The sequence below is a fragment of the Mesoplodon mirus genome (genome assembly GCF_964341445.2).
Source record: "Mesoplodon mirus genome assembly, chromosome: 4".
Lineage (NCBI taxonomy): Eukaryota > Metazoa > Chordata > Mammalia > Artiodactyla > Ziphiidae > Mesoplodon > Mesoplodon mirus.
In genome coordinates, this window is record NC_138979.1 from 22202301 (window position 1) to 22274389 (window position 72089).

Here is a 72089-nt window from a genome sequence, read left to right on the forward strand (position 1 = left end):
GTTGTCAGCTTTGTATAGCTTTAGAGCAATTTTACATACAATGACAAATGCATGTATGTGTAAAAAGACGTCATTTTGTGGAGTCTAAAAGCATGTTCATTGTACTGCACTTAACTTGTGTTTTGAATATAAGAATATATTTGTAGAATTCAATGAAATCCTATAACTAAATAATACTTTATACAATTGGTGTTCCATAGCTTATTTATTAGTGATAGTCATTTAGATTGTTTTCAAATTTTCACCAATTTCACCAAAATTGCTTTCAAATTTTACCAATGTAAAATGAATTTCCTTCATTATGCCTGTGCATTAACATATAATTTTTTAGTGTACGTACCTCAAAGTGGAATTGCTGGATTATGAAATTAGCACATTTAAAATTTAATTAATAATTCTAAATTTATACTAAAATATGAAATAATACATTTATGTACATTCTCATCTATGCTTGAATTATTAAACATTTACATTTTTTAAATCTGATAGGATAAAATTCTCATCTCATGGTTTTGATGTGTACTTTCTTAATTACTAAAAATGTTGGCATACTTTTTTTGGCTATATTTGTTTCATTTCCTGTGAATTATCTGATCATGTCAAAATATTCCTTTATGGGGGCCTCCCTGGTGGCGCAGTGGTTGAGAGTCCGCCTGCCGATGCAGGGGATACGGGTTCGTGCCCCGGTCTGGGAGGATCCCATATGCCGCGGAGTGGCTGGGCCCGTGAGCCATGGCCGCTGGGCCTGCGCATCCGGAGCCTGTGCTCCACAACGGGAGAGGCCACAACAGTGAGAGGCCCGCATACCGCAAAAAAAAAAAAAAAAAAAAAAAAAAAAATTCCTTTATGACTTTCATGTCTTGGGTCATATTTCATGTTTTCCTATCCCAAGTTTGCAAACATAATTTTGTACATGTCTCTTTTTAAATTATGGTTTTCTCAGGGTATATGCCCAGTAGTGGGGTTGCTCTTTATTTCTTCTTAAATCTTCAAACTTCTGTCTGGAATCATTTCTTTCTCTTAGAAAAACACTCTTCTATATTTCCCTTAATATAGCTTGGCTGGTGGAAAATTTGGTTTTGGTTTGGCTAAATATTTATTTTAATTTATTTTTGAGTATCTTAAAATTACATATAATTCTTGTTGGGCAGTTATTTTCTTTCAGGGTTACTGTTCTGTTGCCCTTTGACTTCTGCTTTCTAATTTGAAATATTAGTCATCAATGTTTTATGTTGTTCTTTGAAGGTAACACGTCTTCATATTTCTGGCTGTGCTAAGATTGCCCCTTTATCTCATTTTCAGTGGTTCAAGTAGCATCTATAGAATTTTTAAAATCCTATTTGCTATTCATAGGCATTTCTTGAATCTGTGAATTGATATCTTTCATCATTTTGGAGAAAACAAAAACCTTACTTCTTTATAAACTTTTGAGGCTTTTGCCTCATTCTCCCTCTTCCCTGGGAATTCCAAGTACACAAGCCTCTATATCTTTGATCCTTATTTCTTTGCTTTCAATCCCTAACTTTCCCTGTGACTTCTTTTTAGGTATTTTATTCTGACTTGCTTTTCTTTCATTAATTTTCTATTCAGTTGTTTTAAATGCTACTAAATCCACTCAAATTGTTTATTTTGGTTATCATATTTTTCCAGCTTTATTGTGATATAATTGACATATAACACTGTTTAAGGTGTACAATATGTTGATTTGATACACATATATATTGCAAAATGATTACTACCATAGTAACTAACAGTTAGCTAACACATACCTAACTCATAACTAATACCCCCATCACATCATATAATTACCATTTCTTTTTGTGGTGAGAACATTTAAGATCAACACTTTAAACAACTTTAAGTATATAATACATTATTAGCCATAATCTCCATGCTGTATTGTAGACCCCCAGAACATACTCATCTTTTTAGATTTCACGTTTCAAAATTTACATTCTGTTATTTTTTCCTAGTTTTCAGTTCCCTGCCAAAGTTTAATTTTGTGCCTCAATTTCCTGAATATGTATCACATAGTTATTTCAAAGTATTATCCCCTTGTGGAACTGTTCTTATTGTTAGTTTCTCTTGGATTTCAGCCATATTGTCTTTTCATGTACAGTATTAGTTTTGATTGGGTATTAGACATAACACACAAGGAACTGAAAAAAATATGTTGGGTCCTAGGAAGATAGAGAAATACATATTTATAACACTGGCAGGCATTTGAGGACATTGGTTATCCTGTATCAACTTCATTCAATTTAGGGACTAAGATGATTCAAAGGCTTCAATATTTCTTGAGGGTGTGTCTATTTCTGGATCATTTTTGTTCTTATTACATAGCCTTTTGCTATCCCAGTCCAGGTCTCAGCAGGTTCTGGACTCAAATTTCTGTTCCCCTATTTCTCTTTTGGCTGTGGTGTGTGTTCCTGTTACAGTAGCAGTGGTTTCTTCAATGGGACCTCTATTTATATGGTCTTGGGAGATGATCCTGGTTGCGTAGCCTCCAAACCTATTCTCTTGTCTAAGAGTGTATGTGCTACCCCAGTATCAATAATGAATTATTTTCCCACTTATATTTGCCAGAGGTGGCTATTGTGGCTGCAACTACAAAATCTGATGGAAGTCAATACATTTAATAATCTCTCAAGGAGAATCTCCATTTACTATCATTCATTTTTCCTAATTATTCTGTGAAATTCTTAGCCATATTCTCCCATGTGAACTTTAAAGTCATTGCATTCAGTTAAACCACAATTTAGGATTCTGACTGAAATTAATTTGTGTATGATTAGCATTTTTAGTGACACTAGTTCTTTCCAGAAGATATTTCTCTCTAATCACTCAGCCCTATTTTACTCTTCAATAAAGTTTGATGATTATCTTCATATTATATCCCATACCTTTCTTTTTATTTATTTATTATTATTTTGGTTTTGAGGTTATTGAGTTAAGGTCTCATTTTATCCCCCCATTTCCATTTCAAAGTGTTTATTGTTAACACAGAAAGTCTATAGACTTTTACATATTTATTATGTATATGTAGGTGCTTTATCAAAGTCTTGCTAATTCTAAAAAGTGACTTAGCTTTTAATTATGTATCTTGAGTTTTCTGTGTCTATAATCATATGTAAGCTTCTCTTTCTCATTAAACTTGAACAGAAATAGTGGAGTATTTGCAATTTTGTATGGTATTTCAGACATTTTTGGAACATATCCTTATAATTAGGCATCTCTTCCTAATTTACTTGAAAAACATATTAAGAATGATAGCTGAGTTTTAGGATATATCTAAGTATTTTGAACTTGTATGTTTTATGTTTTAACTTCTTAATGTAATAATTTAATAAATTTTAATACATTAACAAACCTAAAAAAATCTATTTTCCTTAATGTTGAAACATCTTCCATTTCTATAATATTCTACTTGATCATGGTATACTGCTGTATTTATTGAACTTGACTTGTTCTAATTTTATTTTCAAGTTTTATCTTTATATTTACAAATGAAATTAAATATTTTTGTGTATCTTTAACTTGGCTAGAATTTAGAGGTGTATGGGTTTAAAAGTGAGTAGGGAAATCCATGACATTTTTCAGAGAATTAGAACAAACAATCCTAAAATTTATATGGAACCATGAAAGACCTAGAATTGACAAAGCAATCCTATAGAAAAAGGAACAAAGCAGGAGGCATAACGGTCCCAAACTTCAGACAATACTACAAAACTACAGTAATCAAAATAGTGTGGTATTGGCACAGAAACAGACATATGTATCAATGGAACAGAATAAAGAACCCAGAAATAAACCCACACACTTAACGGTCAATTAGTTTTCCACAAAGGAGGCAAAAATATATAATGGAAAAAAGACAGTCTCTTCAGCAAGTGGTGTTGGGAAAGCTGGACAGTTGCATGTAAATTGATGCAGTTAGAACACACCCTCTCACCATACACAAAAATAAACTCAAAATGGCTTAAAGACTTAAACATAAGACATGACACTACAGAACTCCTAGAAGAGATCATAGGCAAAACATACTCTGACATAAATCATACCAATGTTTTCTTAGGTCAGTCTCACAAGGCAATAGAAATAAAAACAAAAATAAACAAATGAGACCTAATCAAACCTACGCTTTTGCACAGCAAAGGAAACCATAAAAAAAAACCCAAAAAGACAACCTATAGAATGGGGGAAAATATTTGCAAATGATGTGACCAACAAGGGCTTAATTTCCAAAATATACAAACAGCTCACACAACTTAAAAACAAAAAAACAAACAACCCAATTGAAAATGGGCAGAAGACCTAAATAGACATTTCTCCAAAAAAAAAAAAAAATACAAATGGCCAATAGGCACATGAAAAGATGCTCAACATCACTAATTATTAGAGAAATGCAAATCAAAACTACAATGAGGTACCACCTCACACCAGTCAGAACAGCCATCATCAAAAAGTCTACAAATAACAAATGCTGGAGAGAATGAGGAGAAAAAGGGACCCTCCTACACTGTGGGTGGGAATGTAAATTGGTGCAGCCAGTATGCAAAACACTATGGAGGATCCTCAGAAAACTAAAAATAGAATTCCCATATGATAATGCAATCCCACTCCTGGGCATGTTACTGAGTCAAAGCTCGTAATGCTTGCCGCATGACAGGCCTGAGAGATGAGTTGTTGGGGCAAGGAATAACGACTTTTCTGGAAAGCCAGCAAACCGAGAAGATGGTGGGCTCATGCCCCAGAGAACCATCTAGCCTGAGTTAGAATTCAGGCTCGTTTTATACTAAAAGGGGAAGAAGTCAAGTCGAACACTTCCTGGTTCCTATCAGCCTCCTGATGGAAGGTGTTAATTTCTTCCTCCTTGCAGTCATTCACAGGTGGGCCTGGTCACGGTGTTTCTTGTGAGCTAAACAAAGGTATTTCAACTTAATGCTCATTACCTGGGAGGCAGGGTTCCCAAAGATGGGCCATTATGTATCATTTAAGCTTATAGGCAATATCCCTTTAGTGATTAACTTGTAACAGAATACAAAAAGTTCTTCCCTATTACAGGCATATATCCAGACAAAACTCTAATCCAAAAAGATACATGCACCCCTACATTCATAGCAGCACCCTTTACAATAGCCAAGACATGGAAACAACCTAAATGTCCACTGACAGATGAATGGATAAAGAAGATGTGGTACATACATACAATGGAATATTACTCAGCCATAAAAAAGGATGAAATAATGCCAACTGCAGCAACATGGATGCAACTAGAGATTATCATACTAAGTGAAGTAAGTCAGAAAGAGAAAGACAAATACCATATGCTATCACTTACATGTGGAATCTAAAATATGACACAAACGAATGTATCTACAAGACAGAAACAGAATTACAGACATAGAGAACAAACTGGTGGTTGCCAAGGGGGAGAGGGTTGGGAGAGGGGATGGAGTGGGAGGTTGGGGTTAGCAGATGTAAGCTATTATATAAGGAATGGATAAACAACAAGGTCCCACTGTATAGCACAAAAAACTATATTCAGTATCTTATGATAAACCATAATGGAAAAGAATATTTAAAAAAGAATGTATATATATGTATAACTGAATCACTCTGCTGTACAGCAGAAATTAACAGAACATTGTAAATCAACTATATTTCAAATGTAAAATAATGAGTTGGAAAGCCATCATAATTTCTGTGTCTTTGAACAGTTTAAAACACATAGATATATTTGTTAAAATTAAAATAGAAATTGGCTTGCAAATCTGAGTGACCATACTATTTTTATTAATCTTTCCAATTTCTACTATAATTGATTTGTCAGATTTTCTCACTCTTCTTGGGTCAATTTTGTTAATTATATTTTACCAGAAAAAATTGCACTTCCTCTAGATTTTCAAACTTACCACCATCAAGCTGCATATAATATTCTTTATTATATTTTTACAATTTTATGGTATTTTTAACCCTTTCTGTATATGTGATTATATATCAATTTATGTTCCTCAACCTGTTTATGTAGCTTCTCTAAGTGTTTTCATGTTGTATTTTCAAAAAGCTAAAATTTGCTTTTTTTAAGTCTTTTACTACTTTTTCCTTATCCCCCTTTATGTCATGATAATACTTTACTAATTTTCCCTGTCTTCTTTTATTTATCTTTACATAACATTGTTCTTTTATATATTTAAATCATTGTCAGTCTTTATTTTTAACCATAAAATAATGTATGTCTCTAATGTTCCTTTTAACACAGGTTTACTTCTTTACCATGTTTTGTTTTGTTTTGTTTTGCGGTATGCGGGCCTCTCACTGCTGTGGCCTCCCCCGTTGCGGAGCACAGGCTCCGGACGCGCAGGCTCAGCGGCCATGGCTCACGGGCCCAGCCGCTCCGTGGCATGTGGGATCTTCCCAGACCGGGGCACAAACCCGTGTCCCCTGCATCGGCAGGCGGACTCTCAACCACTGCGCCACCAGGGAAGCCCTTTACCATGTATTTTAATATGGTTTATGTTTTTAGTTAACTTTTGAATGATTTATAGTTTCATTTTAATTTTCATTTTGATATAATAATTTTTTAGGAGGTGAAGCTGCTGGTGGCTTTTGGGACCACATTAAAGCCACAAAGGTTAATATTACTTTAAGATTTGTTTTAGTAAGCCAGCTGAAAGACGTTATCAAAATTGAAATCTCCCCTCCAATTTTGGCTCCCAATCTCAGGGTTTCCTGGGGTATATGGGGTAGGGATGAGGGTAGGGAGTGGGGGGTGAGGACAGACTTCTTTCAGGGGACTGTCAGTGCATCCTTGCTCTGAGAACACTGGTGTCAGCCTTCTCAAGCAGCCTCCCTTTTCTCTAACAGGCTTCCTAGACAAAAAAAAAAAAAAAAAAACATGTTTCCTATTCTCTCCTCTAGATAATTCAAGGCCTCAGAAATTCTCTGATTTTTGTCTGGGTCTAACATTATGTTTATTTTATTCCTCATGTTTTTCTAGCACGGAGTTGGGAGGGAAAAGCTGTCATGAGATGCATTCAGTGTGCTTTCCCCAGTAATACAGTTTTTCTCCTTAAATATTTTTGGAAACCCTGCTAATTATCACCCTTCCACTACTGTTGTCTTAACTGAAACCCTTATTAGTTCTATCTTGTACTGCTGAGATTATTTCTCAGCAGAGTGTCTCTGGCTTGTATCCACGTGAAACCAAGCTGTCTCCCATACTCCCAAAGTTGTCTGTTAAAACACATACATGAACTGTCTTGCCACAACTGTCAGTGGCTTCCACTGTTTACGAGATCATCATAAGTCCAAATTCCTCAGGATCCCATACAAGCCCCTTTCAAACCTGGGTCGCCTATCATAAAAATATCTCAAACTCCCCCACTGCACTTCTTCCTCCCAGTGAATCTATCTTCACATTTTCTCTAGCTGGTATACTTTTTTCACAGTCCAAATGGTAAAACCTCCAAATTAGTTGCTTTTTCCTTGAGTGTTTATTTCAGATTTTATTTAGGTATTTATTCTAATACTAGGATCAGTTACAACAATTTGATATTTCATTAATAATTTGTTCCTGCATCTCCCTTCTTTTTTTTTTTTTTAAATTGGCCTGGATGATCTTTAATGTCAAAGACCATGTCTTATCTTTATACCAAAAATAATATGAAAGTTTAGATACAACAATGAACTTTGAATAAATTAATTACAAATATCTGTTTTATTATGTTACACATAAAATTTTCTAATTTTAGTTCTCTAATTTATATTTAATTTATTACTTCTTAAGGGCGGCAGAAATTTAGAGGCATAAGTGCCATAAATTGTAGGCTAGAGTATAAAATCGATGAAGAGCTGGGATTAGTCAATGAAATAAATCATTTAAATTAAAATCACTCTGTAAGAAGCCCATCATCAAAAATAATCAGAAGCGATAATCAGCCATTTAACATGTAACTAGCACAAAGGTAAATTTGTGGCTGTCACAAAATCTAGCCAAGTAGGCCTAGTAAAAAGCTTAACTGGATCCTAGCCAAGAAATTAGGCACTTATTTCCATATTGCTCCTGTTGGGAAAAAGATAAATGTGAGAGCCCAGCCTCTGTGTCTTGGAGTTGCCAAGGACATCCACTGAGTGACCATTCTCTTGGCTTAAATAATAAAACATATTGAAAAGGGGTGAAAAAGTAGAAGAACTCCTGCACTGCCAGCAGGAGAAGAGGTGTGGGCCAAAACTGTATCACACTCAATGTAACAGCCAATTAGTTGTGTAACTCCATTTTGCTAATAAAAAGGCAATACTGTATTTGAAATACTGCAAATTTCATACATCTCTATGGCATGTTTCAATTTGAGATAAAGGTGAAAATATCACTTTTTTGTTATTAGTTTTATTATTAATTGATGACTTTAGAAGACAACACCTTAAACATAAAGAAACAGATAGAACAAACCACTATGACAAGCTTTAGTACAAGTGGACCAAATAAGATGGTAAAGAATTGTCATCGATCATTGGGACTATAGGATGTTAGGGGAAGGATGATCCTGTGACTTTGTGTAAGTAAAATCTAATGCCTTTATTTGCACGGAAGAGGGAGGATCTTTTACACAAAAGAAAAATTACTGCTTGTGGAATACATAAGTACACAGGACAAGGTAATACACAGAAGACAGTAGTTTTATTTTTTAATGGAATTGCCTTCATTTATCCTGTTTTACTCAGGAATCATGAAGGCAAATGAGGAGTGTGGAGAAAAAGGAGAGTGGATGACAAGAAGTCTAATATCTGGCACTCACATTAAAAGAGCAAATAATCTATTTAAATTTTTGAGCATATTTGCATTTTAAGTTGAGGAGTGATGTAAATAAAATTTTGCATATATCCTAGAAGAAAAATTCATGATATCAGGCACAGTGAAAGACTCTTAAGTTATTTTTCAGATGATGTGGGTGGTAGGCTATCCAATCTATAGCTTGTTAACTGACCCTTCCCTCAGGTCACAGTTTCCGAAGTGTGGTCTACAGAACACTAGCTCACAGGATGTTAATACACCCATGTATAAAGGGTCCTTTGACCAAATACATTTAAAAATTTTTAGGATAGACAAAGTTAAATAGAATTATTAGTGTAACACTTTGAAAAACCTTTAATATAGAAACACTTCAAAGAAATTGAGGAAGTAGAATTTCCCAAATTTATTTGACCAGAAATTGTCTCCATGTGCTTCTTACAGGACTAATCTTCCATGAAACAAATTTTAGGAAATACGGTACTGACATATGTTTATGGATCCATATTGCTGAACTGTTCTCAGCAATTTTTTTTTTTCGATGCGCGGGCCTCTCACTGTTGTGGCCTCTCCCGTTGTGGAGCACAGGCTCCGGACGCGCAGGCCCAGCGGCCATGGCTCATGGGCCCAGCCGCTCTGCGGCATGTGGGATCTTCCTGGACCGGGGCATGAACCTGTGTCCCCTGCATCGGCAGAAGGACTCTCAACCACTGAAACACCAGGGAAGCCCAGTTCTCAGCAATTTTATACAGTATTTTCAGTTTTGTGAGGATCTTTTTTATGTTTGTTTCTCAAGGAAAATCATGACTTGTGAAGGGTCTAGAAAGAGGAATTTGTATCTTCTGGTTGATGGGAGAAGTTTTAGTAAACATATAGTTTTTAAACAATTAATACTCTTTTGCTCAATCTGTAGCTTGCCTTCCAGTTTGTATAAAATGTAAAAAGAAAAAACAGTGCTTTGTATTTTCAGCATCAATTTAAAAATTAACATGAAAGTTGGTGTGGAGTCTTTTAATAAGGTTCAAAATATTTGATTTCAACAGCTGACTTCTCTCATCAAACACCATACAGCCTAGAAGGCAGTTGAAAAGCATATTTAAACTAAAAATAGAACTACCATATGACGCAGCAAAACCACTACTGGGAATATACCCTGAGAAAACCATAATTTAAAAAGAGTCGTGTACCACAGTGTTCACTGCAGCTCTATTTACAATAGCCAGGACATGGAAGCAACCTAAGTGTCCATCAATAGATGAATGGATAAAGAAGATGTGGCACATATATACAATGGAATATTACTCAGCCATAAAAAGAAACGAAATTGAGTTATATGTAGTGAGGTGGATGGACCTAGAGACTGTCATACAGAGTGAAGTAAGTCAGAAAGAGAAAAACAAATACCATATGCTAACACATATATATGGAATCTAAAAAAAAAAAGGTTCTGAAGAACCTAGGGGCAGGATAGGAATAAAGACGCAGACATAGAGAATGGACTTGAGGACACGGGGAAGGGGAAGGGTAAGCTGGGACAAAGTGAGAGAGTGGCATGGACATATATACACTACCAAACGTAAAATAGATAGCTAGTGGGAAGCAGCTGCATTGCACAGGGAGATCAGCTCGTGCTTTGTGTCCACCTAGAGGGGTGGGATAGGGAGGGTAGGAGGGAGATGCAAGAGGGAGGGGATATGGGGATATATGTATGCATATAGCTGATTCACTTTGTTATACAGCAGAAACTAACACAACATTGTAAAGCAATTATATTCCAATAAAGATGTTAAAAGAAAAAAGAAATGTGCTCAGAGAAAACAGCTGTCAACTAAGACTCCTATATCTATCAAAGCTATCTTTCAAAAATAAAGGCAAAATAGGGCTTCCCTGGTGGCGCAGTGGCTGAGAGTCTGCCTGCCGATGCAGGGGACACAGGTTTGTGCCCCGGTCCGGGAAGACCCCACATGCCGCGGAGTGGCTGGGCCGGTGAGCCATGGCTGCTGGGCCTGCGTGTCCGGAGCCTGTGCTCCACAACGGGAGAGGCCACAACAGTGAGAGGCCCAAGTACAGCAAAAAAAAATAAATAAATTAAATAAAGGCAAAATAAAGGCATTCCCAGATAAACAAAACTGAAAGAATAATGCTGCTAGCAGATATCCCTTTAAAAAAAATTCTGAAGTCAGTTCTTAGGCTGAAAGCAAGTGACCTCAGGTGGTAATTCTTATCCAGGTGAAAAAACACAGAGCACAGGTAAAGGTAATTATGTGATTGCAAAATACAGTATTGATACATATTTCATCTTTCTTCTCTAAACTGATTTTAAAACAATTGTTTAATAATAACAGATCAGCATAGGTATTTTTTAAAATCCCTCCTTCCTAACGTGTCTTACACGTCTAGGGTAACCTGCCTTCTCAGGTGCCTTTCACCACCAATTATCTCTTCTTTCTTTTCTATATGTAACTTCCTCTCATTTGAATAATTTCATGGAATGGATTAACTTAGTCAAGTTTATCACCTTTTTAAAATCAGACCAAGAAACCTCTCTTGAGTCCGTATTTCTACCACTTACCTCTCAGACTTCATTCACGGAGGCTGGAGTTAGTACAAGTTTCGTCTCTTCCCGCTTTCTCAACTCTACTCACCTCTCTATCCACTCCAGTCAGCTTTTGCTCACATCACCACCAAAACAGCTTTTTAAAGTTGCCAGTGATGGGCTGGGAGAGGATTGGCTGGGTTGCGGAAAGCACCAGGGACCCCTCAGAGAAACGCAGAATCACCTCAGGCACCACGGCCGAGACTACACTTCCCCGGAAGCCAGATCTCGCGGGATCTCGGGAGAGGGCAGGCCCTAGTACGGGAGTCCTGGGACCGAGAAACAGGTGCACTGGTGCAAAAACTCCTGCTTCCAGGCTCGTCCTCGGGGGTTTCGCTCACACCACCTATTCTGCAGCTCCCGGAGCTCATGGACTCCTCGTAGCCCTATCAGAGTCACAGGATTGAGGCTTCTTGCCCCGGAGCTCCTACAGGTGCTGGGGAGTCTCTCTCGCCCAAACGCTGTGCCGCCAGCCGGAGTGGGGGAGTGAAGTGCGCATGTGCCGCCCCGGCACTGCGTCCCACCAGGATCCCGGAAGGCCGCGGTTGTCCGGCTTCTGCTGCGCAATCACTTGTCTGCCAAGGGGCAAAGCCCCAGCGATCCCCAATGGGCCATTCCATTCTGAAATTAGAAAGTAAGGTGTGTTGTGCCTGCAGCGGGCCTGAGTGGGAACTGGCCTGATGTCACCTGGTACTGTCTTCTTTGGCCGTCTTCACCCGTCTGGTCTGCAGCCATCCTCCTCCTCTTCCTGCAGACGTGAGTATAGTGCCCTTCGAAGACCACTTGCCTCTGTGTCCACACAAATCACAGACGTGACCCCTCAGAAGCCTAGGGCCTCAGATAGCTGAAGGAGCGGGCACCGCACCTCTGACACTGCCTGCGGACACGCAGATGTAGGGCCGACAGGGATACCCTAGAGAAAGGCTTCCGAATCTGGTCTTTACAGTGCACAGGGCGCCTACATTTCACTGGCACGCACCAACCTTCCAGAACAAGGGACTGATGCCCTGAAGCATGGCGGTGTGGCCGGTCCCACAACTAGACTGGAGTGAGTGTTCCATTGAATGAAATGGCCTTCCCTGTGCAAGTTGAACTCAAGGGGGAAAAAAAAACGGCCCTTACTCCAGAAACCCAAGGTATCCTAAAGAGTTTAGTGAATGGCTGGTCCTAAGGCACCCTGGGCTTCCCAAGCTGAGCACTGTTCTCCAGAACAAGCAAGAGACGGAGATTAGTGCACTTCATGCAGTACGAGGAATTTAAAAAAACACATGAAAGATGTGCAAACACATACATATGCACACCCATTCACTCACAAATACATAAACCAGAAAACCCCAGGCACTCACGCACATCCTCAGGCCAGTTCCTCCCTGCCCAGTGGAGGTTTAAACAATAGAAAACAAAACAAAAAACACCTCAAGGTTGTTGTTTTGTTTTTCACTCATCATGTAACTTGATTTTTCAGCAGCATTTTAAAATATTGAGCACTCTCTATATTTTTAAATGTCATTTCCATCATTTTAAACTTTAATACAAATTCTTCTGCCTTATTTTCTCTGAACACTATGGTTTCTCTTTCCCGGTTTTCACTGGACTGTCTTCCTCAGCTGTTCAGACATCTATTTCCTCAAGACCCTGCCCCGGTCATTCTTTTCTCCCTCCAGGCAGTCATCATCATTTCAATGTGCTGAAGACTCTCTACTGTACACATCATACATCACTTGAGTCCCAGTATCATATATCCACTGGCCTGATTGTCATTTTCACTTGGCTGTTCTGTCATGTATTATGTTATTGCCTCTCAGCTCTAAACTCTTTCTTGCTCTACTTTGTGATATTACGACTAGGAGCCTGAAAACTACATTTCTTCCTGGGCAACTGCATTCCTCTTAGCCTCTGCTAATAGGGGGATAAGGGGAAGACTGAAGGCTGGAAGAAGTTCAGTCTTTTTATCTTTCTTGGTGTCTGTGTGTATGTGTGCACACGCGCTTCCTTCTGATGGGTGAGTTACTTCTTGCTTGAGGTTTCTCTCAGTGCTGTGGCTTCTTCACTCCTGCAGCAACAGTTCTTTCCTGAAACAGCAACTGAATCCAGTTTGCATATTTTCCATCACTTGCAGAAAGCTTTAACTCAGAGATACCAGAACCACCTGCCAGTGCCTGCTTCTCAGAGCTGTGTGTCCTGGACCCATGGGGGCCCCATCTTTTCCAAGACACTCACTCCAGGCCAGTTGAGGTGCCTCCTCAAAGATCTGACTTTCAGATTTGCCAAGACTCCCCTCTACGATCCTACATTTTTCTTGGTGTTCCCTCTACTCTCTCAGCTAGAAGGATGATAGTTGTTCCTGAAGTTTATGCACCTGTGACATCTTAATTTTTTCTCTTTATGCTTTCATTAGTTAATAATTTTATACCTAGTTTAACCTTCTTTCTAGTAAATTCTCTCTGTTAAAACTACTGGTATGATTTCTGTCTCCTGAATGGACTTTAACTGGTACGATACTTAAAGTCCATCCCAATCTTTCTAATGCATGATCTGTCCTCGAGAGCCTGGCCCTCTTTCAGCGCTCTTATCTTAGGGAATGGCATCATCACTCATTCAGTTGTGCAAGCATGGATGTAGGATTCACTCTTGACCTTCTCCCTTTCCCTCATCACATCCTTACATATAATCCATCAACAAGTCCTTCCAATGTTTCCTTCTACTCTTTCAGATTTATCCCTCTTTGCCATCTTCCCAGCTACCTCCATATCTAAAGCTATCATCATTTCTCACTGAACTACAACAAAAGTTTGCTTACTATTTCCTGATACTTTTGAAGCCCAAATCTGACTTAAACTGTTCAATGGCTTCTCTTTGCTTGAGGAATGGAACAAAATCCTCCTAATGGTTACAGAGCTCTGCAACCTTCCCTTAATCTGCCTCCTTTCTTCCCATGGTTCTCTGTGCCCAGCTATGATGGATTTCTTTCTGACTTTTCTCAAATTCACTATGTTCTCTCCTCAGCTAATCTCTTTACTCTTGTTCCACTTCTATGTGAAATATGATCTCTTCTTTTTCTATTTAACAATCACTCATACTTCAGAGCTCAGATCGATTTTTTTTTCTTTTCTTGATTGATCCCTAGTCTAGATTAGTTTCTTTTGTTGTATAATCTCAAAGCATCAGATTTTCTTCCATGATGTCACATAACTCACATACTACATACAATCTCTGATTACTGGATTCCTATCTATCTTGTGCAATAGATTGTAAGCACCATGAAATCGCAGCACTGCTAATCATTGCGTTCCCGGCACCAAGCACCATGGCTGCAAAGTGATAGGTTTACACCAGGTATTTGTTAAATAAAAGAATATATGAACTTATGAATACATCTAATGTGAAAGCAGACATACCTCACAGATGGAAATCTGTACATCTGAGGCAAGGAAACAGTTATTGATGCTCCCTATCATGTACCAAGTGGACCTTGTTTATTTTATTTTTGTGCATGCATTTTCTAATTTGAAAAGAAATTTTTCTCTTTGAGGTTCTAATAAGTAATATTTTCAATGAATAGTTTATTTTTGATAAGTATATTGTTAATATACAATTTTGTTTTTTTGGCTGTGCTGCACAGCATGTGGGATCTTAGTTCCCTAACCAAGGATCGAACCTGCGCCCCCTGCATTGGAAGCGCAGAGTCTTAACCACTGGACCACCAGGAAAGCCCAATATACATATATTTTTAGTGGTAAAATTATCATAGATGGTCAGTTTTCTAGAGATGCTATGAGAATAATGTGGATGTAAAAACCTGATGTCTACTCAATAAGAAATAAGAATGATGAAATAAGAAATAAGAATGATGTACCATCATTCTAGAAATCCTACCATGGTTATTAAGCCACATCTGTATATTTGTCTTCTGGGAGAAGTATTAATGTCCTGTTAGATAAAGAAGTTAAGAATGTGTGTAGGAGTTAATAAAGGAGATGCAGTTGCAAAGATAGTCCAGTTTCTTTCATGTTTCAAGCAAACATTTGAGTACAAATTATATTGCATCATTACTAGTTTTATTGTTTTCATTATCTGAACTGTCATGAAGTTTATATATACAAACATCCACATGCATAATGCATGCTATCCTGTTGGCCAGTATCTTGAAGTTTGAATTCAAATTTAGTGAATAAGTTAATTTGTCTTATATTTGAGTGATAATCTAAAATATTAGAAACATTAAGTTCTTTTTTTAGCAGCAAAAAAAGACCAAACACATTTCACATTTCATAGATAAAAATAGGCAAGAAACAAAACTGTTAGTAATGTTATTATTTTTCATGAAGAAATATCATATACACAGAAATCACAAAGAATTAAAAAGATATTGGATCATTAGTTTTATGCCCTCTGGGCAAGTTTCAAACCATTCCTTTCTACTGTCCTCTTTCAATCTTTAAAGAGAGATAGAGAGGGAAGAAATATATCTTTCAGAATGATAAGCATTAAATAGTAAAAAATCTCAGACAGTCTCTGTCACTGTGGTTTAAAACTACTTGGAAATAAAAAATTAGTATTTCTAAGAGTTTGTCTTAGAATTTAAATAATATATAGTGCCATTTGGAGAAAATACTGAGACATGGTATAATACTTTTAGTAAGATATTTATTTTTTAAGTTATTTTGCAATTCTATTGTGATATGGAATATTTAAACCAATTTTCTGAAAGCTAAGGGAATATATGTTTTAATAGTCTTCCCCATGTGGTGCATAGTAAATTAGACACGTACTATTTTCTATCTCTTTGCAGGAAATATTTGATTTTTTTTCTCTTTATCCATTCATTTCACTATTATCCTTAGGGAACATTTCAGATATTATGATAGGAGGCAACTGTATTGCTAACAGACTAGCATAGTAACATTGGCTAACTAGACTTTTGTAATTCATGAATAAGATTAGAAATAGTCCAAGCTTTTTTGAAATATTTGTACCAGAATAGCTCTTGGATGTCCTGGTAAAAAATGGCCTGGTGAAGGATCTGAGGATCCATAGAGGATAAGGAGAAAAACTGAACTACGGGCACTGCAAGGACTTTGGTTAGGTCTGAAAAAGGAAGAGACATCTATTTAAAGAGTCTTGCAAAAGGTCTTGAGTATTAGCAGCATCAATTTTGAAAAAAATGCCAAGTGGCTTTATTTCTAAAATTGAAAACACTGCCCCTGGACTTCCCTGGTGGCGCAGTGGTTGAGAATCCACCTGCCAATGCAGGGGACATGGGTTCGAGCCCTGCCAGGAAGATCCCACATGCCACAGAGCAACTGAGCCCGTGAGCCACAACTACTGAGCCCAAATGCCACAACTACTGAAGCCCGTGCACCTAGAGCCCATGCTCTGCAACAAGAGAAACCACCACAGTGAGAAGCCCGCACACCACAACGAAGAGTAGCCCCCACTCGCCACAACTAGAGAAAGCCTGTGTGCAGCAACAAAGACCCAACACAGCCAAAAATAAATAAATAAATTTATTTTTTAAAAAAAGAAAGAAAAGGAAAACACTTCCCTTACACCTATTTCTTGTAATGTATACCTACATTCCATAATTTTTAAAGTTATGGGACTAAATATTATAATTATTTCTTATTTATTGGGTGTCTATAGATACAATATACTAAACTGTTTCTCTTTCCAAATTGTTTCATACTGTAACTTGAACAGAGTAGATGCACATGAGAGGAAGAATTATCTTTCAAACTAGAAAAAGATTGGTAGGAAGGCTTTATAATAACTTTCAAGTTTTTAAGCTTTCTTCTTTTATTCCTGCCTGGGATGTGGCTTGCTGGCTGCAGTTCCGATAGCCGCCTTGAGTCAACCTTGAGTAAGAAAGTGGAGCCAGTAGTGGATTGTGGAGCAGAAAAGCAGAAAGGGTTTGGTTTCAGAACAAACATACCAGCCCCAAACTACCCTGTCATCTTCTAGACTTCAAGTTGGGGAGGTGGGGGAGAGTGTGTGTGTGTGTTTGTATCAGTTTTCTAGAACTGCTACTAAGGACTGAATGTTCATGTCCCTCCAAAATTCGTATGTTGAATCCTAACTCCCAATGTGATGGCGTTAGGAGGTTAGATCATGAGGGTGGTACCCTTATGGTGAGATTAGTGCCCTTATAGAAGAGACATGAGAGAGCTTGCAGAGAACTTGATTTACTTCTCTGTCTCTCTGCCACATGAGGATATAACAACAAGATGTTCATCAAACCAGGCAGAGGGTCCTCACCAGGAACCAAATTGGTCAGCACCTTGATCTATAGAATTCCACTCTCCAGAACTGTGAGAAATGAATGTCTGTTACTTAAATCACCCAGTCTCTAGCATTTTTATATTGGTAGCCTAAAAAATCTAAGATAGCTACCATAAAAATACCACAGAGTGGGTGGCTTAAACAACAGACATTTATTTTCTCATGGTTTTGGAGGATGGATGACGAAGGTCATGGTATCAGCAGATTTTTCTCCTCCCAACGCCTGTCTCCTTGGCTTGCAGATGGCCATCTTCTTGCTACCTCTTCATGAGGTCTTTGCTCTGTCTGCATGCATTCCTGGTGTCTCTCTGTGTTTCCTAATCACTTCTAATAAGGACACAGTTCACATTGGATTAGGGCCTATCCTAACAGCCTCATTTAACTTAATCACCTCTTTAAAGGCCCTGTCTCCAAATATGGTCACATTCTGAGATAGAGTTAGGATCAATAGTACATTTGGAAGGGGAGGGGCAGCACAATTCAGTCTGTAACAGTACGTACACACTCCTAATTTGTTCAAGCTACTGTTATTTTGGAGTTTCATTCTTAGCATTCAAGTGTAATCACTAACTGATTCAAAGAGTACATGTAGGCATATTATTCATAGATATGTACGCTATCAGTCCCTCAAAACTTTAAAATTTTAACAGAAATAGCAAAGCACTTTCTTCTGGGGGACTCAACTGTACTATAAACCTTCTGTTTACTCTTGAACAGTGTCTCGGACATAGTAGGTGCTTAATAAGTATCTGTTGAATTAATAAATGACTCACACAATTTCCATTAGTTGAAACTAAGGAAGTGGGTGTTTTTGAAGCAGGAAAGATTAGACATATGTAGGAAAGTGGAAAGAAATAAATGCTGGGAACAAAGAGGAGGCAACATCTCAGGAAAGTAACATGAAAGGGGTGGGTACCCAGGTAAGGAGCGTGGTATATAACATACCTTAATCATTTAGAATTCCTGTTAGAAGCCCTAAGCAACAGTTTCTGGATGTTTTTTTCCATTGTTCAAGAGAGATGTATGGGACAAATTTTAGCCTAGATTTATACGAAAGAAGTTATACTAATTGCAGATTTGTATAAATTACAACAGGATAGGTAGTAATTTCATTTAATGCTGCTTTATACCCAACCTAAAGCTACTAAACACATTCAGAAACTACACACACTTACAAACACATGGAAAAGTTAATACACGTGAGAAACAAGCTCTACTCAAATAATTGAAAGTCCTCCTCTAAGGAAAAGCAGTTTATGGTACTACAGAGGATGTATTTCAAACCAGCGTTTAGATGGGGATCACTTTGGCTCAAAAAAGAAAGAATATTCCAATAACTAGAGCTGATCATCATTGGCAAGAGCTGACTAAAAAAGGTATGACATGTTTAAACAGAGGCCAAATAGTACTTTTAATGCATAACAGAAGAGTCTGTGCAATCTCTTTCAGAATAACTCATTTCTGTAAAGCAAAATAGGGTGGTAAATGCAAAATTCACCCTTATGTTGAGGGGAATGGTGTTGTTGTAACATGAAAGTTACATTAGTTCATTTATGATTGTTCTAAGAATGAATGGTTTCTGCTGTTAACAAAGTAAAGTAAACTGAGACAGTGAACACATACAGCACAGGAGAATACAATGTTGAAAAGTTGTCCGTTTCCTCTCCATTTCCCCCTCTGCCACCTTTGGCTTTGTGCTTGGCCCTTGAAGAGATCACTGCACAGTGCTTTGTACATTTTCCCCTTGTTTCCATAACTCCACAAACTTGGCCTTTCTTAGTGTTCAAGCAGTCTGCTCTAACCCAGTTTCCCCTAATACTATTTTAAAGCATGCTTTTGCAGAACATCAGGATTCTTTGAGGAACACACGTATCAGTTATAGCACTGGGAAGGAGGTTGAAGAGATGGACCCTATAGTGCTCTCAAATATGGTGGTTCCATGATTGAAGAGGTGCCTACCTAACCAGATTGAATAAATGTTAATTCATGAAGGCCAAAGATACCCGGGATGACTAATCTTAATTGTTTTTCATTTCCTAAAATCTGAAAGTTAATTTTAATATTTAAGCATAAACTAATGTGAAATTTCATAAATTTTATTATTAAGACCATTAATGAAAGAATCTGTCAGCTTTCTTTAAAAAACAAATTTTACCAAACAATGTAGACTCATCTCTATGATTTTAGGCTGTCAAACAGCTGTTAGTCCTTCTAGTATTGGTCTCAAATATTTGGGTTGCCCTATAAGACATTAAGAATAGTTCTGATAATTCTCTGAAAAAAAACTGATGAGTTTACTGAGGGAATGCCATAGGAAGAGAAAGAACATACTTCAACTTTAAGGATCTATTTATTTGAAGGATGTTAGTGATTGCATTTTAAGTCATTGCAATAAAGGAGGCATGTACAAATTCATCAGCCTGAAAACTTTGCCTTCACCTGTAATGTTACTATTATGAGGCAAAAAAAAAAAAGGATGATGCAACCTAATTACCAAGTCAAATTCTCCAGAGTAGCATTAAGGTACTACTTTACTAGTAGAATGTAACAAGTTAATTTGTTTTGTGAGCCATGAGCTAGAAGCATTCCTCACCTGGTGATACTGCAAATGCTGACAGCCCATAGTACTAAATGACTTCCTTGTAGACTGGTAGGATTACCTGTGTTTCTTCGGGACATGCCTGGTTTTCTGTCTTCAAACAATGCAGTACATTTCTATCCTGCTCCCATGATTTTCTCTAAAACTCTTTGGGGAGTGTTTTCCTACTTGTGGAATCCCTTCCTGATGGGGAATGATTACACTGAACAGGAAAAGCACCATCAAAAAGACTTAGATAGGGGCTTACCTGGTGGCGCAGTGGTTGAGAGTCCGCCTGCCGATGAAGGGGACACGGGTTCGTGCCCCGGCCCGGGAAGATCCCACATGATCTAGGCCCGTGAGCCATGGCCGCTGAGCCTGTGCGTCCGGAGCCTGTGCTCCACAATGGGAGAGGCCACAACAGTGAGAGGCCTGCGTACCACAAAAAAAAAAAAAAAAAAAAAAAAAAAAAGACTTAGATAATAGCTAATCACCATTTGGTAAAGTGGAAAGAACATGGATGGGATGAGGAGTTACAAACTGTTTCTAGCCCCAACTTGTCTCCTTACTGAATCAGTTCAGTCTCTCTGTCTCTCTGAGTTTCTGTTTGTTCACTTGTAAAGTGAAATGAAACTAGATTGTCCATTCTAAACTGGGATGGCATCAAAATCAGCTGTGCAGCTTTCAGAAAACGAGTAGGAAGTCTCAGCTTTAGGGTCAGAGTCTTTAGTGGTGGGGGCCAGTCATACTTAGTTTTATAAAGTGTCCTGGGTTCTGCTGATATACACTGGTAGCTAAGAAAACTAATTATTTTCAAAGGATTTTTCTGTCATTATTATTTTATGATTCTTTTTATTTTGCATTAGCATTAGAATAATAAAGAAGGTAACAAGTGAATATAACAATTCACTTTAACAGATGTACGAGGATTTTAAAATCCAGTTGTGTCTCAATAATGTTATCATTAATACGATAAATATCAGCTACCAGAACAAGTGTAGCATAGACCCTTCAGCCAGATGAAAGATGTGGAAGGGATGATGTGGAGTCCATGTGGAAAGGTGGGAAAATTTGTGCAAATTTTTTCATTGAAGTATAGCTGATTTACAATGTTGTATTAGATTCTAGTGTACAGCAAAGTGATTCAGTTTATATATATATATATTTTTTTTTCATATTCTTTTCTATAATAGATTATTATAAGATATTGAATACAGTTCCCTGGGCTATACAGTAGGACCTTGTTGTTTATCTATTTTATATAGTAGTAGTATAGTAGTGTGTATCTGTTAATCCAAAACTCCTAATTTATCCCTCCCCTCCTTTTCCTCCTGGTAACCATAAGTTTGTTTTCTATGTCTGTGAGTCTATTTCTGTTTTGTAAATAAGTTCATTTGTATCATATTTTAGATTCCACAAATAAGTGATATCATATGATATTTGTCTTCCTCTGTCTGACTTCACTTAGTATGATAATCTTTAGGTCCAGCCATGTTGCAGCATATGGCATTATTTCATTCGTTTTTATGGCTGAGTAATATTCCATTGTATATATATATATATATATATATATATGTGTGTGTGTATATATATATATACACACACACATATATATATATATATACACCACATCTGTTTTATCCATTCATCTGGCGATGGACATTTAAGTTGCTTCAATGTCTTGGCTGTTTTGAAAAGTGCTTGTGCAGACTTTTTTTTTTAAAGAGAAAGCAGCCTTACATGCAATAATCCCTTTTCTCTCACAGGGAAGGAATGAGCTGAGCTCCCTAACTGGGAAAGAATAGGCTTCAGCAAGATCTCTTGCTCAGAGCCACCATTCCCTGTGGTGTGAGGGCGAGAAATAGGTGTTGTGATGACAACATCAGCAAGTTCTGCTGCCTTGAATCAGCTTGCATTCCAGAATAAGTCAGAGCAAAGAACAGACCATAGTGTAGGCAGAGGCCACTTAAGAACCCTGTCTGTAAAGGGATTTCAATAGCAGGACCCTGTATGGAGTAATCTCTGGAGAACATGAGTGCAGACTAGCCCGTCTGGCTCCTGTGTGAGAATTAGAGGTCAGAGCACCCCAGGAGAGAAAAATATGTCAGGCCCTGAGAACAGGAAGCCACTAGGTCAAGTAAAAAGCACCTTCTCTCATTCTCTTCCTGCCTGGACCCCAAACAAAGGCTGATAGAGCAGTTCTCTCATTGGGGAGGGGGCTGTCTCAGAAAAGGAGCCAAAGCCCAAGATGCCCCTTCTCAACGGTAGGCAGCCACCAAGTACCACCTTCGCCTGGAGAGGGAGGACACCCCCAACATTTGTGGAACCAAGGCAAGAGTACAGATGCAGGCCCATATGCTCCAGGTCAAAGTATTCAAAGTTATATACCAAGTCAACTGTGAGGCAAAATATGTTCTCTTGTCTTACATTGACAAACCCCTTATAATGACAGTATCAAACAAATTTGTTTTAAATTCATGATTTTATTTTCCTGGGAGTTGGCAAGTATCAAAGACCATATAATTAACTGCCAGTGTTGTGACTGGGTGTTCAGATGCTAGGCTGGCAATGTTAGGATGAGTAATTAAAAAATAGTGATCTACAAAGTATACATTTTTCCATATAATGTATTTTTATTGCATTTATTTCAGTAAAATCACTATTTTATCATATTTAATGTTTTTCACACAAAGTTATCTATTGATAATAATGCCAAATTAGACAACCTGTCTTGAGCTATTGTAGATAGATTTTGCTTTTATTTTTTGTTTTTTTTATTCTTTATTTATTATTCTTTTCGTGGTACGCGGGCCTCTCACTGTTGTGGCCTCTCCCATTGCGGAGCTCCGGATGTGCAGGCTCAGCGGCCATGGCTCATGGGCCTAGCCGCTCTGCAGCACGTGGGATCTTCCCGGACCGGGGCATGAACCCGTGTCCACTGCATCGGCAGGCAGACTCTCAATCACTGTGCCACCAGGGAAGCCCTAGATTTTGTTTTTAAATTATTACTTCCATTCAGGGCAACTTGACTTGGCTGATTGTAGCAACTTAAGGCAATAAAGTTATTAAAGCAATATTTATATAAGAATGAAGTTATAATACATGTCAAGGTCAAGTATTGAGATAGATCTAATGTAATAGATTATTATGATATAATTTAATGTAATTTAATGTAATAAAATATTATTAAAATATTTTAAATAATGTAATATAGCATATAAATTATCAGTTTTCTCTCAAAGTCATATCTAGGTATGTATAATATTGTGAAAGATAGTGCATCTTTATTTATAATTTATTAATGTATCTATATATATCCATCTTTCTATTTTATATTATTCTGAACTATTTATAATTGCAGAATATTTCTCAGTCACCATATATAACTAACCATTGCAAATGCTACTTTAATTCATGAATACTTCCAGAACCATCAATTGGAACACAAAGGCAAGAAAATGCACATTTAGCACTATATAAAACTCTGTTGTGCTAATGATTTCTTGAGAAGGATTTGACAAATTGATTTTTTTTCTCTTACTGCTAAGGAAAGGGTTAGGTGGTTAACCAATTTATTGCTCTCCCATTTTCAGAGCTGGGGTGAGCTGAGAGGTAGAGAAGGCAGGTCACCCAAATAAAATCTCCAGTAAACATGATAATAACAGACTTGTGGTCAACAAACTAATACTAGTAGTATTTGCTAGTAGGGGAGCCCTTGTCTATGAAATGCTTTCAGCAGGATGATCCTAATCTATATGATTAGTTTATTTATTCAAGCATTTCTACTGCTTAAATATTCCAGCCGTCCCACCCACTGTCTGTCTTTGACATCAGCAATGGCACAGCCCTTAAATCTTCTTGGCGTTCAGAGACAGTGTTCTTTTGTTTGAAGAACATGGGACAAGATATATGAATAAGAGTTTCACTGTGGCCTGGATGATATTAATCAGAAGAGTGGGTGTTTAGGGTTATGGATCCTGCTTTGCCAGCCCTAAGTGCCAGACTCCAAGCAACAGAGGCACTCATATTTTCTTTAATAAATGTTTTAGTTAGTATTTTTTGTGAAAAGTAAAGCATGGGATACAGGGCAGGGGTCTCCCTTGTCTGGATCGAAAGGTGGTACTAGGAAAGGAGAGGAAGAAGTCTTAACTTTGAATGAAGATTGAAGTGTTTGTTAATGCCTTGATTGATCTTATTCTACTTAGTAGATCAAGTTATATTTTGTGACACAAAATTACCATATGATATCTATTTAATAGTAAACAGAAAAACTAAGGATTTTGGCTACTTTTGCATTCCAAGACAAAAGAAGTTGTAGCCACAGTCTATGTAAAAGGAGTAGTGGGAGAAGTAGGTAATAAAATTTTGTTCATCATATTCCACAGGTTATGCACTCAACATACCAGTTATAAAGACATAATGTTTTCCCATTAAGAGTTTATTATCTAAGGCAAGAGGACATTCATTGATGGATGAACCACCAATTCAAAGGCCCGTTGCCTTTGAAAGCACAATGCTCGATGGGGCTTAGCAGCATCCCCACATGCAAAAAGTCCTTATGCTACTGGTAGAATGACGTTTAAGAACATTTTAAGGTTTGTGATCTGTATGAAACTAAACTTAGATATATGCCTCAGATCCTATTTTAGGGAAATAACCTAGCTTCCTGAGGCTGGTTACCATCTTCTGTATCAATTAACCACTTTTTTTTTGAGAAATAAATGGACAAACACAATCAGAATTCTATATATATTAAGTGCTGCCTGTGTGCTCAGCATTGTCCTAGGAGTTTTAGATACATCAATGAACAAAATAAAGACCCTATGCTCATAGAGCCTATATAGTAATAAAAGGAAAATAAGCTGAAAAAGATGTTGTTAAAATGAATCATTTTGTTCCTCAGTAAAGCTTTCTCATCTCTCACCACCTTTTGGGTTAAAAAAAAAAGTTACATTAGCAGTAAAAACTAAAATTTCACAACCCAGAGTTTTAACACTCCTTCTCCCTTTGAGATGTGATATGCATTATTCATTTATCTGAAAATCCCTGGAGTTGTCTTTCAGAATTTCATAGACAGAGGATCTCATATTTTCCACAGCAAAACCAAAATTTTAGGAACCTAGATCAACTTAAAATAATAAATATAATCAATCCTAAAATGCAAGCCACAAACTTCTTTTGCCTTAATAGAATAAAGAAAATGTTGAGGAACATAATCATGGTAAGTAAATCCGAAGCCAGAAATAAGCTCATCCTAGTGTGAAACCTGATGTCCTGGTAGAAATTAAATGAGAATCTTGTTTTCATCTCCTTATATTCATTGTGAAAAGATCTGTCCAAATACATCAGGTGAAATTTAAGGGTCATTTTATGGATAGTTTGTTTTTTTAACCTTTTCAATGCTTCCAGATTAGATACATTTAGATATTGCAACAGAGCTTAGGATATTTCTAACATCTCCTTTGCTGTTGTAGAAATGATTAAGGAGTGAGCTTGCTGAAATGGAAAATAGCCAGTGTATTTCTGGCCAGATCAGTGGGAAGCAGTAGCAGCTGGTGAACAGACTGCATTCAGGGGCCCAGTTGGACTCCGGGAGATATGAAAAAGCATTCTGAGGGTGGCGATGACATGCCTTTCCTGGAGGCCTTTAAAAATCAGACGGACACCCTTCTGCCTGAGTTGGGAAGGCTACTCTTCTGCCTGATGAACAGAAGATAGTAATAAGGCATTTCTGCCAGTCACTGAAATTTGTTGAGAATCTGCTATGTGCCAGCTGCTGAAGACACCAAAGGGACAAAATAGAAATGACTGTTGCTCTCCTGGGTCCTGAAGTGCTTATAATTCTCTGAAATAGACACTCATGAATGAATTGGTCTGGTCACAAGGACATTCCTCAGTCAGACATTGCTCCTTATTTTTCTGAGTAGTGGAGTCCTAAGTGTAGCTTGTGGTCTTTTGTTTTCTTCTCTGAGTTCCCTAAATCAAATTTCAGAAGTAATGAAGCTTGTTAACATATGAAGAACCCCTTAAGAAAACCATTTTGATGTAGACTTGGTTCTCAGTTAAGGGTATTGTGGGAGAAGTTTTACTCCATTAACTTGCAAATCCTAAGCTATTATAAATCTTTCTATTGAAAGAACATGCCTAAGGCTGTGCATGTCTTTTTTCTGGATATAAAGAGATTTGCTACACAGTGTTAAATGAACCTCACATGGAACCAATGAAACAGCAAATATCTTTCTGGCAGGGAGGATGCAATCTTGTAGAGGCATCCCTGCTGGACTCCCACAGTGAATGTTTTTTTTGCTTTGTTATGTTTTGTTTAAAGAACCATGTTTTTAAGAGCAACAGAAACTAGAACCAGAGTGAAGAACTAGGATGTGTAGTCATTAATCCTACTTCTGTTGGGGATGAGGGTGAATTATCAGATAATCTCTACCACTAACTCTCTCAGGAGGGTTTAAGAACCTGCATCACTGATTACAATTTACATTTTAAAATGTAACACATTGGAGTAGGTTTAGCTTTGCTGTGAATCATTCATTCTCTAAGCTACAATGGAAGTTGCCTATATTTCTTTAGCTCCCAACTACCTGAAGGTTCCCAATTTATTCACTCTCTGGGGTAGGATAAAAATCATCCTAGTTTTCAAGTTATTGCTAAGTACAGTTCTATAATATGTGACACTTTTTAAAAATATAATGTAACCAGGCATCCAAGAAAACAACATGAACAAAAATAGCAAAAACAATACAAAATAGAAATAGATCTTTCTGAGTTCTAGATAATGAAATTATAGTCTTAGACTTAAAATTGTTATCCTTATAATGGTCAAAAGGATAAAAGACATGACAAATTTTTTCAGAGGAAAAGTAAAAACTTTAAAAATAACTAGAAAAAGATGAGGAAAAAATGGGATAAAAATAATACTTACCAAGATAAAGACGATCAACTTTCCAAAACTGATAAAAGACACTATGTTATGAATTTAAGATCTCCTATAATCATCAGGAAGTTTACAAAAGGAAGGAGGGAAGGAAGGATAGAAGGACGGAGAGAGACAGGGAAGAAGGGAGATCAAACTTTTCAACTAAGCACATATCATTGTAAAATTTCCCAGAGCTAAAGACAAGAAAAATACCTTAAAAGCAGCCAGAAAAAGATGTATGACTTTCAAATGAGTAACAGTTTGTGTGAACAGTTGACGTTTCTGCAGAGATAATGAAAGGCATAATAACAAACATAAAACAAATTACTTACAAAATACAATTCTCAGTACTAATTTCTGTAAGAATGAAGGTGAAATAGACATTTTAAGACAAAAATTAGAGAACGCATAGCCAACAGACATGCAGTAAAGGTAGTGCAAAAGAGTTTTTAAGTATAGAATAAATGGACCTACAGGGCATTTCAGGAAATGCAGGAAAGAACAGAGAGCAACAAAAATGGTAAATATGTGCCTATATCTTAATATGAATGAAAATACTACTAATTTCTTTTTGTATTTAAAATATAGGACTTCAAAAGTATAAAAAGTCAGAATGTGAGGAACAGGGTGGTGGTAAATGGAGTTAGTCCTCCTCTTCTTCTTCCTCCTCCTCCCCCTCCCCTCCCCTCCCCTCCTTCCCCTCTCTTTCCTTCTCCCTCGTCCTCTTTCTTCTCCTCTACAAAGGATGTTGTATTTTGTTAAATGATCTTATTTAACAATACCTCTGCACATACTGAGATAATTATGATTTTTTTTCTTTTCTATTAATATGGTTTATCACACTCATTGACTTGTATATTGAGCTATCCTTGCATCCCAGGGTTAAATCCCACTTGATATGTGCTGTTGAATTCAGTTTGCTAAGATTTTGTTGACAATTTTTGCATCTACATTCATCAAAGATATTGGTCTGTAATTTTATTCTCTAGTAGTGTTTTTAATCTAGCTTTGGTATCAGGGTAATGCTGACCTCATAAAATAAGCTTGAGGATGTTCCCTCCATTGATTTGTGTGTGTGTGTGTGTGTATGCTGTAAACCAGGTGTCTAGTTTGGGAAGGGTTGGCATTAATCTTTCTTTAAATGTTTGGTAGAATTCACCAGGGAAACTCTCTGGTCCTGGACTTTTGTTTCTTGGGAGATTTTTTTTTTTTAATGATTCAGTCTCCTTTTTCATTATTTATCTGTTCATATTTTCTATTTCTTCATGTGTCAGTCTTGCTAGGTTTATTATGTTTCTAGGAATACCTCTATTCTAGTTTTTCCTATTTACTGGCATTAAATTGTTCATAGTAATCTCTTAGGATCCTTTGTATTTCTGTGGTACCAGGTATAATGTCTCATTTTCATTTTTCGTTTTATTTATTTGTCTTTTTTTCCCTCAGTATAGCTAAATGTTTGTCAACTTAATTTCTTTGCAAAAAAATGGCTCTTAGGGTTTTTTTTTAAATCTTTTCTATTGTTTTCTGGTCTCCATTTTGTTTATTTCTGCTCTGATCTTTGTCATTTTTCCTCCATATACTAACTTAGGGCTTAGTTTGTTCTTCTTCTAGTTCCCTGAGGTGCAAAGTTAGGTTGTTTGAGACCTTTGTTTTTATAATGTAGGCATTTTTTGCTGTCCACTTCCCTGTTAGAACTGCTCTTGCTGCATCCCGTAGGTTTCTGTATGTTGTGTTTTCATTTTCATTTGTTTCAAGACATTTTTTTAATTTCCCTTTTGATTTCTTCTTTGACCCATTGGTTGTTCAGGAGTGTGTTGTTTAATTTCCACATATTTGTGAATTTTCCAGTTTTCCTCCTCTTATTCATTTCTAGTTTATACCATGGTGGTTGGAAGAAATACTTGGTATGATTTGTCTTCTTAAATATATTAAGACTTATTTTGTGACCTATCATATGATCTATCCTGGAGTATTTTCCACGTGCACTTGAAAAAAAAAGTGAATTTTGCTGCTATTCAATGGACACACTTCTTTTTAGTTCTCTGTGTCAAGCAGAACCACATCCAGACCTGACATAAGAATTAGCTGACATTATATAGAGATCCTGACCTTTGAGTTCAAAGTAGGGACTGTTTGGAACCTTTGGATTATCTCCATTAAGGTGAGTGTTAGTGTGTTCTGATCATGTGAGGTTGAATAAAACAAGTATTTGCAGAAGTCAAGGACAGCATCTCATAGACTGTATTACTCTTCTCCAATATCCAATTCAACTCTTCTCTGGAAGATTTCATTTTCCTTGCCCTTGGAAGTTACACAAGGCTATGTAACATTTTTTGGTCATTGAAATGACATTAGAAGTGACTGTGTCATCTCTGTGCAGAAACTTTAAGAGCTAGTGTGAGCTTTGCCAATTTCCACCCCACACCTCTCCACCACTGCATTAGGCAGCAGTCTAGATAGTAGCTGCTCTGTTAGACTGTATCTTGGAATAAGGATGACAACTCAGGTTGTGAGTCACCAGTCAATCTGTAGTGGACATGAAGCATGAGTGAGAAATAATCCTTTGTTGATTTAGACCATTGAGATTTGGGGAATTTTTGTCACCTTGTCATAATCCAGCCACTCTTGGTTGCCACAGATCCAAATGTGTATCATCAGTAAAAAAGACAATTAAATTATGTTATAATCATATACTAGAATAGTACACAGTGATTAAAATGAACAGAACAATGATTTCCATAAATGTAATATCAAGCCATATTATAGATTACATTCTGTGTAATTCAATTTCTGTGAAGTTTTAAACATGCAAAACTAGAGTATAGTATTTTGGCCTGAAAGTTGACATGGTTAAGACTGTAAAGAAGATTTAAGAAGTGATTCACATGGTGGTTATCTTTAAATGGCAGGGAACATTAAGTAATTGGGAAGAAGTATGAAAGGGGTTTCTGGGATTCTATTTCTAATTTGTTGAGCTGTGCATTTAAAAATAATTAGAAAAAGTGATTACATAGACACAGAAGGTAAAATCATTGTATTAATTAGATTCTTACATTTTAATACCTCATCATTGTGATATGTTCTATCAACACAAAGAAGACCAAAGATGTAGATTAATCACCAGTATTAATTTATAGACACAATGAAAGGTATACCAAGCATCTCATCTGATTTTAAAATTACCAGTGATTTTCAAATATTTTGACCCTTTAATGGTTGCTTTGAAACTCTAAAATAGAGACTATAAGTAAGATTAATATAGAGCCACACTCCCAGTCAGTTTCTTTTAGTGTACAACCAATAATTTTCAGCAGTTAAATGAAGAAAAGGTCACCATTTGTTTTACTCTATTGACCAGGAGAAATCAATAATGTGCTTTTTTTTTTTTTTTTTTTTTTGCAAATAACTAGTTGTCCCCCAGCAAAACTCTCAGAAGATTATTTGTATCATGTGGTCATTTATATCCATTAGTTAATGAAAAACTTCTTTGTCATGTAGGATTGTGACTGTCAGCAGGTTTCTGTTAAATTAATCATAAAGAAATGTTTTTCAGTACACTAGAATAAAATGAATAAACTCTGATAACACCTCTGTCAGGTCCTGTTACACAATAAAAGTAAACTTCATAAATGATCCCCTGCTTTAGAAATGAGTCCTATCACTTTCCCTTACATTCAAAGCTAACCCAAATTCTGAACACAACAAATATTTCTCCTTTTAGCTTCTGGCACTTACCTCAGCATACTCTGTTTATCCAACAAGACTTATTTCATTATGGACTCATGGACCTACTCCATAGATTCACCTTATGTGTTCCTATTCCTATATCTTTTTTATATGCATCATATAAAAGGACATATCCATTATTTCTTGTTAAAAGAATGGCATGGGAAGTATTTTTCCCTCATTAATATTAAAAATTGGATTACCCATGCATATTAAATGATGATTTTATTTTCAGTGGTATTTATAAAAACTATTTAAAAAGTGAGCAGTGGATTATAGTAGAAGGTGGTGAATAGTGGTTGGATCCTGAGTGTAACTATAAGGTATTGTTAAAAAAAATCAAGATGAACTCCAAGTTTGTTTGCCAATTGCTGGAAGTATTTAGTTGGAGTGAAGACAAAAATAGATGTTCAGAGAGTAGAATGCTTGAAATTGAGGTTACAAAAAAATTGTATATTTTCACAACTATAAGGTTTACATGAGACCTCAGCAATGAGTGCCCTCACTGGGATAGAGAATGATGTTATATGGAGGGAAAGTAAGTTAAGGAGCTAAAGAACTTGGTTATTGAAAGGGAAATCTATGTTAAGAAAGTATCAAAAATTATGAAAGGTTATTTACAATAGCTGAAATATGGAAGCAGCCTAACTATCCATCAACAGATGAATGGATAAAGATGTGGTATACACACACACACACATATACATACACATACATACATACATATACACACAATGGAATATCACTCAGCCATAAAAAGAATGAAATTTTGCCTCTTGCAACATCATGGATTGACTTGGAGGGCATTATGCTAAGTGAAATAAGTTAGAGAAAGACAAATACTGTATGATATCACTTATATGGAATCTAAAATGTATGACAAACTAGTGAATATAACAAAAAAGAAGCAGACTCACAGATACAGGGAACAAACTAGTCGTTAACAGTGGGGAGAGGAAAGGGGCAAGATAAGGATAGGAGAGTGAGAACTACTAACTACTATGTATAAAATAAGCTACAAGGATATATTGTACAACACAGGGAGTATGAGTAGGAGTATTTTATAATAACTATAAATGGAGTATAACTTTTAAAAATTGTAAATTACTATACTGCATGCCTGTAATTTATATATTGTACAGCAACTATACCTGAACAAAAAAAGAGTTATGGAAGGAATAATTTTCAAGAGAGTGACAGTGCACTAGGAGCTGAGTTCTTTAAAGGAGAGGAAATTCCCTAAAGCCTGGAAGACCATTGCAACAAGATGGCACAGTGTGTAATATAATTAGATGACATAAAATTCAAAGCTGGATTTATTGGGAGGAGGAAGGCAGGATAAGGGGCAAAATGGAGGAAGGAGGACATCCAGTCCCCTCCTGGTCTGAGGTAAGAGGGGTGTTGCAAAAACAAAATATTCCCGGTGAGAAAGTACTCTAGGCAAGCAAAGTACTGGAGAAACTGAATGGATTTCAGAAAAGAGGATAGGACAGGTGGCATTTTGCTAGTCACTGGCCATGAGGTCCAGAAGGTGCAGTGGAAGAGTATTGGAAACTTTGGCGGATGAGGTCTGCAGAAGGGTTGGACCTGCTCCCGGGGAGGCAAGGTGCTACCTGCCTGCTGTAACAAACCGAGATTTTCAACATAGGGTGAATATAGTTTTTGAACGTACAATGATGAGAGACATTCTGAAAGACTGTGGCTTCTTGGAGTGACTGTGCTGAGATCAGTTCGAATGGCCTCTTGGTGTATAGTTGTCTGAGGCTGCGTGTTTTTAGGGAAAAGGAGGGTGGGAGGTCTTGTCAGTTGCACACAAAGCTCTGGTTCTCCCGTTCGACTTCTGCGGGGGTTTACATATTGACAATAAGGCTCTCCTATTCCAAACACCAGTTCCTTATTGAATTCTAGCCATGGAATATTAGCCAGACCAACAAATTCATTTATTTATTTCACAAAAGTTGTTGTTGTTTGCTTTTTGTTTTGTTTTTCTAAGTGTTCCATGTGCTAAGGGTAGAGTGGTAAGCAAAATTTAAAAATTCTTGCTATTAATTATGGAACTTACATTTTAGCTGGGGTAGTAGTGGTGGTGATAGTGGAGATAAATTAATTAAACACTCAAATAGAAAGAAAATATCAGATAATGATAGGCATAAAACTAAAGGAGGGTAATTCATAGACTATTGGGGAGGTGCTGTTTTAGATGGGGCATCACAGAGGCCTTTCTGGAGAGGTGACTTTTAACTGAAAACAGAATGAAGTGAGAGGGTGAGCTGTGTGAAATCTAGGACAAGAGCCTTGTAGCAGAAGACGCAGTGAGTGCAAAACACTATGGCAGCAATATGTTTGGCATGTTTGAAAATTTGAGTATTCAGTGAATGAAACATGGCTAGTGTGGGTGACCATGGACAGAGTGATAGGCTGTGAGTAGGAGAAGAGTCAGATTCTGTAGCTCAGAATTTCCCAATTTCAACACAATGGACATTTTGGGCTGTTCTATGCATTGTAGGATGTTTAGCTACATCCCTGGCCCCTACACACTAGATGCCCTTAGCACCCCATCCTCAATTTGTGACAACCAGAGATGTCTCCAGACGTGAAATATCCCTAGGAGGGAGGTGGGGGGATCAAAATTGCCCCCCCCCAAGTTGAGAACCACTGCTTTAGTGTGTTATAATCTGTGCCATAGAGTTTAAGGGGAAACCATTGATGGGTTTTGTACAGAGAAAGAAAAAAAAAATCTCATTTAAATTTTTAAAAGATAACTCCAGTGGCTGTGTGGGAAATTAATCATAGGGGGTAAACAGTTGAAACAAGTATGACATTTAAGAGAGTGTTTTACTTGCTTTTTGCTTTGGTAATCCAGGTGGATGGACGAAATGGCATGTGGATGAGGATGGTGCTGAGTGGCATTGAGGTGATGGCAGTGGTGCAACTGTGAGAAACGGTTGAGGTGAGCAGGTCTTTTGAAGCCAGCAAGGCTTCTAACGTCTTTGCCTGTGAGTACTGGTGGAAAGCATGACTCCAAGGTTTTTTACCATAACAGTTGAGTATCATTTTCTAAGGTGTGAATGACTGGGGAGGGTCAAGACTAGGGTAGGGATGGAGGAATCAAGAGATCAGTTTAAGATGCCAGTGAGAAATCTAAGGAGATAACTGCATATACACTTCAGGGGAATAATGGAGATGGAGATATGAAATCTTAGTATATCATTTCAGATCAAATATCTATATTTGTTTTCTAGGGCAGCCATGATGCAGGACAGTTGACCCTTGAGCAACACAGGTTTGAACTGCATGAGTCTACTTATACACAAATTTTTTTTGATAAATAAAATACCCATATTTTCATTTAAATTAAGTGTAGGGAAAAGTTTGTGTTCACTTAAGAGTTCACAATATGACATGTGAAATCAAAACAACTGGGGTTTGAGTCCTGATTCTATTCAAACTGTTTTAGCTTCCACCCCTTGGGTGAGTCATTTATCAACTCCTATATTTTTGAGGCAGAGATAGCAGCATGTGAATTTTCTACTGAGAGCGTTGGCACCCCTAACACCTGTGTTGTTCAAGGGTCAACTGTACTACGCTGAGTGGCTTAAACAACAGAAGTATATTGTCTCCTAGTTTTGGAAGACAGAAGTCCAAAATCAAAGTTTGGACTGGATTGGTTCCTTCTGAGGGGTGTGGGAAAGAATCTGTTTCATGCCTCCCCCTAGCTTCTGGTGGTTTGCTGGAAATCTTTGGCCTCCCTTGACTTATAGAAACAACCCCCGAATCTTTGCTTTCACCTTCACCTGGTTTTCTCCCTGTGTTCATGTTTGTGCCTAAATTTTCTCTTTTTATAAGGACACCAGTATTTGGATTAAGGGCTCAGCCTACTCCAGTATGATCCCATTGTAACTTAAGTATACCTGTAATGACCCTACAAAGTTAAAGCAACACATTTAAAAACAATATGTATCTCGGGCTTCCCTGGTGGCACAGTGGTTGAGGGTCTGCCTGCCGATGCAGGGGACATGGGTTCGTGCTCTGGTCCGGGAAGGTCCCACATGCCACGGAGTGGCTGGGCCCGTGAGCCATGGCCGCTGGGCCTGCACGTCCGGAGCCTGTGCTCCGCAACAGGAGAGGCTACAACAGTGAGAGGCCCGCGTACCACCACCACCACCACAACAACAACAATATGTATCTCCATAATATTAGCAACTGATTTGCGGGGGGGGGGGGGGGTGCAAAAATTATTTCCAGATAAAGTCACATTCTGGCCTCCAGAATTGTAGACAAGATTTTTCTGTGGTCTAAGCCAGCCACTATATGGCAGCCCTAGGAAACAAATATAAATTTGACCTGAAATTATATATTTCAAAATATAAACTTGAGTGGGATAAAATTCAACCCATAATAATATACAACGTTAACGTGGATTACATTTGAGTCAATGGAACTTGGTAAGTTACCTGGATAATGATATAAAATATGGCAGAGGTGGGTTTTAGAATGAAGCCATCGGGTAAGACCACGATGTGTAGCGCAGGTATGGAAAAATCGGAAATAGATGGACAAACCGGCATGAAGTGCATGTGAAAGAAACCACTACAAAATTAGAAGAAAGAGAAGAATGTTGGTCCAGAAGCCAACTGAATAAAGTGTTTCAGGTACAAGGGAGTGATCAATTTTAAGAAATACCATACGAATAAGATGGGGATTGAGAATTGCCTATTGGATTTACCAGGAGTGAGGGCTTTGGTGATCTAGATAAAAGTGTTTGAGGTGAAAGTCGTCTGGTTGAAAAGGGTTTAAGAGAGAAAATGAGATGAAATGTTGAAGAAAGTAAATATAGAAAAACTCTTTGGAGGAGTTTTCTTTAAGAGAAGAGCACAGTTATAGGAATCAGTCAATTATCAGTTCTTCCTAAATAATATCTCTATGGATATATTAATTATGTCTCCAAATCAGATGATTTCATTTTTTATTCCAGGTCATTAAATATTTTACATTCTTATATATTCACCCGAATTCCTATTTTGTCTGAAAGACACATTTTAAGTTAGTAATGTATTATCTATTGTGATAATTTAGTATAATAAATTGTAATATGTGAAGAATAATTACTTTACATAATTTTAAGAAATAGCTTCAAATTATAGGTCTGAATTTTATTATATCCTTAACAGTTTCTAATTTATTCAACTAACCTATATTAAGCACCTCATATGAGCCAGCCATATTAAAATGTTGAAAGTTTTCTTCCTATCCATAAAATTTTTAAAGTACATGAAAAAATATGCAATTTTACATAATCATCTAACCATATTATCAAATATTTAAAAATGACTTTTAGGACTTATATTTACATTTTAATTTGGGTATATGTGAGAGCCCCATAAAATTAGCAACTGTTTGGAGGGGGCAGAAAATTAGTCTCCATGTCCTACATTCATAGGCCCAAGCAAAAGCTGGCTTATGTCTGCAAATTATATTTTTATATAACATCTTAACATCTTACATTTATATTTATATATTAGCATCTTATATTTCAACTTATTTCTAAAATCATTAGAGTTAGACTAAGAGATCATTTTGCTTCTCTAGCTCACACCTGTCTCTTGAACATTAATGTAACTGAAAAAGTTATGCTCTGATATTTTCTTCTTTAATTGAAAAAAGATACACTTGGGGCATCTTGATGCCAAGTTAATAAATCCTGAGGAAAGGATTTAATATCGGAAACATGAATATAAACTTGGAATGGACTGAATTGGCTCTAGTCTAATGAACTGTGACATCTAATTCATAATGGCAGAAATTGCAGCTTAAATCCACGTTAATCAGAATGGAGGTAAATCACAAATCACTAATCATGACTTTCTCCTCATACCCAAAAAGATTTTTAAAAAGAATGCAAAGAAACTCACAGTAGGACACACTTGTTTGACATATCTCACATGCTTTTATTTAGCAGTGAAGGGAAGAAAAGAAGAAAAATTAATCCCAAGTGAACTTCAAGCCCCTATTCTTACATAAGTGGCAGTTGACTTTTATGTCTGTGTGTGCGTGTATGGGAGTGAGAGTAATCAATGCTTTTAAAAAGATTCTATCAAAGAAAGTGCTCTCTAGCATAAAGTAAGTACATTCTGAGGAAACTGCACAACCTCTGGGAAACTACTGTTTCCCACCTTTTTCTCCTGGTTCAATTTACTAATCCAGCATCATGCGATTGCTAAATCTTCCAACAGAGAAGAGGAGGACTGCATCTCAAATCCATAGGCATTTGTTTGAGGCTCAGGGTAGCAGGCACCGAATAGGAGCCTTCTATCTGCAGCAATTCGTCATCACTCAGTTATAAAAGACAAGCTTTAAAGTTGAGTTTACTGCCCTCCCCCAAGCAGGAAGGGCAAGATGCAGCAACTCTGAGCCCAATTCAAGATTCTTTCCTCAAGTCACTGCATTTCTCCCATGGCCTCATAAGGATGTTAGCGATTTCAAATTTTTCTGAATCAACTAAAGCAGAGTTATTAGTAAGGTAGGAAAGTATAGTTCCAAAACAGTCCTAAAGTTCCATTATATAAAATGCTCCCAAAAGAGACCAAATGCTCCAAATTTATAGAGGCCAGATTAGTGATTGTCTAGTTTGGGGTAGTGGGGGTAGGGATGGACTATACAGAGGTTCAAGGGAAATGTTTGTGCTCATTGAAAAGTTCTAAATGTGGGCAAGGTAATGGTTTCTCAATTCTATACATTTACTAAGAAACATTGCATTGTAGCCTGGCAATGTAGGAGTTCATGGTATGTATAGTGTACCTCAACATGTAAAATATATATACATATATTTGCATAGCTGCAGATTTCTTCAGTTTGTTAAAATTATGTGTATGTAAATGCTTATCTTTCCAAATTGTTTAAAAATATTCCTTATGTATTTGTTAAGACATTTTCTTTTTTTATTGAAGGATAGTTGGTTTACAATGTGTTAATTTCTGCTGTACAGCAAAGTGATTCAGTTATACATATATATACATTCTTTTTTTTTTTTTTTTTTTTTTTTGCTGTATGCGGGCCTCTCACTGTTGTGGCCTCTCCCGTTGCGGAGCACAGGCTCCGGACACACAGGCTCAGCGGCCATGGCTCACGGGCCTAGCTGCTCCACGGCATGTGGGATCTTCCCGGACCGGGGCACGAACCCGTGTCCCCTGCATCAGCAGGCGGACTCTCAACCACTGCACCACCAGGGAAGCCCCTTACATTCTTTTTTACATTCTTTTCTATTATGGTTTATTACAGGATATTGAACATAGTTCCCTGTGCTGTACAGTAGGACCTTGTTGTTTATTTATTTTATGTAGAGTCATTTGTGTATATTAATCCCAAACTTCTAATTTATCCCTCCCCCTCCCCCTTTTCCCTTTGGTAACTGTAAGTTTGTTTTCTATGATAAAACATTTGCTTACTGGTGGGTACAAGTAACACTAATACATAAACCTAAATTGAAAAATTTTACCCAAAATAGTACTAACTTCCTTCATTCACAAAGTGTACATGTAGTTGTTGAATGGCCAAAGCTCACTGAAAAATTTAGAGCATGATATAGCCAGCTAAGTATTAAAACATAGGCATTTTATGCTGTCCTAAATGTTCTTCTTGTAAGCTTTTCCCACCTAATACTCTTTTATACCAATTTTAGGCAAAGTTAATTTCTAATTTCATTTCTACATTCCCATAGTCATGAGCATGTGATTTTGCTACAGTACTTATTACTCTGCATTATAGTTGTTTATTTGCCTGTTTCTTCACTTGTCTGTATGGTTCTTAGGCAGGGCTTATGCCTTATATTAATGTTTGTTTCCATAGTTTTTTGCACGGTACCAGACACAAAGTGGGTAAAGAATAAATGTTCATTCCATGTATGTTTTTCCTAACAGTGGGTTTCTTTTCTCAGTAGTATCAAAGGAATTGCATTGTTATCTTTTTTTTTTTTTGGCCACACAGCATGAGGGATCTTAGTTCCCCAACCAGGGATCGAACCCATCCCCCTGCAGTGGAAGTGCAGGGTCTTAACCACTGGACTGCCAGGGAAATCCCTGCCCTGTTATCTTAATTGTTATCCTTCTCCAGTTTTCTGTACTTGAGTGAATAGTAAAGTTCAGTCGAAGACATCTCTTGGGATGCTCATGTGGTTTCATACGAGATTGAAATAAATATTGAAATAAAGGTTAATCTAGTACTGTGCTGTCTAATATGAAACAAGTAGCCACTCATGACTGTTTAAATTTTAATTAATTGAAATTTTAAAAAATCAGTTTCTCAGCTACACTAGCCACATTTCAAGTGGTCTGTAGTCATGTGTGGCTGGTGGGTACCATATTGGAGAGCACAGATATAGAATCTTTCCATCATCACAAAAAGTTCTGTTGGACAATTTGTCTAGATCATCATCTATATTGTGAGGCTGATCTGGATTTAAATTAATTGACTTGAAACCAGATGGGACTATCAACTCAAGACATGCTGGAATACACTTCACTGACTCAGACTAATAGGAAAGTGTTCAAGAGATGGCAGAAATCATTTTCCATCATCTTTCATACTATCTGCTATCTCCATCATACGTTATCAAAAAAAAGTACAAAAAGTATGGGATTACTCTTAAATTATAAACAAATTACAAAGTTTTATTAGAGAAGTTGATTCTTATCCCAAAAAAGTAAAGAAAAAATCAGATTAAATATTATTTATGTTTAGCTGCTTTTGAAAAAATATGTATTAAAATGTCACCCATACATATGTTGTGTAGATCAGGGGTCCCCAACCCTTGGGCTGCAGACTGGTACCTGTCTGTGGCCTGTTAGGAACTGGGCTTCACAGTAGGAGGTGAGCAGCGGGCAAGCAAGCAAAGCTTCATCTGCCACTCCCCATTGCTCCCCATCGCTTGCATTACCGTCTGAATCATCACTCTCCTCCCACATCCGTGGAAAAATTGTCTTCCATGAAACCGGTCCCTGGTGCCAAAAAAGGTTGAGGACTGGTATAGATAGAATAAGCATGATGAACACATAATGAAAGGACATTTAAGAATTCATCCGTTCTTCTCCTGGTTACATGTTTTGAAGACAAGAAAGAAAACTATGACAAAAGAAACACCTCAAGAGTCATTAAGGTTTTAAACCCTTGAGATTACTTTCACTGAAAAGACTTTAAAAAAAATACAATAATTATATGGCCACTTAAGATCCTAGGCTTACAGTGACAAGCTGATTGCCTACAGAGGGAGCAAAGAATGTTGGCCAGAGTTATTACATATTTTTCTATACCTGAATAGAATCATCAGTTCATGACAATTCTCAGCTTCAGAGTACAAAGCATTAAGGGAGACCCATAGGTTTACTCTTTGCACTCAAGGGGTATATTTGGAGCCCAAACCCTGAACTAACTGCTTGAAAGATTAAGATGTATATGGTAGGGGCTTCCCTGGTGGTGCAGTGGTTGAGAGTCCGCCTGCCAATGCAGGGGACACGGGTTCGTGCCCCGGTCTGGGAGGATCCCACATGCCGCAGAGCGGCTAGGCCCGTGAGCCATGGCCGCTGAGCCTGCATGTCCGGAGCCTGTGCTCCGCAAGGGGAGAGGCCACAACAGTGAGAGGCCCGCCTACCGCAAAAAAAAAAAAAAAAAAAAAAAGATGTATATGGCATGTTTCAATGCTAAATTAGCTAGATTCTAAGTACTCTAAATCCTTTATCTCTTATCTTTTTAATCACGTAGATTTTATCAGGTCCATTTTATAGGTGAGTCAGACTAAGGAGCAGAGAGGATTGGGTTGGGAAGGAACAGAAGGATTGGAATTTAGGTCTGGCCATTTCAAAAGCCAAGATCTCCGTCCCTCTATCCCTCGGAGAGATTCAAGAAATGTGCAGACACTTCCATGCAGGGATAAGCATGTTATTCAAAACAATTTGTGGTAGTTACCATGTCATTGTTAGAAACTAGAGACATACATTCACAGGGGGCTGATTGTGGACTGAGTTCTAGTAAACCATTTAGAACTGCCGCCTGCCTTCTGCAGGTGTTTCACTGAGTCCACCAAAGACTTACAGCCAAACATGAGGGCTGTGGTGAAGATGACCACATCCTTTGCACCCATCTCTAATATTAATCTCATGTACGCTGCTTGGGAGGAGCTTTGGGCCATACTTCTGTTTATTCATTCACTCATTTATGAAAATATAGTCAATGTATATTTTGTGCCAGATACTGTTAGGTACTAGGGAAACAATAGTCCAAAAAAAAAAAAAGTCAGCCCTCCCCTTAGACCAGCTCAGGCCCTAGCCAAGGTGAGCCCAGACACCCGACCAAAGAAAGCAGAAGGAAGTCTAAGTAGTGATCTGTATTGGGATTTGTTCCCTAGACAGGAAGATCAGCTTAGAATATTTGTTTTAACAAAAGACCTGCTTTGACTTTCATATTAGATTGGCCTCTCTTACATGTCAGAGGAGACCAAAAAACCAACATCCTTACTAAACTATGTTAATCGAACCATACCCGTTAGATTTGATTCTCAGAAATGTCAGGAAATTAAACACCAGAGTCCCTACAGCAGCTCTCCAATAAGACATGTTGCTTGTGAGAGAAGTCAGAGTACAATTAAGAACCATCTCTTTTCATTAACTTCTTTTATTCTACTCACCTCCATGCCTTTCACGTTTCCATATTCCTGTAAGCTTCTTTGAGAGTAGGCTTCTGGCAGTGTCTCAAACTGATTTGGGAGAAACAGTATGGAAAAACGAAAAGGATAATATCATCGTGCCTCTGCAGGCCCATAAAGTTATTAAAGTTATGTAAGTAAACATTTTTTTTCCTGAGCTTAAAAACACATTTGGCCTGTGTCCTGTAAGGTTCCCCAACTCCTCCAAGCCCTCCCACACCCCCATCAACTACCTCTTCATTTTAAGCTTATCTGACAAGGACCTTGGGATATTGGCCTCAAAATTCCAGGTTGTAGGTTCTATTCTCTGAAAGCTTTCATAGATAAGGACCTTAAATCTTATCAAGGTAGTTCTGTGCCTTCAAGTAATATTGAACCCCACAATATTTTTGTAAGAGTAAGAATCAGGAGTCTCCCTCCCAATTTTACTTTTTTAGGTTTATTGAGATATTATTTACATACAGTAAAATATACTGTCTTTAGTATATACCATTATATCAATTTTACAAATGTAAAATCAACACTCCAATCAAGATGGAGAAGAGTTCTGTTACACCCCAAATCCATTCATGGTCCTTTGTATGATTTATGATATACATCTTTAATTAATCACGGTTTGACTTTAAATATTGGGTTGACCAAAAAGTTTGTTTGGGTTTTTTCCGTAACGTCTAAATTATCTGGCTTATCCTTGTTTTTATATTGGATGTGATAGTCTTTACAACTTCCTACATCTTAGGTGAAAGCCGTTAGACTCTCTTCTTGACACTGTAAGTACTAAATTGCTAGAGCTAGGAAATTTGCCTAGAAACAAAACCATGAAAGTTAAGATCCACATAGCTTTGGGATTTTTTCAGAATCTGTTGAGGTGTCACTTAATATCTGCAGGAGATATGTTAGCCTATCAGTCATGAAGAATATGGAAAAGATGCAGGATTACACCAAGTTCAGATATCATTAAATATTTAAATATTTTGATTGCCAAGGAAGTTCCAACAGGATGAAGTACAGTAATAGCCTGAATAGTTTGTGAATGTATGTGACCAGACCAGGGACCTGGACTGTGTGTTTCAGAATCCTCAAGAGTAACCTTTTTTGTGAGTTATGAAGTTCCTGCAGTAGACTGCAACAGCAGCTTAATTCGCCCTACTAAGTTAAAGGAAGCCACCTCAGTCATAGTGCTCATCAAAAATTCTGCTTATTAAGTAACCCCTATTAAGTGAGAAGAAATTGCCCTCCTAGAGATTTAAGATCCCTAGACCTCAGGAAGAGTTATAATTCAGTATAGCAATATTTAGAACTAAATCCATGTTGTTAATGCATATTTAAATGTAAAACTAAGTGCTTATTTGATATTTTATTTACTTGTATTATTTAAGACACTTCAGCTTGCTAGAGTTAAGGGGAGCCTTGTGATTCCAATTTAAAGTTGTTAGAAAATTAGTGATCTGGATTTGTGAATTTAAGTAAAAATCTTATTAAGTTGAAATACATGGTTGAACATTTAATCACTGGTTCCCCATACTTATAAGTTTAATTTCATAGAACTAAAAGAATGACCTAAGTACTTGGGTAGTTTTATCACTCGGACTATTGAAGTACTTTAAAATGAAAGTGAATATATTAAATTTATAAATGAGATTTAATTGTTAATGGCATATAATTAATTAAGCTTCTAAATGGGAACAAATTTAATCAATGGCCTCTTAAAAGTGTTGGAATTTGCTAATGTGTAAATATAACAGTAAGATTTGTAACCAGAAATTAAAATTTTAAAGAAGTTTTTGCATGTACAAGTTAAATAAATTATATAGTAATTTTTAAATAAAATAAACCAGCATGATCTTTTCTGCACAGAAATAAATCTTGATAATAAGATACCCAAAATATTACATTCCCAGTTCTAGGAAGAAGGATATACTATTAGTAACAATTAATTAACTATATCATGACTTTGGCAAAGCCGAATATGAGTGGATACAAGTTTTGTAATAATTGGTGATAAAAAGAAAATATTAAAGCAATACAAAATTGCTATTTTAAATGGTTGATATCATATTGTCTTATTTTCTGTCCCTAATGACTGAACAAATGTTAGCACCTAAATATTTCACTGTGTTCAGTGAACTTAGGTGAACTGATTTTAAGTGCAGATCGTTAGAAAAATATCCCCTCCATTCTTATTGATACCATCATATTTGTTATAAAGCCTATTTTTCTTCCTACCAAAGGTAATGTAACGTTAAGTGCTTGTTCAAAACTTAGCGTAGTATTGTGCAAAGTACATGGGCTTTAGAGAAGGACTTGAACTTTAATCTTTCTTTGACCTACCCTTGATCAGTTGTAGGATCTTGGCAAGTTAGTTGACTTCTCTATACCTTAGTTTCTTCATTGCAAAATGTGATTATTACCCCTACTTCAGAAATATGTTGGGATTAAATTAGATAGTATACAAAACATCTAGTTCAGCACATTGTACAGTTGGTATTAACTAAATTGTTTCATTTGTTCCTATTAATTTTATCACATTTTATATTTTTATTTGTTCTTATACTTGACTTACACTTACTAGGTATGTACCCTGGTCAAATTCCTTAATATCTGGGTGTCTAAATTTCCTCAAAGACAAAATTGAGATTATAAGAATTGTGGTATAGATAAAATGAGTTACTACATCCAAATAAATGGTTTACTATGATGCCTGAATATTGTAAGTATACTAATATTATCTACTGTCATTATTATATTTCTTATAGAATTTTGTAGATTTTTAAAGTCTTCCTTATTCTTAAATACATTGCTTAAAATATTGATCCCCTTAGCATATTAGTCTCCAGGATAGATTCTGTAAGACATGATGTATTAGACAGTATGAGCTCTTATAATAATCAAACCCCAGATTTATTAGCAGCTTCTAAAAATACAGGTTTAAATTTTGAAAATCAGCAGCAGGCTCTTTGCTACCACTCTTTTTTAAAAATTCAGGCTGATGGAAACTCTACTATTTGAAACGTTATAAGTTTCCCTAGAAAATCTATAAATCTAAAAAGATTGCCTTATTTCTGCACCTTAGAAGTCCTATTCCATCGGCCAAAGCAAATTATATATCCACACCCAACTTCAAATGAGCAGGGTACTGTAAACCTACCATGGGCGTAGAATATTTATGAACAACCTTGATGACTACTACACATTTTCTCAAGTAGAGCAAATATATTTTATGCCATATTCTGAATAAAAGATAAACTTGTAAAATGTTGTACCATCAGAAAGACAACACGACACTAAGCATGTTAGATTTTGTATGTCATTAGAATGTACATAAAATATCAAAAGATGAAATTTAGAAAAGATTATTATCAGTAGTAGTTTAATTGCAGATATGAAAAAGGAAAGAATAATCACCCTGTGGTTTAATCCATGTAATGGTAACCAACCTAATGATTTGTAGCATATCCTTGCTGGTTATAAACATATATATATATATATATATATATATATATATATATATATATATATATATGCTTGTTCCTGTATGTGCATGTGTGTGTGTGGGTGTGCACATATGTGTATAATTTTATCATAAATGGGATCATAATGTGTACAATCTGCTTTTTGTTCTACTTTAGTAATTAATATTGTGGAAAAGAATTTTTTTCTTGTTAATAGATACACTTTACAATACATATATATATTCTATGTCTCACATATAATTATTAAATACTTTATTGTACAGAACTCTGTAATAAACATCTTGGTATATAAATATTTTCACAGTTATAATTATTTTATTATCTAAATTTAAAGACATAGAATTTCCAGATAAAAGGAAAATATATATTGAGCAAAAGGAAAATTTCTTATCACTCCCTAACCTTGACTCAGTTTCCTCTGTTCACTCCTGAGACTGACACTAGTAGGTTCTGAACTAAAGATAGAAATATGATTATTAAATTTCGACTTCACAATATTCCTGTTTTAAGACCAATTATCAAATTTCCTACTTTGTTATACCTAAACAAAGGTACTCAGGGAAGGGATTGTGAAAACAGAGGCAAGAATTGTTCTGAGATGTTAATGTAGACTGTAACCCAGTGAAGGAGAAAGAATGACTCAGAGGTTAGTCCTTCCTTACCCTGCACCCAGGCCAGTGCTTAAGTCATGCACCATTCGGGCAAAAGGTGGCATCTGAGGAAAGGTTAAAATTGTGATCATTGTTTATTCTGATAGACTAACTAATTGCCTGGCAACATAACTTGTTTGTTCTTTTACAATCTCATATCCAATGACTCAGTGAAAATATAAAGAATGCACGGTCCTGCAATCCCCACATGAAAGGGTAGCAGTTCTTCACATTTCTGCAAAGTCATGTCATGCATAAAGAAGGATGCCTTCTGCTTTAATGACTGAGTGTAAATACTGCAGCAAGAAACAATGTTTAGAATTAAAATGAACTTAGGGGTGTGGTGTGATGGTGTCACAGAATCACAGCTTGGTTGATCTGTCTGAAAATTTTGGGTCAATTTTTTTTTTCTTTAAGAAGATGTTGTGGGTAGGAGTTTATTAATTAATTTATTTATTTTTGCTGTGTTGGGTCTTCGTTTCTGTGAGAGGGCTACCTCTAGTTGTGGCAAGCAGGGGCCACTCTTCATCGCGGTGTGCAGGCCTCTCACTATCGCGGCCTCTCTTGTTTCGGAGCACAGGCTCCAGATGCGCAGGCTCAGTAGTTGTGGCTCATGAGCCTAGTTGCTCCGCAGCATGTGGGATCCTCCCAGACCAGAGCTCGAACCCGTGTCCCCTGCATTAGCAGGCAGATTCTCAACCACTGTGCCACCAGGGAAGCCCGGTCAATTTTTATATTGATGCTTAAAAGAAAACTTTGATAGTTATCTGGGAATGTAGAATAAATGAGGAAGTTGGGTTGGAAGGATGGGAGGGAATCCAGGCAATAATGGCATAAAAATGTCCAATTTTCTTTAAAACAATAACTATGAATAAATGTTCAAGTTTCACACAGATGATTGGATTTTTACTTAGCTCCCATGGCATAAATGAACTATGAGTCAAGTACATTCTTAATACTTATCACTGACTCTGTAGTCAAAACTGACATTTTCTTTCCTCTCAAGTCTAAAAGTGTATATAAGTTCTTATGCTTGGTTATACATCTCCAGTTTCCCAGAGTTTTCTCAAAGGATGGAAAATACGTGAGTTTAAAGGGATATATGAAATTTCAGAAGTTGTAGGTGGTATAGGTGTGGGTGACAGTCTCTGCCAGAGCAAGTGGATTCATAGCATTAGGCTTGAAAATAAGCAGATTACATTTGACAGGAATGTGGAAATAAAACATATAAATATTTATAAAATACATTCATCTGTAAAGGAAAATAATTTAGTATTTCAACATAGTGCATGAATCTAAAAAGGGAGGTATCAGAAAAGATGAGGAATTAAAATATGTTTGAAGAAGCATCAAAGGCCTCATCCTGGATTTCACATACTTCTGTTATATGTGAAGGGACTTGAGGATTCTTGACCTAGTAACTCGTTCAAGTACTTCAGTTCTGACATGTCAAGATAACTCTGAATACATAATTTACAAGTGGTATAAGAAGACTTTACATTGTTTTTCAGCTCCATGTTACAAAAAGGACAGTACACGTCTGGTTTAAGAAGGTTGACTGAGAACTCACTGTGTTTGCATTCCTTTGTCATTGTAACCAACCCCACTAGCATGGCAGAGACAGTGTCTATATGAGGATATAGTTAAAAGATGGATAAGAAAGAAGAAACAGCTATCCTGAGAAATTTCTGGAAAACAGAGGCACATTAGATTGTAGCGATGAAAAATGCAAAGAGATAGACACCATAGAAATGAAACCACAACTCAGAACAGACACAGGAAAAGCTAGAGTTGAAGCAGGAGGCATTCTCCTAAGAGGTGGAACCGTGGAGAGGCTATGAATCTGGAGATCTCGGGTATAAAAAGCAAACATGAGGAAAGAGGAGTGTGCTGGAAATCAGTGTTATTAATCAGTATACTCTAAATGAATGGCAAGACAGTTCAACATCATCAACCCTTTGTCTCCATCCCTCAGCATGTAACCAAAGTGTTTACCTCCAGATTAAAACTGAATTATGGTTACCAAAAAATAATCAAATTATCCTTCTGGGAAGAGTTTGAAATTTTACTTGGTTTGGTGGCACTCCACAGTAAGGTCTTCCTTGAGTTTTACATTGGAGGGTTTTGTGTGTTTGGGGCAGAGGGGAAAGGATTGACATGCCTTCATATTTGCTCTCTGTTAACACAAAATAAATTAGATTCCATAGTCTTCACGACTTCTAATTAAAGAGAGCTCAAAATCAACAAGACGAGAGATCTGGCAGGGAAAAAAGAGAACTTTAGAGAACTTAGGCAAATCATACAAAGGACATATTATAAGCAATCTAACCCATCATTGTCAATTTGATTATGTACATCAGCACCACATCATCAAATGGAAGTAGTATGTATGCAGTCAGGTACTGAAAGGATAACTAAGTTTCATTAGCAAATGGCTCAGAGCCCCTTCTTGTACTATGTTCCCTCCTCTCAGTCTGCACCTTATACCCCCCAGGGAATTTTGCATGATCAAGTGGCTGAGGAAGAAATAATATGGGCCTGGTTTACAGATGATTCTGCATGTAATGCTGGCACTATCTGAAAGTAAATGGCCACATGTTAGCCTCAGTCTAGTGTGACCATGAAGGAGAGTGTGGAGGGAAAATCATCCTAATCAGTTGAATTTCCAAAAGTACATTTTGAAATTCATTTTATTCATTTTATCTCTCTTTTTGAGAGTAGAAGAAAAGTTGAAACATTTCTGTGTATCTTCCACAATGCTCTAAGCATACTCATTTGGCACTTAAAATTATTTTTGTTCATTTATCAAAGGAAGATATTTTAATAAAGATCCAATCCATGGATATGCTTGTGTTCCAATCCTAACAAATTTTATGATAGTAACTGTCCATCTTACTGAGCCAGATGTCACTCTTGAAGCTTCTGAAAGTAAAGAAAAATAATACCAGCTCTTTATAACCTGCATCTCCCTGTGTTTTATGGCCTTTTTCTGGGTGCCCATAGCTCTCTCTCTTGTAGGGTCACTGTGAGGCTAACTGCAAAAATGTGCTTTAGAATTCCGTGAACACCTTGGGCGAGGGCAAAGGAGATGGTCATTACTTCAAGGTATTACTGATATTAAAAGTCATATATCTTGTGCCATGCTAGAGGATAGTACCTAAAAATACAGTTGATAGCATCATCTTAGCAGCAATTAAATCCTAAAAAGCACAACGTGAGCATTTTCATTTTAAACCCAATTATATTTGCGTTCGTCAGTCTCCCTCAATTCCACACATGAACGGCCTGCTCTGTTATTATACACCATAGGGATGTTCTGGTCCCAGAGTAGAGACCCTGTTGGTGTACTGTAGAGAATAGATCAAGCATTAATGCATGACTGTGGATCAGCTTTGTAGGAATATTGAATTCCATAAATGGAAGAACATTTTGAAAAAAGCAGTGCAAGAAATTACCAGTGGCTGAAGGCAACAACCAATTACAAAGAAACTGGTAGTTTTCCTATACCGCAGGTTGTTTTCCTTTACGCATTTTGTAAGATGTTACATGACATATGGTCATGTGCACCTCAGGCATTTTTAATTTGGAGAGAAACATGACAGCTGCTCAAAATAAAGGAATCTTTCACATCTTTCAAGTTCCCTGGGCTGCAGCCATGTACTATGTAGAACAGAATTCTGGTTCCTCATGTGCCTGTTTACTTAGATATAGGCTTATCTTAGGCACTGCTGGTATTGATTTTCTATGTGCAGGAACTCCTCATGTTTAGGACAGTCATAAATATTTCAGTAATATGTATCTCCTATCATCTGCTTCCATTTCAAATAACTACTCATCAAAGGTTGAACTCTTGCTGGAGTTGCTCAGTTCTTGATCTCCCAATTTATGTTCTAAAATATTCTATTTTGTGTGCTATCAAAGGGAAGTACATAATCAGATTCTTTAGTTAAGGATTTTAGGATAAAGTATAGCTCACTATACCTTTTTAATATTATCTTCCAGATCAGTAACAAGTAGAGACATAAATAAAGGCACCATTACTTATGAGTAATGACATGTTTCCCTCCTATGAACTCAATAAAAGAAAATTGATCAGCATTAATCATCATTTAGAGTGTTAGTTTTTACTTTTTGACAGATGTTACTTCAGAATTACTTTAAATAGTGAATATTGATAATGCAGAATATGAAAAGATAATTTATAAAATGTTACCAGGATAAAGTTAGAGTGTGCAGTGTTATCTCTTTCCTGAAGCCCATCTTCCATTCTGAATAGCTTTTTGGACTGATACAAATCACCTCTGCATAAACCAATGAGAATAGGAGCCACATTCATGCCAATAAAGAAAAAAAAGTAAAAGTAAAAGTAAGAAAATCCCCTTCACCCTGAAGCATGCAAATGGCCCCAGCCTTAGCTCCCTAGACTATCTTTATAAACTTGAGTCCCAGGATATTCTTCCCTAATCTTCCTAAGGTCTTTATTTTGTTCTGGTTCTGTCAGACTTCCTAGTCATTTGAGTAAAACCGTTATCTACTTCCTTCTGATGATTTTCCAGAATAAATTAATTTTCTCATGTGACATTAATGTATTGTTACACTTCTCTAAAATATAGATTTCTTGTTTTTCAAAAAGATTAAGCTCCTTTACTATTTTGAATACATCTATTGTATTTTCCACAATTTTTTTGGCACAGATGTATTCAGAGAAAACAATTGATATTTTTATATCTGATTATATCAAGTATATGTAAAGCAAAACATATACCTGTGTTGATTTGTTATGTATCACTCTTAGTGAGATAGATTTGCTTTTTCAAATATATCTTGTATTTACAAACCAAGACTTGATGTCACAAAAATCTGTACAAATAAAAGGCCAGGAATAATAATAGTGCATATTTCTGGTCACCAATCTAATGACTATGAGCTTCTCATTAAAATTATTTTTACTAGTTTTGTATATTTCCTTTATGTCCTTGAGAATACTGCATTTTTTCTAGAAGTTTTCTATGTGACTTATCTACTTATAATTTTTATTAATCACAGATTTTAACCTTTCTAACTCATATTTTATTGTATTTGACTCAATAATTGGCAGTATATATGCTTTTATTTTTTAGGTTTGAGACAAAATTAGGACAATAGCATTTGCTTGTATTTTATTCCCATTTAGAAGTCCTTAAGTGTTTTCTGTTTCTGCATATCAATACTGTATAAGCTTTGAAGAATAAAAGCTGTGCCTATGTAGTTGTATATATGTCAGATTTTTATTTTTTTCCTATGTTCTCCTCCTTTAGCTTAAAAAAAAATCCAACAAACAAAAAAGTCCCCAATGTCTCATTACATAACCATTTTGCTAGTCAGTGCTTCCTGTTGAAAATGAGACTCAATTAAAACAATTTCTTGTTATCCACAATCAAAAAGATTAATAGCATTTACTCTGTGCACTCCAGATAACCAACTTAACTCTACAGTTTTTTTCAACTAGTGCCAATCTATAAATTACTATGAACTTGAGAATTTTTCTCGAAGGGTCAATTTCTTAACCATGTATGCTAAAACTTTAGGGTGTTTTCTGCTATAGTATAGCAGAATTGCCAAGCCCTTACTGATCTCTCCAGCAAATCTAATGCTACCTCTTAACTTGACCTGTACACTCTGACACTACCTACCTGTCGTAATACCATGCTGTTTTATGGTGTAATGTTTTAGATAATCCTGTATTCTCATCAAGATGTTTAGTCTCGAGTACTGTGCATCCTCTTCAGAATCAGACATTTCTGCTTATCACTTAGAATATAGGTTAGATACAGCCTCACCTCTGTGGTCCTATAACACTGTTTGTTTACCTAATAGGAGAAAATATGTTACACTGAAATTATCTGCTTCTGTAACTGTCTCTACTTGAATATCAGCTCTTCAGTAATAGGGACTGGATTTATTAAACTCTGTACTGCTAGCACTTAGCAGCTAAATAGTTGTTCAATATACATTTGCTGAATTAAATTATATATGTTAACCTTGCCTTCAGACAGAGTAAAACTTAAATAAAGCATCACTTAGAAGAGTATGGAATAGTTCAGAATGTGCAGCCATTCAGAGTGATAATATGTCCCAATAATTCTCAAGATTATTTGAAGGAGGAAGCACCTGGAACTCATAATTCTTTTTGAGAAACATTATACAAATAATTGCATCTGCCTTTCAATTTATTCCTGATTAAACTACACATTGTTTATGCACTGTGATCTCTTAGAAAGGGGAAATAAACAAGGTGAGCCCTTGAGCCCAATGATTGCCCTAATTTTCTGTCCAGAGAGAGGTCTTAGGCTATATGCAGAGCCTGACAGTTGCCTGGATTGAGCAAATAAAGTGGACAGTCTGGAGAGGCAAAGGGAGCTAGACTTATAGGGTAGAATAACAGAGAGGAGAGAGAGGGAGAGAGAGAGAGAGAGGGAGAGAAAGAGAGAGAGAGAGAGAGAGAGAAAGAAAGAGTGCTCCAGAGCTGAAGAGCTTACCCTTCCAGACTTCAGCTGAGTGCTAATCTACTCAAACATATGAAGACACTTTTGGAGGCCAAGAAAAGAACCATCAGAAAAAAAGAATCATTACTGGGGTGCACATAGGGCCAGGAATAGTTCATGTTCCCATAAATCAGCATGGAAAATGTTTTAATTTGAGGGGAATCAGAGAAGTCAGAAGCGTATTGCTTCAGTAATAGAATAAGATTAAACATGTAACTGCTGTCTTTGAAAGAGAAAAGAGAAGGGATAGGAAAAAACATTTGAATAAATAATGGCCAGTAATTTTCTAAATTTGATGTAAACTACAAACCCACATTTTCAAGAAGCTCAATGAACCAGAGGCACAAGGAGCATAAAGAAATCTGACCAAGAACCATCATATCCAGTTGCTTATAGCAAGTTGTCTTAGTCTGCTCAGGGTACTGTAATAAACTACCACAGACTAAGTGGCTTAAACAAGAGACATTTCTCCCAGTTTTGGACTCTGGAAGTCCAAGTTCAAGGAGCCTTCTTGTGAGGCCCTCTTTCTGGCCTGCAGAAGGCTGCCGGCTCACTGTGTCCTCAGATGGTGGAGAGAGAGAGAGCTCTGATCTCTCTTTTTCTTCTTTAAGGACACTAATCCCATTATGGGAGCCTCAACCTCATGATTTTGTCTAAACCTAGTCACCTCACAAAGGCCACACCTATAAGTATCATCACACTGGAGGGTTAAGGATTCAACATAATGGATTATGGGGAGACACAAACATTCATCTCATGACACAGTTGATAAAGTGAAAGTTTCAAAGGCAGCCAGAGAGAAAATAAACATAATACACAGAGGGAAAAACATAAAAATGACCAGAGACAGAGAAGCTACATCTTTTAAAGAACTGAAAGAAAAAAAAAAACTGCCAACTTAATATCCTATACTTAACAAAAATATCCTTCAATAACAAAGGCAAAAGAGCAATCTTTTTTCAGACATACAAAATCTAAAAGAAGTTAGCACCAGCAAACCCGCATCAAAAGAAATGTTAAAGGAATTCCTGTGAGTGGAAGGAAATTGACACCAGATGGAAATCTACACAAAAAGGGAATTGCACAGGAAATGGTAACTATGTGGGTAAATATGAAAAAAAAATATTGTCTTAAAAGGTCCTTTAAAATTATTGATTTTTTAATACACATAACAGTATACTATGTGGCTTATAAAATATGTAGAAGTAAATTTTATGATAATATCACAAAGCTCAGGAGGGGAACAAGGACATGTGCTTTTGCAAGGTTCTTGTGTGTGAAGTGATGTAATATTACTCAAATTGTGATAAAAATGTATACCATAACCCCAAAAGTAGCCACTAAAAATAGGCAACAACATGTTTTATCTATTAAGTCAAGAAAGAAAATGAAATGGAATCATGACAAATACTCAGTTCAGAAGTAGAAGGAAAAAAAGGGAAAGAAAACAAAGAACAGATAGGACAAATAGAAAACAAAGAGCAAGATGATAGGCTTAAATGCAGCCTTATTTCTTGTAAATAGTGTAGACGTTTGGTTACAGCAGATTTTCAGATGGATAAAAACTGAGATTCAGTTATTTGCTGCTATAAGAAACCTACTCTTATTATGAAGACACAAGTTAAAAGTGAACAGATGTAGAAGGATATACCATATAATCACAAGAAATTTGGAGTCAGTATATCGATATCAGACGAAGTAAATTTCAGAGATGATCATGTTCTGAACACCTATACCTCAAATAACAAAGCCTCAGAACGCAGAAAGTAAAAACTACTTGAAGTGCAAGAAGAACTAGACAAATCTACAATTGTGGTTGACAATGTCAACATCTCTCCTTCAGGAATTAATAGAACAAGTAGACAGAAAATCAGTAGGTAAATAGAACACTTGAACAACACTATCAGCCAACTTGACCTAAATAACATTTTGAACACTCTTCTTAAAACAGCACAATATATGTTTTTTCCAAGTATACCCAGATGTTTTTAATAGACATATTCTGTGACATATAACATGACTTAACAAATTCAAAATAACTTAAATCTTACAAAGTAGTTTCTCTTATAACGGAATTAAATGGAAAATCATTAACAGAAATATCTGGAAAATCTTCAAATATTTGAAACTAAGTACCATATTTCTAAATAATTCCTAGGTGAAAGAAGAAATCAAAAGGGAAATGAGGGAAATTGGGAAAAAGGGAAATTGATCAAACTGAATCAAATAAAGTACAACTTATCAAAATGTGTGGATTGCAGTTAAGCAGTAAATTTGTAGCACTAAAATGCTCATATTAGAAAAGAATAGACTTGAATTAATGATTCAAGACTGTAGTTTCTAGTTAAGAAACTAGAAAGAGCAAATTAAAAAATAGAGAAAGGGAAATAATATTCATAGAAGCATAAATAAAATTGAAAAGAGAAATCAGTGAAACCAGAAGCTGGTTCTTTGAGATTACTGTAATTGACCAGTCTTCAGTAAGACTAATCAAGAAAAAAGAAAAGACATGAAGTACCAAGTGACAGCACTACAGATTTTACAAATATTGAAAAGATAAGTAAATATTATGTCCAACTTCGTGCCACTAAGTTCAAACAACTTACATGACATGGTCAGATTGCTTGAAAGACACAAAGTACCAAAGCTCACTTAGGAAGAGACAACCTGGGTGGTCTGTATCTATTAAATAATATGAATTCATAGTTAAATACCTTCCACAAAGAAAACTCCAGATACACATGGCTACAATGTTTAACTCTACCAGACATTCAAGGAGGAAATAGTAGCAAGTCTACATAAACACTTCTAAAACATTGAGGAGAAATTTCTTCCCAAGACTCTTTCTATAAGACCAGTCTTACTCTGATACCAAAAACAGACAAGGATGCTATAAGACAACTATAAAAAAAAAATTCTTGTGAAGAATAGCCATATTTTGTGTTTTACATATGTATCTTGCTTGCTAACAAATGAGCAAGAACAGGCCCAAAAGCATAAAAGAAATTCAGAGACAGAAATCTGTGACCAAAGAAAATTTCTAGTTTATTAAGTTAGATCTTCTGTGAAAATTGGGAAGAGACTTCCAGACTGCTCTTTGCAAATGAGCTTATTTTAAAGATAATTGTTCTAACCAAATACTTATGTGATTCATTTTCAAAAAAGAAATAAGAGAAATTCCAGATGAATTATAATATTACTAGAGAAGATGCCCAAGCATCTAGGGAACCAGATTTTTTCAGAGTTGTGAAGAAAAAAAAGTTTTATTTCATGGTTTAGATCTCTGGAATAGTGTGTTTAAAAAGAGAAAAATAAGTTTAAAAGAATATATTCTGATTATAAAAGTCACAAACAAATACTGTAAAGCATGAATGATACGTGGAGAAATTAATCTGTGACACTAATGAGATTAAACTTTAAAAAGGGATTAAGGATTGAACTACTAAAAAAAATAAAAGTGGTAGCAAAAATGAGTAAAACAAAAGTGCTGGTAAGCCATAAGAAAAGGGACGATATACCTAAAGGCAAATTGACTTGAAACTTACTAAAAATCTGAAAGAAAGTAGAAATGGCTTTATTAAGTTTAGGTGCAGAGGATGAGTAAAATTGAGGAAGTGATAGACTTGCCACTCATGGGGGTAGAGGGTAAAGTTAAGGAATAACAAATACATTCATACTTAACCTCCTCATCACTCCTAGAGAAAAGGCCAACTTGACTTCCTGCCTTATGTTTTAGCTGTATCTCCTGCCCTGTTCTTTCTCAGGAGGCTTCTAGCTTCACTGACCTTTCTATTCCCTGAATGGAGGGTACCACCTCCCAGCCCAGGCCCTCAGCAAAGGACATTCCCTTGACCTACACTGCCCTCATTTCCTAGTCACTTCTTGTACCTCCTTCATCTCCCAACCTAAAAGTGACTTGCTCTACGAGAACTGCTTACCACTGATACATAATCTTGTTTAATTGTGACTTTCTTTTATAGCACTTATGGTAGTTTGTAATGATACATTTTTCTAGGTATTTGATTCATGTCTGCCTCCCCTACTAAACTGTAAACTCCTTGGATGCAAGATTGTGTCTTACTCTTGAGCTTAGCATGTGGCACAACATAGGAATTTAAAAAAATATATTTGAGACATTAATCAACGACAAAGAAGGAAGAATCAAACTCAAAACATAATCATCAAAGTGGAATAAATAAAGGCACAAAAATGAAACATTAAAGCCCAAGGTAGACTGAGCCAGTAAGAGCACATCTAGAATTTTGGTCCTCTTGCTTGAATGCCATCCTGAGCTATTGAAGTTCTCAGAGAGGCAGTGTGGTGAAGTGAAAAGATGTCTTCTTCCCTGCACATAACTGCTGCCTTATGACCTGACTCTCTTTTGTCTGCTGCATGCTACTGTTACTTACTCTTTCCTTTTGCAATGTCCTTTTCCTTCACTTTCACACAGCTCAGACATGGCTTGCAGACACGCAATATAAGGTAACATCATGAGTAAATAAACTGGTGAATGGCAGTGGTAGAAGTTCTCATCAAGGCCATGAGTGCTACACAGTCTAAGAAAGTTTTAAGTAATGGTGCCTTCAGGATCTATAGCACTCCAGGAATCTAAAGCAACTCAAGACTTCCACTGACATCGTTTACTTTCCTTAATGACATTGGTGTGTCTCCCTGCTGGCAATGACATTTAGCCATAGGGGTGGCTGAAACTACTAGCTTAGAAAACATCTAGCTAGTTATAATAAGAGATAAAAGTCCCTGTAACCAAGTCATTCTGTTAGTCACAGGGCACACAGATAATGTAACCTTGCTGCTTGAATGTTCTCTAAAGGTCTGTTGATAGTTTGTTTAAATCGGGGAAAAATATAAACAGTTCTTTCTCGTTACCTTTCTGATGTAATTTTATTAGCTAATAAGCATTGTGACCCAGGAAATCATAGTTATAACAATCAGATCATAGATTATATCTTTATACATAATTTTTATTTATTTTCAGCTTTATTATATAAATTTGTTAAAAAGAAAAGTGGACTTCATTTCCTATTTATATTCTAGAGTCACTGCTTTGGGGGAGAATTTACAATTTAAGGTTCATAGAAACAGTATAATATGAAGAAGTGATAAATTTTTTATTTACCATATTATGCATCTCAGAAAGTGTGTGGGCTTCTTTTATACACATGTCCACTTTCATTTAACCGTTTCTTCCTTGTTACTAGAAAGCCCACATTTTCAAATGTTGCTCATCTTGGCTAAATAATGGGTCTTGTTAAACATAGCAGTTGATACAAAGACCCCATGAAATATTTACATTTCACAGGTGAATGAAATCACCTTCCTTCTGGCTTTTATGTTAGCTGGCAATGTGCCTGGGATGTAAAAATAAGATAATGCCAGACAGAGATACTTTAGATTACCTGCCTTTTCCATACTATATATTAGGAACCCAGAGTAAAGTCTTCATGGAACCACCACCAACTCAAGTGGACATAGACCACAGTGACTTATATAAAAGTAGCTCAGGCACAGATGAATTGCTTTTGAACACAGAAGACTGATTTCAGTCCCAGGAAGTCAGGATGGGGATTGTATCTGTGATAATAATGGTGCGAGGCAGACAGAAGCTATTTTTAAAGAACTGTCTGGAGGCCAGAGGGTTTCTCCCAATGGGAGACGAGAAATCAGCATTTCTGTCTTCACTTCTGAGAGTGGAGCTCTGACTTTCCCAGCCTGCAAATAGCAGAAGCTGAACCTGTATGGATTAGTAAAACATGCTGCAGAGAATAAGAGGAAAAATGCAGCCATACTATTCTGCATAGTGCCTCATCTGTAAATCTGTGATTAATATCTGAGCAGCTTCATGTGGCAAAAAGAAAACTCAATACATAGAAAGTCAGAGCTTGTAAGTCATTATCCTCAGTCCATTGCATTGTTACCAGTTATTGCCTCTGAACAATGCATGCCTGTAACAACTATCCAAGTCATACATAATGCATACTAGATTGGAAAACCCATGCCCACACTAGTCATATTAAATCCACAACTCAAAATGTAAACTCTTTGCTTATTCACATCTCTCTATGTTTAGCATCCAGATTCTAATTTTATTCATTATTTTCAAATGTGGGCTTATCTCTTGGTTGATATTCTTCAAAAGTAAAGATTATATCTCCAAGCAACAAGAACAAACCAAAATAAAAGAAGAAAACAACAAAAAAACACTTCAGCCTGAACTAAATTGCTCTTCTTCCAAGTAAGTTTAATTTGAAGTTATCGAATTACTCTATAAATGATCTTTCTCCTTCTCAAAGCTCACATCAAATAACCAGAAACATCTGTGAACAGAGAGGAGGCTAGTCGGGGATCTAGGGAGAGTTTTATAAACACAGTACAACATTCAGCCTCTGCATCTAAAAGGCTCAGGGAACTGTTCCTGCAGTAAAGGAAAACTGTATCCTTTATTCTGTGCCATTCTTCCCACTTTTTAATGGAGAAATCACTGCTTTTAAAATGCTTAATCTCAGAGAAAAGGAAGTTGAGATAGAGATATTTAAGCTAGCATCAAAGTTAAAAGCAAAGATTGATAATGCTTGTCAGAAAAATGAGACATTTAAAAGTCAGGCTTTAAACAGGGTTACTTTGTGCATGATTCTGTTGTTCCGAGGGGGAGGGTATAGTAGGATAAGAAATATCACACCCTCCTTCTAAATCTTCTGCTGTTCAGTTTTCTATGCTCTGTTTTCACTCTTTTTAATGATGAAAAAGAGCTTTTGCTTTGTTTAAATTAGAGCATGTAATAGTACTTATTGAGTACTTACATTTTCAACTTTAAAACACAGTCTAAACAAACACACATCAAACCTGTAATTCTTTGCTTCAAAAGTCATATTATCTACTAGTTGCTGTCCTGTTTTGCTCACCAATCCCTTTACAGATAAACTTCTGGAAAGAATGTCTCCATTCATTTTCTCCAGTGACTTGCTTCCTGGTCATCCTTCAGTCCACTACAGTTGAGCTTCTGTGTCCCAAACTCAAATCCAATGATCAGTTTGCCAAATACAATTGATAATTCTAGATCCCATTTTATAAAAATTCACACAAGTACTATATAATTCAGGAGTATTCTCCCCTTATACTCTTACTCCTCTTACCACCTCTGAGTTAAGCACTGTCGATCATTTAGTGTCTGTCTTCCTGTTCCCCTGCCTAGGCATTTATATGTGTATGTATATAATGCAGGCTGAGTAAACCGCTTTCCAGTCTTTGCCTTCTAATCCTTTAATAGATCCTGCAGCTCTTTCTTTATCAGCACTGCAGTGTATGTGGCTCTACAGTGTAGGTGGGGCTACATCATCCTTTCTAATGGCTGTGGTATGGGTGCGGCATGAGGTATATAACTTCTCTGTTGCCGATGAACATTTAAGTTGTCAAACGCTTTTTAATGTTTCAGTGAACATTTTTGAATATGACTCACCAACATTTTGGTGAGTCATAGGTAATACACTTAAAAAAATTACAGATACTGCCAAGTCCTACCAAAATCTTTCAACAACTTCTCTCACCACCAACCAATAAAAATGCATATCCATATTCCTGCTTGTGAAACACAGTTCTTTGTTATTGACTATCTCATGGTGAAAAAGATCATCTTCCACTGACTATTAGTGAGGGTAATCATCCTTTCCTATTTATGGCCTGGTTTGCCAATCAAATTGAGATTAGTATTGGAGACTTTTAACTTGAAAGACCTTAACCATTTATGTTTTATATATTGCAAATATTTCTTACATATGCTATTTAATTTTGAACATTTTAATGTTATATTGTATAATGCATGAGTTTTTGATGTTATATAGTCATGTCTGGCAATCTTTCCCTTTATTTGGACTGTATGACTTGCTTCTGAAGATCATAAAATGCTACTTTATAGTTTATTCTATTACTCTTCTAGTTCTTTAATCCATCAGGAAATTTCCTCTCTCTCTCCGTATATATATGTATTTCTAAAACATTTATTGAATTGTTTATAATTGAGTGATTTTTAATATTATGTGTATTATAAAAATAGCACATTTCATAGGCCTGTTTATGAGCTCTCCATTTAAAAAAATTTTTTTTGAAGATTGATTGATTGATAGATTTCTGGCTGTGTTGGGTCTTTGTTGCTGTGTGCAGGCTTTCTCTAGTTGCGGTGAGCAGGGGCAATTCTTCATTGTGGTGCGTGGGCTTCTTATTGTGGTGGCTTCTCTTGTTGCAGAACACGGGCTCTGGGCATGCGGGCTTCAGTAGTTGTGGCATGCGGGCTCAGCAGTTGTGGCTCATGGGCCCTAGAGTGCAGGCTCAGTAGTTGTGGCACACAGGCTTAGTTGCTCCGCAGCCTGTGGGATCTTCCCAGACCAGGGCTTGAACCCGTGTTCCCTGCATTGGCAGGCATACTCTTAACCACTGCGCCACCAGGGAAGTCCCAAAGAGCTCTCCATTTTTGTGCTGGTTACTTGTTTATGTCTGCATGAATAACTCATTATTTCAATTTTTGCATTTTAATACTTCATTTTTATAATTAATAGGGTATGTCCATCCACAGTATTATTTTTCAGTATTTATTGATTTTTTTAGTGCTTTTGTCTTCAACTTAGTCTTACACCACTCACAAAAATTAATGTGAAATGGATTAAAGACTTAAATAAGACCTGAGTCTGTTAAACTCCTAGAAGACAACATAGGAAAACGGTTCTTGACATTGGCCTTGGCAATAATTTTTTGGATGTAGCACCAACAGAACAAGCAACAAAAGAAAACAATTATAAGTGAGGCTATATCAAATTAAAACAATTTTGCACAGCAAAAGAAATAATTAACAACATGAAAAAGCAGCCTATGAAATGGGAGAAAATATTTGCAAACCATCTATCTGGTAGGAGTTAATATCCAAAATATATAAAGTACTTATACAACTCAATACCAAAAAAAATCTTTTTTAAAAATGGGCAGAGAAATGAAATGGACATTTTCCAAAGAAGACATAAAAATGGGCAACAGGTACATGGAAGGGTGTTCAACATCACTAATGTCAGGGAAATGCAAATCAAAACTACAAAGAAATATCACCTCATACTTGTTAGAATGACTGTCATCTTTTTTGATGAGATACCAAGATACAAGAGATACAAGAGATACCAAGTGTTAGTGAGGATGTGGAAGAAGAGAACCCTTGTGCAATATTGATGGGAATGTAAAGTATTCCAGCCACTATGAAAAATGGTATGGAGATTCTTCAAAAAATTAAAAATAGGACTACCATATGATTCAACAATCCCATTTCTGGTAATGTATTCAAAGGAAATGAAAACAGGATTTCAACAAGATATTTGCACCCCTATGATATTTAGAGGTGCAAGATATTTAGCACTAGTCACAATAGCCAAGATATGGAAAAAACCTAAGTGTCCATCAACAGATAAATGGATAAAAATGATGTGGTATATATATGCTATGGAATGTTATTCAGCCATGAACAAGGAGGAAATTCTGTCATTTGCAATAACATGGTTGGACCTTGGGGGCATTTATGTTAATAATGTTAATGTGTTAAATACATCAGACGGGGAAGACAAATAGTGCATGATCTCACATATATATGAATCTAAAAAAGCCAAACTCATAGAGTAGAATGGCTATTACAAGGGCCTGAGTTGGGGCATCTGGGGGGAATTGGGAGATGTTGGTAAGAGGGTACAAACTCCCAGTTATAAGAGGAATAATTCTAATTGATCTAATAAATCTAATAGATCTAATGTACAGCATGATGGTTATAGTTAATAATAGTTTACTAAATACTTGGAAGTTTCTAAGAGAGTAAATCTTAAATGTTCTCACCACAAAAAAGTGGTAATTATCTGACATAATGGATGTGTTAGCTAAGGTTAGGTTGGTGATCATTTTGCAATATATAAGTGTATCAAATCAATACCTTTTACACCTTAAACTTCTACAACATTATATGTCAGTTATATCTCAATAAAGCTGGAAAAAAAGAAAAAAAATACTGCCCCCCCCAAAAAAAAAACCCCGGAAGCCCAGCTTCCTGTGGATTTCTTCTCTCAGTCTGGAAGAATGTATATTTACTAACTGGATCTGAGATCTTGCTTAAGATACAAGCTGTGTTTTGTTCCCAAACTATATCCTCAGTTCAACTTATCAACAAGGAATGCCAATTAGATGCTCAAAACTCACTGGGCGTGGGGAGTACATTAATCCATAGAATAAACTGAAAAAAAAGTCAATGCAAGAAATAAATTAAGGATAAATATACATCTATGAAATACAGAATAAAAATTTGTTACTTGCATTTATACAGAATGTTCTTTTGCATATTTTTTAAGTATAGCATTTATCTTACTATATATCATTTTATTTACTTCATTTTAATTAGTTTATCCATCTCATATTTGTCAAAGGAATAGAATACTTCTACCTAGTCTGGGAAGGTTCTGGAAATTTGGAGTAGCTCCTCCTGTCTGTTCACTTTTTTTGTTTACTGATCCCCTCCCCACACTGCCCCCTTCCCCTCTGATCCAGTTTCTATACTTGGTGCCTTTTAGGATGGCCTTAACTTCCATTTCAGCAATGCTTGTGAAAACCTCATTTAAAGATATTTATTTTCCATTCTCTTCCTTATTTTTTGATAGAAATGTACACTTCTCTAGGTGATGGGGGATCCCCACACCAGACCCATGAAGCTTCTACTGCTACTGATTAAGATGCCAATCAAATGTGTGCTAGCAAAAGACTCATGGTCTTCTAAGTGGAGTTTGCTATCGCATGCTTTTAGAGCTCTGAGGAGATGAACTTGGTGAAGAAGCAAGATTTCTGTGGATCTGAGGGCTATCCTTGGCTTGGAAAATATGGTCCGATAATTACTGGAATAAATTTAAAGGAATCTGTGACATTTCCTGCAGAAAGAGTTGCTCTGTCAGCTTCTATACTCATAATATCACTGGCTACCCGATTAGGGCTTAAAGGCTTATACAATCCTTTGATTTTGGAAGTTTTCCCTGAATACTGCTTAGCTCTTTCCCATATCTGCATTTGCTAGAAGTAAATAGTTCATGGTCTTCTACTTCAGTTTCTTGCCTAGCTCGCCTGCATCCACACCAAATAACCGTGGCCAGATTTGCTAAAAGGATAAGGAAGGCTTCTAGAAGGATTTCTCAAAGCATCAGGTGAAAACATTTAAAAGCCAACAGATTCTATAAACAGGAATGTCAGTTCCTCTGACACCCCAGGGGGTTCACACCCCTAGAGAAATTTGTAAATGTGAAACAGAAGCCCAAAGAGCATACAATGCAATGACAAAAACTGTCACTATACCCCCGAAACCTGAAGGATGAAGTCAAAGTTATGTGCTCTGATACACACACTAAGCAAGTGGTATTGCCAAGTAGAGAATGATAGAAAAATATTCTGTGGTTTCATTACCTTATTTTTCTCATGATTCCCTACCCTGAGGGTTTTATAGAAAAAGTAGGATTGTGTTAAGAAAGGATGGGGATGGTGAAAAAAATCAGAACCTTAATGGCTATAATATTGGCTTTTGAATGTTATCTTTCTCTCTACCCTTCCAATTCCACTTAAAAAGAGGTCCAGGAAGTGAGTGATCTCTGGCTCTGAGAAAAAATTAGTCAGACTTAGCTACTTTCTTCTCATACTGTTAACTAATTCTGCAGAATTAGATGACAGAACAAGCTTAGCACTGACAATCTACAGGCATACTGAACTATTCAAGATGAGGACCAAACAGACAAGTCCCAAAAGGCATTATTTCTTTCATCAACAATAGGATTTATCACAATGTTGAAATAAAATGTTGAAAATGTTATTTCTTAAGAAGTCTTTGTCAATCTGACTTCTGTCTGCACAAGATTGCAAAATTTCTGTACAGAAGTGACTATTAATAGACCAAACAAAACTTGTTTTTAAAAAAATTCTCCTTTAGTTTAACCTGTTTTTTTGTTGTTGTTTACATCTTTATTGGAGTATAATTGCTTTACAGTGGTGTTAGTTTCTGCTTTATAACAAAGTGAATCAGCTATACATGTACATATATCCCCATATCTCCTCCCTCTTGTGTCTCCCTCCCACCCTCCCTATCCCACCCCTTTTGGTGGACACAGCGCACCGAGCTGATCTCCCTGTGCTATGTGGCTGCTTCCCACTAGCTACCGATTTTACATTTGGTAGTATATATATGTCCATGCCACTCTCTCACTTCATCCCAGCTTACCCTTCCCCCTCCCTGTGTCCTCAAGTCCATTCTCTAGTAGGTCTGCGTCTTTATTCCCGTCCTGCCCCTAGGTTCTTCATAACCATCTTTTTTTAGATTCCATATATTTATGTGTTAGCATACGGTATTTGTTTTTCTCTTTCTGACTTACTTCACTCTGTATGACAGTCTCTAGGTCCATCCACCTCACTACAAATAACTCAATTTCGTTTCTTTTTATGGCTGAGTAGTATTCCATTGTATATATGTGCCACATCTTCTTTATCCATTCATCTGTCGATGGACACTTAAACACAATTTAGTTCCTTGCCTACAAGGATTGATGAAATAAGCCAATAGTTTCCTTCCACAGAAATCTTAGAAAAGTCTTCGGTGGTGTTTAGCTTTCTAGTATGCCACTAATTAAGATTAACTCTTTGGGAATTCTTTGGAAAAAAAGTAATCTTATAGAGATACTACTACATGTAAGGATTTGTTTATTTAGGTCTTAAATCTCTATAAAACATCACTGTTGGAAAATGTCAGTGTATCAGTCATCTTCCTAAAATGATACCATCCTCTTTTATTGGATCATGTCTAGGAGGCAATGAAAATTTATCTTATTTTAGGTGACTTTCAGAAAAAACGTCTAGAAAACTAGGAGAAAGAAAAAAATCCAAGAGCTACTTAAAGCAATGGTGTGTGACCTTAATAATCACATATCAGTTTTGTAACTGCATTAATATGTATTGGTCCTAAACTTTTGGTTTAGTTACTAAAATCACTGAAATTAGATTAAGAGTATCTATTATATCATATTCCTCTACTAATTAGTATAGCTCATTTTTATCCACTGGACAATCAATAATTAGTTGTGGAAAGCTGAAAGAAAAAATAAACAATAATAATAATATTGGAAATCAAAGAATGTTCATGTAGTCAGCAGGATATTAATGATCAAAGTGACCAAATCTTTGCTTTTAGGGGTCTGATTTAACAGAATTAGTGATGAGGTCCTCTCAGATGAAGCTGGCAATAATGATGGATGGATGTATTAATGAGAGTGAGTGAAGAGTTCCCTCTAAGATGTGAAATAGTGGAATGAAGTCATCTAAATCTAAGGTGGATCATAGCCCTCCCACTCATAACCTTATACTGATGTTCCTAACCTTGAAGTCAGAGACCAGATATAACAGGAAATCCTTTCCTCCACCAAGGTGCTCTTCCTTAGCTTACCTACTTTTTTTTTTTTTTTGGATCAAATCATACAGGGATAGTACTCCTGTATAGTTATAGACTCCTATAATAGGTTGAATTGTGTCTCCCCAAATTCATATAAACCCAGATATGCCCTTGTTTGGAAACAGGGTGTTTGCAGATGTGATTAGTTTAGATGAGGTCATAGTGGAGTAGGATGGGCCACCAATCCATTATGATTGGCCTGCTTATAAAAAAGGAAGATTTGGACACAGGTACACATTTAGGGAGAACTCTTACAAACTCCCAGAAGCTAGAGGAAAGGTATGGAAGAGCTTCTTCCTCACAGCCCTCAAGAGGAAGCAACCCTGCCGACATCTTGATCTCAAACCTCCAGTTTCCAAAAGTGAGACAATACATTTCTGCTGTTGAAGTCACTCAGTTTGTGGTACTTTGCTGAGGGATCCCTAGAACACAAATACAACTCCCTAGATATAGACTCTAGATCACATTTCCCAAACTTACCTGATCATCAGAATTATTTTAATGCTCAACTTTTAAAAATATAGATTCTGCAGGAAGCTTCCATACAGATTCTGCCTCAGTGTGTTTGGGGTGGATCTGGAAATCTTTATTTAAAACAACAACAACAACAGCAACCAAACTAAAAAACTCTGGTCTACGATTCTGATGCAGAGTCGGATTGGAGAAGCTTACTCCAGAGAAACAGTATTGAGAGAATTTATCAAATGTCAAAAAAACCCAGAAAAACAAAAAACAAACCCCTGATTTTTGGTGTTAGTTTTTCTCTAATTTACTTTGTGAAGTTAAAAATTTATTTTTCATTTCTGGGTCTCAGTTTTTTGTTTTTTGTTTTTCTTCTGCAGGATGAGAAGGTTGAACCATATTATAAAAGGCAGAAATTTGTAGTCAAAAGTTCATTAATATTTCCTTCCTATTTTGGTCAGTAATAAGAATATGTATAGCATTTCCTCCATCATCATGCATGTGCTAGTCCCTTTGTAGGTCAGGTTCCCCATAAAATAAGCTCTTAGTTGAAGACTTGTCTGCAAGAGGCTTGTTGGGTAATGACATCGAATGGGCAGACAGAGAAGTAGACCCATTGTGGAGTCACAGCAGGGTCCTCAGACCATCCAACTGGTGATACCTGAGCTGGGATATGCCTTTAGAGATGTCTCCGATTGAGGTGAGGGCCTTGGGACTGTGGGCCCCCACATTAACCAGTCCTGGGCTGTGGGCTGCTTTCAGAGAAGGTGTGGAGCCTGTGAGAGGAGAATTCCTGGGGAGGAAGGAGGCTGACAGAGGTCAGCAGGCAACAGTCCTGGTAGCTGGTGGAAGGAGAGCCTCAGTCCCAAAGATGGGTGGTCTCTTGGAGGCTCCACAGCATCTACTGTAGTTCACCTCTTGCAGCATTTGATTCTACTTGCTCTGTATGTTCACTCAATCTGAGAACAGCTCCTCCAGCATTGTGGTTGGTCTCCCTTCCTAGGCAACTTAAGGAAAAGTTAGATGAACTATAGCCCTCACCACTTGGAGCTTACAACCTGACACTTATCTCTTTTCTCACTCTACTATCTTAAATTCTCCTCACCCCTAGCTGCCACCTCTGCTGGTCTATATGTGTTGCCTGGTGGAATAAGCCTCTGGTCATGCAGGCTTTTTCAGGCCATGGCCATTGCACTGCTCCTTTGACCATCACAATTGGACAGAGAAGTATCAAGAAATATTCTCTGTGAATCACCAGGATTCCCAAGTGATATACCACAGAACTTGCTACCCATTGTCTTAAGATTATTTTCCTTTCATTTTTTTTGACATTGGTATGCAAATTTTGTATATAATTTTTATACTTCCTACTCTTTTTATAATGGACATGGGAAAGAGACCATAGTTACCATATGTTGAGCCTTCACAGGAGAAACATTTGAGGATTCCTCCCATCAGATATTTCTTCTGTGTAAATGTAAAGATTGTGGTGGTGAGCTAGCTAGGTTCCCAATGTCTTGGAAGTGAAAGTGATGGCAGGGAGCTAAATCTGGACAACTGGGACCTATCACATGGGAGGACTTTTTCTCTTTTTTATATAATCTTTATCCAGAATTAATTATGGAGCTAGCTGGGAGAGCTGCAAGCACTATCTCCTATTGTGAGAGATATAATAATATTAATTTTTAAAAAATCCTAGATTTTACATGCTAGATTACTATCTGACTTAAGCTATTCCAGGACCCAAAAAGGACATAGCTACTGAAAATCAGGTTCAGATAATGGGAATAAACATCAACATTAAGGTTCTTTAATTCCATATTCTATATATTTTAGATATAATTTACTATCAGGGCACCAATATCACCAGTGATAAGGGAAACTAAATGTCATCCAAACAGTACACATATTTTGTCTTTTATGTCTTACCTGCTCTGGAGTTGAGAAGTTTATTCTATCTTATAAACCCATAAAGCCTCAGAGGATAGCTCTAAGTGATTGGTTTATCACTATATCATGTTAGGTAAAGTTTATTTTCAAGTCTAACAACAAAACATATGAGTAAATGTTGTAATAAATAGGAAATATTTTCCCTGGTGAAAATGAAACATCTCTGTATATACTATCCTCATAATTTTTCTCAAGACTTCCTATAGCATCTTACCAATCTTAAGTTTCAAACCAATGATGAACCTAGATCTTGGACCTTGTATAGTTGAATGGTTTCTTTTTTATGAGGAAAAGCTGCTTTTGTGGGTTACATTACTGAATGCAAATCACAAATGATGTATGTTCCAAAATATCCTTTAGTCATCAGGTGTTTCATTCTCAGAACATATTTGCTTACAGGGTTGATGGAGTATATAATGCTTTTATAAATCAAAATTTTCAGCATATTTCTCACATGGTTATTGATGTAGACATTATAACTGAAATGTCATTGATAAATAATACTATTTTAAAATAAGAAATATTTTGTGAACTACATTTAAAATTTTGTGAACTAAACATTGTGGTCTAATTTCATGTTAAGCTACCATAATATTAGTATTTCTTAGTGAAAATGTATTTTGAATTTCAAGTTGCATTGCCAGGAAAGAAACACATCTCCCATCCTTCCTTCACGTCTTCCTTCACTCACTCCCTTCATTTCCCCCATTCCTTTCCTTAAAATTCTTTCCTCCTTTCCTTCCTTTCTTAACTATTTATTGAGAATGAATTATATGTTAGGCCCTATAACAGACTCTGGGGGTACAGAACTGAGATAAACTACCCTTCCCTTAAAGAGTTCACAGTGGCAAGACAGGCAAATAAATATATAAGTAAGTAAGCAATAAATAAGTATATAAATAACTGCAATACAAGGCAATAAGCAAAATAACAGAGAAAGATGCATAACAAAAGGGGGAAACTCATCCTAGCCCTGTAAAACTTTAAAAGAAAAGGTAATAATGCCAGTAAAAGATGATGTATTTGGGAAATGCAAATTTCTCTTATCACAGGAATTGGCCTGCACTTGGAGAGGGGTATGGCGTAAGCTTGAGAGGTAAATGACAAGCTCAAGTAAGTTGGGTTGCGGTGCTAGGATTCCTGGGTTTGATCATACTGGTGAAAAGCATCAACAGAGTGGTTTCTGCAGGAGTGGCAATATCAGCAATGGTGTGTGTGTGTGCACGTGCACACATGCATGGGGAAATGGAATTTGATGACAATATTAGGATGATGGAAATGGAATTTGATATACAGTTGGGGGGTTAGATAAGTTTGAAGGCAAAGATGCCAGGTAGGAAGTATTCCAGAATTGCAGTCAAGAAATTGTAAAAGACCCTGGCAGGGCTTCCCTGGTGGCGCAGTGGTTGAGAGTCCGCCTGCTGATGCAGGGGACACGGGTTCGTGCCCCGATCCCGGAGGATCCCACATGCCGCGGAGCGGCTGGGCCCGCGAGCCATGGCCGCGGAGCCTGTGTGTCCGGAGCCTGTGCTCCGCAACGGGAGAGGCCACAGCAGTGAGAGGCCCGCGTACAGCAAAAAAAAAAAAAAAAAAAAAAAAGACCCTGGCAGTTGTCTTTTATGAAGACTGGTAATCTGACAGTGAGAAAAAGTTATCAGTCATGTCCTAGTCCTCCATCCTATCTTGGAATGCTGAGTTGATAATGAAGCCTTTGTTCAAGATATGAACCTCAGAGAAAGAGCAAAAGCCCCTTTGGGATATATTGAATTTGCAGTACTTGTTGAAAAGTGTAATTGGTATATTCATGGTTTTGTTTTTAGTTGTGTGTGTGTGTGTGTTTATTGCAGGAAGTTTATTTTGCCTTGCATAATTTTTTCGCAGTTGTTTTAGGTATGTCAGCATAGCATGTAGTCTGGTTTATGCACCTCTGTAACCGTTGCCATTTTGAAAGAGGGATATAAAAGGTGTGTGCTTTATGCTATACTCAGCATGCTACTTAGTGCAAATAAATCTGTGATACCTTTGGGTGAAGACTTTATCATGAGCCACCCTGAAGTTATCCGTAAATGGACAATGACAGATTTTTCAGCAAGTTGTCACCTATTTTCCTTCTACTTTCTCGCTATCATCGAGCATAGCACCTCTGACTTTAAAGTGTTTTATAAATGGTACTCACTTATCTTCACACCCTTCCTGTGAAATACAGTTGTGATGAGAAAACCCGCTATATTTTGAGAGGCAGGTGAGGAGAAAGAAAAACACAGACAATTGTTTCTCTCTTCAGTAAGGATCAGGGGAGAGGATTATTGCAGGACTCTTCATTTAAGATTGAATTATTTCAGAACCCTGTTTCTCCACTTAACTTTAATGCCTTGCAATCATTCCTTCCCTAATATGGTCCCTAAATCTCATCAATTTTATCAAGTAAAAAAAAAAAAAAACTAAACTAACCCTAATAGTTATTCATGGCAGAAGGAGCAGTTCTAAACGTCATAACTCCATGTTGCTTTTGTTCCATCTCAAACAAAGCAAAGGAAGCTGTACTTTTCTGAAACCACTGAGTAGCATCTCAAGTCCTATTCTAAGAAATCAGCATGTTTATGGAATAGGTTTTTGAGGGAAACCACAGAGATAAAATTTCTAAAATAATTTGTATATTGCTGGAGACATATACATAAACAACATGAGCTTTTTCAACTTCTCTCGTTTATGAATAGAAGAGTCAGAGCTCTGACGGGCTCATCTGTCTTCAAGTCCAAGAGTGCCTCATTCTTAACGTTCTCATTCCAGCAACTGCTACTGTTCAAAGTGCCGACTGACTCAGAGACAATAGAATTTTCTCATTTCTTGTACACTAGGGAAACACAGGCTAATTAAGCAGAGTTTAGATTTTCAGATGCTCATGTAACTTGACTGTCCTGGCATACAGCAGTCATTATTTCAGAAATGACTTTTAAAAACACTGTGCTCCATGTTAAAGCATTAAACCTCAGATATTTACTGAGTGACTCACTTAGCAGCCAGAATGCAGCTGGGAAGCTGTCTGATTAAGACAAAAGGGGGAAATTTGTCATCACAAGCAATAGTGCCTGTGGCTGCATAGCTGAGCCCAAGTTGGCTTGGATAGCCAGGTATGCTCAGTGTCTTAAAGCTCTTAATTCCAGTTTCAGTTCTACCTCTTTTTAAGTGTGTAGCTTTGGGTATCAATTAACCTCTTTGATACTCTGCTTCCTCCTGTGCAGATATTAAATATTTGGGTCAGCAAATTGTTTCAACAAAATTATTAATTTACTGGGGTCTGTTTTAGCTGTGCATGAAGAGAGTACTTCTCATCTAGTTGACTTCCCAGCAACCCTTGTCTCTATACAGATGCCATCCCACTGATTAGGTATTGAGTGTGACTCAGGGTGACTGCATGGAAATTGTTTCTTACAGATTGCACAAGGCATGTGGGTTTAAGTTTTCACATTTCATTTAATCGTGGGCCATAAAAACATTAATGAAGATTGTGCTTATGAAATAAATTATCCTCAAAATAGAGCAATTAGTAAAACCTTATTAATTAGGATGTCTACTGCATTATTTTTCTTGCTGTAGACACTAACCCAGGTAAGGGCTGAGGTTATGACTTGTGACACCTCTGTGTATCTGTAAGCATTTATATATACCCAGAGAGCCTTACCCCTTACTCTCATCACTCTCACTATAGCTGTGTATTATAGGGTTTGAATTAAAGACCAAAAAAAAAAAAAAAGACGAAAAAAAAAAGAAAGAAACCCTCCCAACCAAGACCAAAAAAGAAAGAAAGAAACAAAGAAAACAAGAGTTCATTGAATATTTAGTAAGCAGTTTGCTATGATAGAAAACATAAAAAGTACTGTTTTAACTAGAACAGAGGTACTGGGGTGCATAACTGTAGTAGATAAGGAGTTGAG